Below are 72,089 nucleotides of genomic sequence, written 5' to 3'. Positions count from 1 at the left end.
TAACTCGGACGTAATAAGTTGGTTGGGACGGGGCCAATGAGATTTTCTCGGATCATATTTATTTGGGATTTTATTGGATCAGATTTATTCGAGCAGTTCGCTTCGGGACTAGAAAAACATCAACGGCACAGGACGCGTCTGGAAAAGTGCTCCTACCAGACTACTGAATATAAGTGTTTCCCTCTTTTATACTACTCCCTCCGATTCAAAATAAATGTTATGGTCGAGAGTGGTATATATAGTATCAAAAATAGAACTAAGTCATATGATTTTCGTCATCATCATTAATTAATGGGCGACACTACGGGTCAGCCGGCGATCCGCTACCTCCACAGACATTTGATCCGCGGCTATTTAGCAGCTTGTCCCTTCTTTGCAACAGACCCTTTATTGCAGAAATATTTGCAACGGAGTTATTTTTTTTCCGTCTTAACATTTTTGAAACATGAGTGTTGCTGCGGAAGGGCTTCTGCAACACAACTGATGTTGCAAAAAAAAAACCATCTTAACTTTTTTGCAACATGGATGTTGTTGCAGAAAGACTTGTGCAACATAGATGATGTTGCAGAAAAATTGCCTAGGTGAAAGAGGCACGCGTCAAGTGATGTACGCCCTGGCCAGCTAATTAGAAATTATGCATTGTCTGATCAAACTGGTATCTGTTGACGCTCAAAAATGGCATGATCGCAAAGAGTGACTCGAGTCTGTAATGGAATGAGGTTAAAATTATGAGTTCATGTCACCATTTGATGGCCCTCGTCAAGATGATCGAACTAAATATGAAGATGGACCAAAACGGAGCTCAAGTGCAAAAGATATGACAACTTCGGAGATACCCGTGTTGACACCAGATTGAAGAATGGCATGAAACCTAATTAAGACAGCTTCGGATGGAAAAATTTACAACTGCAAAGTTGTGCGTCTCGTCGAAACGGTGGATTTTGATACACAAATCGTCTTAATACGAGGTCGTATGCAACCTGTGGAGGCAAAACAAGGTCAGAAACAAAAGCTGCAGAGTCATTTCGGACCGACCGAGTTTATTTGATCAGTGAGACCAAGTTGGTCCAAAAATTTATCAGAGAGTTGGCAATGTTGACTCGGTAGGACCGAAATGAATCAATCGGTGAGACCGAGTTGGTCCGAGAAATTACCAAAGATTCCTGTCCGAGTTAGGTTAGGGGTTTTGATGTTTTGGAGGGAATTTTTAGTCCTTTTCTTGTACGGGAAGTCCAGCCGCCTCATAAATAGATGAGAGGTGACGGCCGATTGAACAACACACTATCGATCTATCAATATATCACTTTTTACCTTTATCTTTATCTCTCTCCTTTGTTCTTCTTCTTCCTCGTTCTTCGTTCGTTCTTCTTCATTGCAGGGCGGCGAACCTCGAGGCCCTAGGGGCGATTAGGTCGACCTAGGGCAGCCCATAGCCGCCGCGCGCCCTGACGGGGTCCCTCCCGGGCGTGTGGGGTTTCGGGTCCTCAAAAGCGCCCGCCGGATTGTCTTGTGTACCGCGCTTCTGGCGGGTCTCCTTCGACGTGAGCTGCGGTGCATCACCCCCGGCGTCGAGGGTACACGGTGACGTGTTCGTGTGCAAACACACTTTTTGGCGACTCCACCGGGGACAAAGCTTTGAACGGTCTCCGGCCCGTTCTTGCTATGAAGAGATCGTCATCTAGGGTTAGCAATCTACAAAGGTAATATGAATACCCAATTCAAATATGTTGATGCAAATAATGCATATGTTGTTGCTAGATCATCTAATGAGCATAATGTATCGGCTAGCCCTAGCTTTATCAGTCATGCATCTAATTATGTGCAAGAGCCGATGCAACAAAATATTCATGCTTCTACCTCATATAATTTTAGCAACATGCAATATATGTATTCCAACTCCCATGCATCGGCAACCCCAGAAATCCATATGCCGATGAACAACATGATGAGTTTGGTTAATCAAGTTGAAACACCTTACATAGGAACTTCCGATAGTATACAACAAAGTCTTTCACCTTTTTATTCATCGGCAACTAACTTGCAATGTGTTAATCCAAACATGCCGATGGATAGGGGAATTGGCCATGCTACTACTAGTTATCCGGCCAATTACCCTCAAACATCATATGCTACACCTCATGCTACTAATGTTTTGGCACCATATGCAACTATAGGTATTCATAATTAGGCTTCGCACCTTCACGCTAATAGCCGAATAAGAAAAAATTCTATAGGATCACATGTGTCTTCACCTAGTATCATAGCATACAATGTTTTCCCCGCACAATTACAGAATTTTGGCAACATCTCATTATCGAAAGAGTCTAAAAGTGTCGGGGGGCAACTCTATCCAGATTGGGTCATTAAGAAAAATCTTACATCATTTTGGGACAAATGCAATGTTGTTCTACATGAATTAATAAAAGAGGGAAAGCCTATTACTTCTGGTGCAATCCAAGCTAGATTATGTCAAAATGAGACAGCATTGGGTGTGGATAGAGTTATAAATAAAAGTAGTGATTCGCATAACAAAGTTAATTCGGCTATTGAAAAGACCGAATCACATATTATGTATGCCGAATCTGTTCTAGAAAAACAGGACGACAAGGTGTTGGGGAGCTATTCAAAAAAGGAACAAGATATCGTTCAAGTAACGCAACCATCATGCTCTCCCAACGTGTTTGAAAATGTATGTCTAGCAAGTGATTTACCTATCTTCCGATTTGGTCACAACTTTATTGTTGATGCTTCTATAAGAGAAATTCTCATAAGTAATTTTGAAAGACCAATGACGAAGGGAAATTTACTTGTTAGCAATAAAACTATTATAGAACATATCGGTCAATCTATTGTGCCATTTATAAAGACCGATAGTGACCTATTATTGCAGGCAAAGTTTTCCCGATTGCTTTATCAAAATTTCATATCTAATTGGGTAGCTTTGCTTGTTTCTTACTTGGCTTGCACTTGGTCTCAATTGAGACATGTGTATTCTAACTATTTTTGTTTCGGAAATTTAAAGCCAAGGTCAAATTCTTTTGAGAAATCCGATGCTAATTTTATATTGTATCCAAAGACATCGGAGATGAAGTGCAAAACACAATGCATAGCCGAATGGGGAGATTCTAAATCTGAACCATTCGTTTGCTTACCTCCAAAGTCGTTCGCACACCAAGATCGGCTAGAAAACAAAAGATATACCTTCGATTCAAACATGTGTGATCAAATCTTTGATTTGTTGTTAAAAAATAATTACATTAGAATTCTTGATCACCATGCCAAGCCATCTATCCAAGGACGAATGTATTGTAAGTTGCATGATTCGTTCAAGCATAGTATTAAGGATTGCAACATGTTTCGTCAAATAGTTAAGTCGGCCATTGGTAAAGGACGATTGAAATTTGTTGAGACACCAAGAGATGACGAGTCTATTCCAATTGGTCCCGATGGCAAAAGGCTTTTGCATCGGCTGCTTCAAGCCGATCCATTTAAAGAGAAGGTAAAAACTACAGATGATGGGATCAAGGTTTCAAGTAAATTAGTTGTTCAAGATCACAATGAAAATATTCTTGAAGGCATGAGTTCTATCGAAGATACGATGAAGACGCCAAGGACTGGGGGGCAACAAGAAAATCCAAAGATCGATGCAAGTCAATACAAAGTAGATAAAGGCTGCAATAAGCACAAGTGCAAGAAATCCAAGGTCACTTTTGCACAATTATTAGATAAATATCAAAAGAAGAGTGAAGAGAAGAATGCTTATCGGCCAAATCATCCAAAGAAACCAAGATCACCCCCAAGGCACAAATATGAGGATTGGTATTGGCAAAGTGATAATTTTAATGCAACATATTCATATCCTTGTTTTGGGCCGCCAATGCCAATGTCGTGGATGCCTCCCTATGCTCATATAGATACATATTCATCATGGGACAGGTATGATACAAGGGAACATTCTCCATCTTATTCTAGACCATCTCACCAATACTATGCAGCTCCAAGAAGAACAATATTTGAACAATCACGCGTCAAAGACCGTTTCAATCATAAGAAATCGGTCCAGAGCTCAAGGAAAAAGAAAGAGGTGGTAAAGCAAGTTTACCGCGTGAAAAGAGATGGTCGTAAGTGTGCTACTTCAGATTTGATCTCAAATAACAAAGAGTCAATTAAAGTGTTGACATTGGCTACAAAAGGCAAAGAAGTGAAGCAATCAATTGATAAAAATCAGAGTGCCAAATCTGAAGAAAAGAAGTTGAGAGTGCAGAAGGTAAAACAAGAATTGACACTGCTTCAAACAAAATCACAGCCGGGGTGCCCACTCGGCTTATCATATTGGCAAAAGAAGAAATTACAAAAACTTAGTGCACAAGTACTTGAAAATAGGAACATGGCATGGGTTCACAAAGGAAGTGCTCAAAATAAGAATTATGTGCAAGCTTCCATTACAATAAGTGCGGCAAAGGTGAAGAATGAAAAGATTAAAAACTATGAAGGACCAAGCCTAAGGTATCAGCATCTTCGATCTACACATTATCCATATTCTTCGACTATGCCATTAACGTTTAAGCCATGGAATTCATCATCAGGTATGATTGGTAACCATCAATGGGCTTATTTTAATCCATGGATACAATATAATTTCTTGAATCATGAAAGGGTATTACCAAATCATTATATGTTCGATTAGCTTCACTTTTGTTGCTAATCTCAATGGCCGATATATACTTATCGTCCAAAGCATGTACAAAATGGCCGATGGAGTGTTGACACCGCGCTTAGAACAAACCCCGTGCAAGTTATTTTTCGGCATACTACCTTTGCCGAAAAATAGGGGGGCATGTGTTGACGCTCAAAAATGACATGATCGCAAAGAGTGACTCGAGTCTGTAATGGAATGAGGTTAAAATTATGAGTTCATGTCACCATTTGATGGCCCTCGTCAAGATGATCAAAATAAATATGAAGATGGACCAAAACGGAGCTCAAGTGCAAAAGGTATGACAATTTCGGAGATACCCGTGTTGACACCAGATTGAAGAATGGCATGAAACCTAATTAAGACATCCTCGGATGGAAAAAGTTACAACTGCAAAGTTGTGCGTCTCGTTGAAACGGTGGATTTTGATATACAAATCGTCTTAATCCGAGGTCGTGTGCAACCTGTGGAGGCAAAACAAGGCCAGAAACAAAAGCTGCAGAGTCATTTCGGACCGACCGAGTTTATTTGATCGGTGAGACCGAGTTGGTCCGAAAATATATGAGAGAGTTGGCAATGTTGACTCGGTAGGACCGAAATGAATCAATCGGTGAGACCGAGTTAGTCTGAGAAATTACCAAAGATTCCTGTCCGAGTTAGGTTAGGGGTTTTGATGTTTTGGACGGAATTTTTAGTCCTTTTCTTGTACGGGAAGTCCAGCCGCCTCATAAATAGATGAGAGGTGACGGCCGATTGAACAACACACAATCGATCTATCAATATATCACTTTTTACCTTTATCTTTATCTCTCTCCCTTGCGTTCGTTCTTCTTCATTGCAGGGCGGCGAACCTCGAGGCCCTAGGGGCGATTAGGTCGACCTAGGGTAGCCCATAGCCGCCGCGCGCCCTGATGGGGTCCCTCCCGGGCGTGTGGGGTTTCGCGTCCTCAAAAACGCCTGCCGGATTGTCTTGCGTACCGCGCTTCCGGCGGGTCTCCTTCGACGTGAGCTGCGGTGCATCACCCCCGGCGTCGAGGGTACACGGTGACGTGTTCGTGTGCGAACAGTATCTAATGGCCGCGCATGCGAGATAACTCAACGCATGACCGGCCGGTTGATTGTAACCATTTCTCTTAATTAAAAGAGCGATACACGTACTCCCTCGGCTTTTTCTACTCTGCGTATATATTAAAAAATATTAACATCTATAATACCAAATATATATACTATAAAACTACATTTCATAATGAGTCTAACAATATTGATTTGACATTGTGAATGTTGATACTTTTTTCTATAAGTTTGGTCAAAATAAATATACTTTGACTTCGGACAAAACTTATATGCAGACTAAAAAGACTGGAGGGAGTATCTTTTTTTTCTTTTTGCGGGTGAAACGAGCATTCATTAGTTAAGTAATGTTTGTACACGAACATAAATCATCAGGCCCACCTTGCAGCCAAACAATCATACGTTGGCTACTACGTCCTCTTTAAGCCATGCAATGCGTGGCCTTGTTGGCCGTGCATCGGACGTGGGCAAATACATGCCGCCGTACTTCATGCAAGAGGCTCTTCGTCTCCTCGATAAACCCGGCCAACGAAGACCTGTTAACTCTGTTGTCCGTCAAAGCTTCCACTCCTTTACAGTCTAGTTCAACAATGATGGGTTTCTCTGTACGCTGCAGCGCCAGGGACATACCCTCGAGACATGCTGCTATCTCCGCCTCCATTGGTGTGTGGCATGATCGAAGAACCAGACACGAGGAGAAGATGATGGCTCCCGTGTCTTCCCTCAAGACCATGCCCGCATCTCCAGTACACTCGCCAGGGATATGTTACCCATCAACATTTAGTTTCACCCAGCCAGGTGGTGGTTTTACCCATGTAGATACGGGAGTAACACTAGACTGAACCTTTGATCGCCTCACCAGTTGTGGCACCTTGTGAACCACCATATTCCCTTTCACCAAGTCTCCTTGTGGTTGATGTTTGATGCATAAGAGGGATTTGATGTAGCTGTTCAGAAATCTCCTCGAACTATCGATTGATGGTGCCGGTTTGTGATGTATGACTTTGCTCCGAGCCTCCGACAGTGCCAAGCTCGCCAAAAGGTCATCAGAATGACCAAGCGCTGCAATTCCGGCTGTTATTGAGGAGATGTAGAAGCCATTCTTCGCCGGTGTTGGACACCATCCACAGGTCCGGAAGAGGCCACGACTCCTTCATAGCATCCCATAGGGCGCACGCCATAGGGCACCTGCACACGGCGTGAAAGGTATCTGAATGGAAAAGGAAAGAAATGAAAGTCACTGATATTCCGTATCCATATTTAAGTGAACAGAATCGCCCGCTAATAACGCGATCCAGCAACCTCGCTATCCGGATAATATCTCTCCCATAACTAAAATCTTTCAGATTAATTACTTCCCATGGTAAAAAAAATACATGCCATATATGTCCGTGGTTATATGTTACGGATCCAACGGGCAGTCACTCAGTTATACAGATCCGCAGATCGCACGAGACTTCCCCGAAACCCTAAAAACCCCTCTGGCGGCGGCGATTAGGGCTTCGAAGTGGAACTGCGGCGGCCGCTAGTTTCCACACCGGCGGGCCACGCTCGAGATCCCGGCGCGGAGATGGCCTCATCCTCCCAGGGCGCGGGCACGGGAAAGACGCCGGAGTCACCCAGGGCGGTGAGAGCACGTCTAGAGGAGGCTCTGGGCAAGATGAGAATCACAGATGAAGAGGCAACTCCATTGATCATCGATGATAGAGAGGACGATAAACCAATGAGATGGCTCATCGCCGGCAAGGTACTACACCGGAATTTGCTCCATACCAACACCATAGCTGGCGCTCTTCGGCCTGCATGGGGCAATCCTCGAGGTCTACAATTTAGATTGATGGGGGAGAACATGTTCGTGGCAGAGTTTGAGAATCAAAGGGATCGTGAACGCATCTGGCAGGGATCGCCATGGCACATGAGCAAGAACGCTGTAATTCTGGCGGACTTTGAAGATTGCATGCGGCCCGACGAAGTCAAGTTTGAGCGGCTCCATCTGTGGGCTAGGGTTCCAAATCTCCCATACAACATGCGTGATGATACATGGGGGAAACTGATCGCGCAGCAGATCGATAAGGATGCCACTTCAATTCAGTTTGATCATGTGGGTGGCCTCTTGCGAGCGCGGGTATCCATTGATGTCAGCAAACCTCTTAGGAGGTGGATTTTGATAGACTCGGCAAAGAGGAAGAAGGTTGATCTCTACGATATACAGTACGAGCAAGTTCCTCACTTTTGCTTTTCCTGTGGTCGTCTGGGCCACTCTGAGATCATGTGCCCTACACCGGGTCCTCGTGATGAAAAAGGAAATCTCCCTTTTGGACCAAAGTTGAGGGCATTGGAACAACGGGGGAAGGCTACGTCGGCAGAAAACTCAAGTCATGAGCAGCATACTGAGCCGAGCAGCCACCGCGAGTCCAAGAATTCTTCCAACGCTGGCAAAGGCGAGGAGGTGACCTCCCCTGCAAAGGAACGTGCAAACATCAAGAGGAAGGGAGCCCCAAAACAGATTTACCGGCGAGTGGAACACCCTCCTCTCATGATTACTGATGGCGTAGCCCCTGGGAACATTGATCATACTCAAGATGAGGGCGCAGATGCATCAACACTCGAAGATGGACAAGAGCTAGAGAGGGAATCAAAGAAGAAGAAACCCACGCCTGAGAATTCGGCAGAGACTGCAGGGCAGTCCTGCCCGTCCCAATGAGCTGCATAAGCTGGAACTGCCGGGGGCTTGGGAACCCCGAGGCAGTTCGAGAGCTTTGCAATATTGTGAAGCAAGAGTTACCCCTCCTACACTTTGTCATGGAAACTAAAATATCAGCGAAAAGAGTAGAGAGCCTGCAACATTCGCTGGGATTTGCAGGATGTTTTGCAGTTAGTAGCACGGGATTGAGCGGCGGCATCGGACTATTTTGGTCCCGGGATGTGGACGTCGAGCTCAAAAACTTCAGCTCCGCTCACATTGATGTGTTGGTGCGGAGGACAGATCAAGTTTCGCCAATATGGCGGTTTACGGGGTTCTATGAAGCCCCAAGAGTGGAGAATCGTCATCATAGTTGGCGGTTTCTTCGGACCCTGCATGCGATACAACACTCAGCGTGGTTATGTATGGGTGACTTCAACGAGACTCTCTACGCCACCGAACACTTCAGTACCTCGGCCAGGCCGGAGTGGCAAATGAGAGCGTTTCGAGAGGTTGTTGATGAGTGTTCCTTCCAAGACCTTGGCTGGTCTGGGGTGCCGTACACCTGGGATAACCGGCAGGGGGGAAATCTGAATGTTAAAGCCCGCCTGGACAGAGCATTAGCAAATGAAGATTTCAGGCAGCTTTATGATCATATTGGAGTAAGGCACGTTTGTGCAGCTGAGTCGGACCATTGCTTCATTGTTGTAAATCTGAACCAGTTGCCAAATAAGTCTCGCTCAAAGCGTCAGTTTTGGTATGAGAATGTTTGGCAGACGGACATTGATTATGAACGCCTAGTTACTGAAACTTGGCGTCGGAGTCCACGGGGACCGGGGTTGCAGGGTGTGGCTGACTCACTTGGTGCTCTTCAAAGAACACTCAAACCATGGGGAGCAAGGGAGTTTGGATGTCTAGCCCGGACAGTCCGACAGCTACAGCAGCGCCTGGATAGGTTGCGACGGCAATCTGTTGGCAGGGGCCCTTCTGACGAAGAAAAGAAACTATCATCAAGCTGAGAGAAGCGCTCCGGCAGGAGGAACTTTGGGCGCGGCAACGATCTCGTGTACCTTGGCTGCGAGAGGGCGACCGCAACACGGGGTTTTTTCACGCCCAAATGAAAAAGCGACAACGAATGAATCGCATTGCTGGTTTGCAGCGAGCCGATGGCTCGGTGTGTGCAAACGCAGATGAGGATAAAGTGGAGGTTCAGAATTTCTATCAACAACTATATGAGTCCCAAGGGGCATCTGATTGTAGCGTGTTGTTATCACATGTTCCCAGCAGGGTAACACCGGCCATGAGTGAGTTTCTGGATAGACCGTATGAAGCTATTGAGGTGCGTACAGCGTTATTTCAGATGTCCCCGTCTAAGGCACCAGGAGTAGATGGCTTCAAAGCAGGTTTTTTCCAGCGGCATTGGGACTTGCTCCATGATGATGTAACACAAGCAGTCCTCGGATTTCTAAATGGGGGAGATCTTCCAGTAGGGTTAAATGATACCTCTATCACATTGATACCTAAGGTAGGACACCCCCAGTCTATCTCTCAATATCGACCCATCGCGCTTTGCCCTGTGCTTTATAAGATAGCAGCTAAGGTTATTACTAACCGTTTGCGGAGCTTGATGGATGAGCTGATTAGTGATGAACAAAGTGCTTTTGTCCCCGGCCGCCTGATAACAGACAATATATTGGTTGCTTATGAGAGCATTCATACAATGAAGCAGAGGAAGAAGGGGAAGAACCATATGTGTGCTGTCAAACTAGACATGATGAAAGCTTACGATCGAGTGGAATGGCACTATCTGGAATCCATTCTACTGAGACTGGGCTTTAGTGTCGTTTTTGTTCGACTGATGATGAAGTGTGTCACCTCGGTACGCTTCACAGTTCGAGTCAATGGAGAACTCTTACCATACTTTGCCCCTTCACGGGGTCTGAGGCAGGGGTGCCCTGCGTCACCGTTTTTGTTTCTTCTGTGTGCAGAAGGACTGTCATTGCTGCTCAACTCGTATGGTGGTTACATTGATAGGGGCATCCGTGTGAGCTTCAGATCCCCATGGGTTAATCATCTACTGTTTGCTGATGATTGCCTGATTTTCATGAAAGTGGACAGTCAAAGCGCAACAAGACTTAATGATATTCTTCACATCTATGGGGAGGCATCGGGACAGAGTGCAAATCGTGAAAAGAGCTCAATTTTCTTCAGTCCCAATACTCCTCATCAGCTTCGTGAGGCAGTTAAGGTTTTGCTAGGTGTTCCTGTCGAGGCTTTTGGCGAGCGTTATCTCGGCCTGCCCACAACAATAGGCAGGATCACCAGTGGCACGTTTGTTTATATGGCCGAACGGGCGCGCGCGCACATGCAGGGGTGGTCGGAGCGACTACTAGCTTGTGCTGCGAGAGAAGCGCTTCTAAAATCAGTGATCCAAGCAATTCCTACCTTCAGTATGTCATGTTTTCTCCTGACCAAGAAAGTATGCAAGACTCTGACATCGGGTATGGCAAAGTTCTTTTGGAGCAGCTCAATTGATCGGCGGTCTATGCACTGGTTATCTTGGGATAAACTAGCTACACCGAAATGCAAAGGCGGAATGGGCTTTCGTGATCTCCGCTTGTTCAACCTAGCTCTTTTGGGGAAGCACGGTTGGCGTTTTATGACTAACCCCAATACTCTTTGTGCTCGGGTTTTGAAGGGCCGTTACTTCCCAGATTGTGAGTTTCAGCTCGCCACAGTACCAAAAGCTGCATCTGCTACTTGGTGAGCCATCGTTGCCGGTCGAGAGGCGCTCAACGCTGGCCTCATCAAACGCGTGGGCACCGGATCAACCATATCCATATGGGGGGATCGGTGGATCCCTTCGATAGTCTCCATGACTCCTATGCCGAGACCTCAAAATGCTTCTGTTCAGCTGGTCAGTGAGCTCATTGGCACTGACAATTGGACATGGAAGACGGAGCTAGTATATGAGCAGTTTATCGGCCCCGACGCGCAAGCTATTCTGAACATACCTTTGCGCCAGGGGGGTGGCGATGATTTTATGGCATGGGCACATGAAAAATCTGGCATCTACACAGTCAAATCAGCGTACCGGTCTCTAGTGAACAAAAAAGAGCGTTCTGCTCTCGAAGAAGGGACCGGTACCAGGTCTTCAATTGACAATACAGAACTGTGGCGTGCCTTATGGAAACTCAATGTGATCCCTAAAGTTCGGGTCTTCTACTGGCGAGTCTTGAGAGGAATTATTCCGGTGGAATGTACCTTGAAGTATCGTCATATACAGGAGCTCGGAAGATGCAAAATCTGCATGGCCATGGATGAGGATTCAGCTCACGCACTCATTCACTGTTCGCATGCAAAGCAATTCTGGGTGCAAGCTCAACAGCTTTTTGACTTCTCCCTACCGAAGCTACACCCAAGCACTTGGTCTCGTGACATTTTATGTGACAAACTTTTCTCAGAGAAGAAGCGAGCGATCATAGTCACGGTGATGTGGGCGATCTGGCACTCTCGGAATCGCCTTACGCATGATCAGGAGAAACTTGACCCATCTAATTCTGTGAGACGTATTAAAGGAGATCTAGCGATCTTGGATATACCTCGGCAAGACCTGAAAGTTCTGCCAGGTTACGGGTGGTGGCCCCCCGATGGAACGATCATCAAAATAAACACCGACGCGGCAATTCACATGGATGGCGGCAATGGTGGAGCAGGGGGGTGGCGCGATCAGTTGGTCGCCTTTTGGGAGCATGGAGCAAACCCCTTGTGGGTGTCACGGACCCCCTTATAGCTGAAGCCATGTCTGTTCGGGAAGGCGTGCGCTTTGCGAATCTCCGAGGATTTCAGGAGGTGGTCATCGAAACAGACTGTCTGGAGGTTGTGGAACTCTGGAAGAATCGTCACAATTCCCTCGCGATTGTGGCACCGTTATTTTATGAGATAGGAGAGCTAGCTACTGTTTTTTCTTATTTCGATATTATTCATGTAATCCGGTCAGCAAACTTTCCAGCTCATCTCTGTGCCAAGCGTGCTTGCACACTGAGTATGACTGAGAGCTGGCTGGAAGAGACCCATAGCTTCCTGGTGAGCAGCCTGTTGGCTGATGATCCAACGAATGCTTTTGTTTGAATAAAGCTCTCACTATTGCCTGCAAAAAAACGGGCAGTCATTCGCTCTAAGATTACCGACTCTAATAATCGGTTGTCAAGCAATATGTCAACAACCTCGAGCTTAACGCTCGATATATATATGAGGGAGAGCAGTTTGGCGTATGCGATGATCATCTTGTCCCTTATTGGATTCCTGGCAACGTCTTCAGAGTGTAAGTGTACATATCTCTCGCGTGCATGCCATATTCATCGCATGATTCTTGCTCGTGTTTTCAGTCGTGAGAGGGCAAAAGCATAATAACATAGTGTACTTCATGCAACAGGTCGTCTCCAAGGTGGAAGGAGAAGGGGTCACATAAACGCAAATACTAGAGCGAATGTACTGCTCAACTCGACAACGTTAGATGAGAGCAAATTTAGCGGGCAATTTTGCATCACCAAAACTTGCCCGGACAAAAGTTTGAACTCGCTTGCCTGCTCCTGCTGCCAGAACCTACCGGGCCATCCATGCTTTCTGACACCGGATGAATGCAAGGCCAAATGCCCTGCCTGTACCCCAAAGTGCCCACAGTTATAGGAAACATAATTACATAAATACACCAACGGGTGATGAAGAAATTCTAGTATCTTACACGCAAATAAAGGGTTGTAGCATGGATAGTATATATACTCTTTGTTCTAACATAAGTGGTCTCCTAGTGTATCGTTCATATATTTCAGTTCCTTTTGTGTTGTGATGAAGTATTTCATATTAAACCATGTTTTCTTTAAATAACTGTTTTTTCAACCGGACTTAACGAGAACGGAATTTGGGCTCCTAAGAGAGTGGACACTCTCTATCTCGATCGTGCGCTGATCATTGGGATCTAGGCATTTCACTTTTAAAGTGGGCAGTACAAATTTGAATATAACTATTCATATTTTAAACAAGTGCAACAGTATGCATGCAGTTCACTCGTACCGAATTATTGTCCAGGCCAGATACACAAGAGAAGTTTGGAAACATTATGTGATGCGTGCCAATATATGGTGAGTATGTCGAATAATTGCTTCAGCATTCTCATTTTTTTAGCTATGTTTTCCTCATTTACTCTTTGTTTGTGAGAATAAATTCATGTAATACTCAACGTTAAGGTGTTACAATCACGTCTGACAATGTCAACGACGTCCTCTGGTCCACAGCCGAGCCATACAACAGTTCATTTGCGGTAAATAGCCAGACAATGTCACTACACCACGGTTGCTATTAGCAGGTGTTTTAATAAGGGCATTATTAAAAATGGCTCCAAATTGTATATAAAAAGGTATTTTTTTATTCCGCCTTAAATCCCTCTGCATAAGAAGGCGTTTTTTGGGTTCGCCTCGAATCCCCGCATATACGAAGGCATCTTGGAAAAGTGCCTCGGATTGAAGAAGCTTTGAAGGTACTTTTACTAATCGGACATGTATTGGAGGCGTTTTTTGAATCGCCTCAGCGGCGCCGGCGGCCGCGAGTAGAGGGCCAGTGCGGCGGATTTGAGGCAAGACAGCTGCAGCGGAGGCGGACTGTGATAGCGCCTCAGGCGACGCCGACGAGCAGCTGCATAACTAACCGTTACTGTGGCCGGTGCAGTGACAAGGGTAGCCGGTGGGCCGAGCTGTGCAGCCATGCATAAGAAAGGTACTGGCGCGCGTGGTCCCGGCATCGTCGTTTTAATCCCAGCATTGAGGCCGCCGTCGATGCATAGGTGATGCATGCCTCCGATGGATGTTGACCACTATTCAGATGTTCGGATGTTAACCAAACAACCATAGCTTAGGTGGCCTCTGTCGGAGTAAATGATCACGGGTAGCCTAACCAGCTCCCTTTAGCCCTCAGAAAAAACAATGGGCCGACCGAACCTTGAAGCGCCCAAGACACGGGGTCGCCTTCTTTGGGCCGGCTATCACCTAGGCCGACTAGCGGAAGGCGGCCCGGCCGTAAAACAATCTTTGGGGGACGCCACGACCGGGCTGACTCCAACGAAGCCGGCTCACGAAGGGCCGACTCCAAAGAAAGCCGGCCCATGACAGGCGGCCATGGGCCGCACTCTATAGTTAACCCCCCATAACAGTGACGAGACGGGGCGTGGCTACAGTGGACCCTACCACCCCCGAATCTCGGAACAAGCGTGGCTATAGTACGCCGTATGGGGCAGACATCTCCTGTCCGGCGAGGCACTGTTGCCATGCGGATCATGACGCCATCCACGACGGGCCGCTGGTACGGCCCAGATGCGGCGGGTCCCTTCGGTCAGAGAGACATCCGAAGGCGGCCTGGCCTCCCCTAGCCGGCTTAAGGCCAGGCCGGCTTCCTGCAGCCGGCTTGCTCCCCTCCCCGGGGCGTGCGCACTATTAAGCAGACAAGACGAGGTAAGGCTACAGTGAACGCCCGCAAGGCGGCGGCACTGTAGCCATGACTACCTCGACAAATCCCTCGTCACCAGAGGCGAGGCGACAATAACCAACCCCCGACAAGACCCCCCAAGCGGTGGGGCCGGCCTGTCAACCAATGGGCCGGCAGCCGGCGGGGCCCATCAGTCGGCGGGCCCCAGGAGCCGGCGGGCGTAGACGCTGACGGCCTGGGCCCACGCCCAGGCCGGATTACCATTATACCCCCGGGGGGTAGGCCTATATAAACCCCCCGGGACACCCATGCAAAGGGTTGATCTCAGAGAGTTTTAGACACTACCATAGGAAGAGAAGAGAGCTAGCCTTGCCCTTCTTCCTCCTCCCACCGAACAGCTCAAGGAGCCTCTTGTAGCTTCTTATCGATCTAGTGATCATGCGGAGACCGCGCAAAGCAGGAGTAGGGGTATTATCTCCACGGAGAGCCCCCAACCTGGGTAAGATCCGCCGGCGTGCATGTCTTCGCCTTATCCCGTTTCCAGGCACCGGTGATGTCTTACTGGCTCCCACAATGATAAGCCATCCGTTGGCATATGTCGCACCTACCACCCGACATTTGGCGCCCACCGTGGCGCCAGGTGCACCGTCGTCCGGAGACCTGCTCTGGATGGGAAACCTCTTCCTCCCCAGCGAGCGTAGCCAGCCTGGCACGCCCGATGGCGCTTGCCCCGACGCGCTGCAAAGCGTCGACGATGCCTGCGCAGCGAGCTGCCTCGCTGATCTTCTTGGCGAGACTCGCATCTCCGACGAGCCCGCATCCGACGCGGGCACAGGCTGCCCCGAGAGCTGCCTTGCCAGCCTCCTCGACCAACTCCACGTCTCCGGCGAGCCTACCGCGGACTTGGAGTCGGTCGGCTCCACCGACCTGATGCTTGTCGATTCCGACACGGCATCACTCGACGCCTTCCCCTCCGACGTGATCGTCTTTGACGACCCTCTCCCTCGAGCCGACAGTGGCGGCAGCACCGTCACCGAAGTGCTAGTCATCAGCCATGGCGTCGCCTATGACGAGAACGCCCGTGACGCCCTGCAGGCCGCGTTGCACGACCTGTCCGCCCCCATCCCGGCGGACGCTGACGCTCAGGCACTGGAGGCACGTCGCCTTGCCCTCCTTGTGGAGGGCCAGAAGATAGCCACCATGATACGCCTCACGGAAGCCCACCAGCGTGAAGTCGACCGTGCTGCCTTCGGCACGCCGCCCCCAGAAGGGCCAAGCCAAGTCGGCGTCATCAAGAAATGTGGCGCGGCCATCGCCAGCATGCTGGGAGCGGACCGCCCAGTCTACGCCACGCCCCTCGAGAATCTGCGCGCCGCCCAGTCGGTCATTGACGAGCTAAACGGACTGGGGGCCAACGAGCTCCCCTACATGACCAGATGCATCCAGCAGCTGATCGACGCGGCCGCAGCACGGCATGAAGCCGGCGTCCAAGCTGGATCCCCCCTCGCCGAGAGCACGGTGCGATGTCGCGTACGCCGACTGCGGGTGGCGCCCGTACAAGACAAGAGAAGGAGCCGGCTGCTAGCCGCAGCCGGACTCGCATTACCATCGAGCGCGACGCAGAAGGCCGCCCCCAAGGAGTGGAACGACGAGGCGACCTGCCTCCTCCTCCGCCTCGCGGGGAAAGATATCCCACCCCACCGCCTGTCGAGCATCCGACTCTCAGCGGCCGACTTGGTCGCCGCGAAGGAGTCGGCGAGAAAGACGCCCGCCATCGGATCGACCGCCTAGCGCGATCCCTAGCCCAGGAAGAAGAAGATGATGCCAGCCCACCTTGTTTCGGCCCCCGCATCCGCGACGAGCCTTTTCCCAAAGGGTTCTCGCTCCCAAGAGACACGCCCAAGTACAACGGCTCCGTAAAGCCAGAAGACTGGTTGATCGACTACTCCACCGCAGTTCGCATAGCGAATGGCAATCGACTCGTTGCCGTGAAATATGTCCCCCTGATGCTCCAAGGCATGGCGCGCACCTGGCTCAACAGCCTCAAGCCTTACAGCATCAACAGCTGGCTAGACTTCACCGAAGCCTTCATACGCAACTTCACCAGCACCTACAAGCGGGCTCCCAAGCCCCGACAGCTCTCCTTGTGTGTACAAGGGCCCAGCGAATCAACCCGCGACTACCTCACGCATTGGGCCGAGCTCCGCAATTCCTGAGAAGGGGTGCACGAGGTCCAGGCCATAGAGTACTTCACTGCTGGGTGCCGCGGGGGCACTCTCCTCAAGCACCTATTCCTCTATGATGAGCCGGCAACCCTTGATGAGCTACTGATCATCGTGGACAAGTACGCCACGACCGACTTCTCAATGAAGACCAAGCTCTGGGTAGACGCCTCCGGGAAAGTGCTGACACCGGCTCCCAAAACACCGGCTGGAGAATCAAGCCGGCGCTTGTATCAAAACGACCACAAGTGCAAGGCCCCTATGCCGCCTTCCACTAGCCAGCAGGTGGCCACGATCGACGAAGAGCAGCCTGAGGGACGACCGGCTCCGAAGAAGCAGTAGGGTGGCAGGCCGGCTTGACAGTCGGCTTTCTCCTACGAGCAAACCCTCGACGCCCCCTGCAAGTTCCACAGCAGCGCGAAGCCGTCCAACCATACAACACGGAAGTGTCATTGGCTCACCCGAGTCTCCAAGGGCGAGGGGCTGTTGCTGCCTCCGCCTGCAGGCCAGCCGCCTCCTGCCCCGCAGCAGCCGGCCGCTCGGCCTGCAGTCGGAGCTGTCCAAGACGAGTTCCCCGACGAGCAAGCCGCCTACGTCGTGTTCACCAGCCAGACAGAAGATCGGCGCAGCCGGTGCCGACAGCAGCAAGAAGTCAACGCGGTCGCCTCCAATAACCCTGAGTTCATGCATTGGTCAGAGAAGCACATCAGCTAGAGCCGGGACGACCACCCAGAGGTGATGCCGTCTCCTGGCTCCTACGCCCTGGTTTTGGATGCCACCCTGGCGACGGAGAGGCGTGCCGCCCGATTCTCCCGCGTGCTGATAGACGGCGGGAGCAGTATCAACATACTATACCGAGATACAATGGAGAAGCTCAACATCAAGCCAAAGCAACTCATGCCAAGCCGGACTGTGTTCCAAGGCATCGTAACCGGCCTGTCCTGCTCACCAATCGGCAAGATCAAGATGGATGTCCTCTTTGGGGACAAGGATCATTTCCGTCGAGAGGCAGTATGGTTTGAGGTAGTGGATTTGGAGAGCCCGTACCACGCATTGCTTGGCCGACCAGCGTTGGCCAAGTTTATGGTTGTGCCCCACTACGCCTACCTCAAGATGAAGATGCCGAGTTCCAAGGGCATTATCACCATAGCCGGAGACTATAAGAAGTCTTCTGAGTGTGCAGCAGCCAGCAGTCGGCTGGCCGAGTCCCTCGTGATCGCCGAAGAGAGGAAGATGCTGGATCGAATTGTGACCTTGGCTGGCAAGCAGCCGGCCTTGTCCCCTGACCCCAAAGAATGTGAAGCTCAAGGTTCTTTCCAGCCGGCCAAGGAGACAAAGAAGATACCTCTGGACCTGGAGCAGCCGAAGAGGCACGCTGTCATAGGCACAGGCCTTGACAACAAATAGGAAGGCGAGCTCGTCGATTTCCTCCGTGAGAATCGGGACGTCTTTGCATGGTCCCCCAAGGACATGCCGGGTGTCCCGACGGATTTCGCCGAGCACAAGCTACACGTCCGATCTGATGCAAAGTCGGTCAGGCAGCCCTTGCGCCGCCTGTCGGAAGAGAAGAGAAGAGTAGTCGGAGAAGAAATAGCCCAACTTCTGGCAGCCGGCTTCATTATGGAAGTGTTCTTTCCAGAATGGCTTGCCAACCCGGTCCTCATGTTGAAGAAGAACAAGCAGTGGCGCATGTGCATCGACTACACCAGCCTCAACAAAGCCTGCCCTAAAGATCCGTTCGCCCTACCAAGGATCGACCAAGTGATAGACTCCACAGTCGGATGCGAGCTGTTGAGTTTCTTAGATGCTTATTCAGGCTACCACCAGATAAAGTTGAACCCGGCTGATCGCCTGAAGACCGCCTTCATCACCCCATTCGGAGCTTTCTGTTACCTGACTATGACATTCGGCTTGAGAAATGCCGGTGCCACCTTCCAGCGTTGCATGCAGAAATGCCTCCTCAAGCAACTCGGCAGAAATGCCCACGTCTACGTAGACGATGTCATGGTGAAGACGGAGAAGCGCAGCACCTTGCTGGAAGACCTCAAGGAGACCTTTGAGAATTTATGCCGGTTTCAGATCAAGCTCAACCCGGAGAAGTGCGTGTTCGGGGTACCAGCCGACCAGCTTCTAGGCTTCCTGGTCTCCGAACGCGGCATCGAGTGCAATCCAGTGAAGATCAAGGCTATAGAGAGAATGAAGGTCCCTACCAAGCTGCGAGACGTCCAAAAGTTCACTGGATGCCTGGTGTCTCTGAACCGCTTCATGAGCCGGCTCGGAGAGAAGGCTCTCCCCCTCTACCGACTCATGAAGAAGTCCACTCACTTTGATTGGAATGACCAGGCGGACCAAAATTTCCACGAGCTGAAGAAGATGTTGTCCACACCACCTGTCTTAGCGGCCCCAACTGAGAAGGACCCCATGCTCCTCTACATCGCCTGTACCAGCCGGGTGGTCAGCACGGTCATCGTAGTCCAACGTCCCAAAGAAGACCGAGCTCAGCTAGTCCAGAGGAAGGTATATTATTTGAGCGGAGTACTATCCGCCTCAAAACAGAACTACCCGCACTATCAGAAAATGTGCTACGGTGTGTACTTCGCCTCCAAGAAACTCAAGCCCTACTTTCAAGAACATCCCATCACGGTCGTATGCACTGCCCCGCTTGCCGAGATCATAGGCATCCAGGATGCATCCGGCTGAGTGGCGAAATGGGCCATCGCGCTCGCTCCTTATACAGTCTACTATCAGCCCCGCACTGCCATCAAATCCCAAGCATTGGCCGACTTCCTCGTCGACTGGGCCGAGACCCAGTACCTGCCACCGGCCCCGACTCCACTCATTGGCGGATGCACTTTGACGGATCCAAGATGTGCACCGGCTTGGGATCCGGCATCGTCCTCACCTCTCCCAAGGGCGACAAACTCAGATACATACTGCAAATCCACTTTGCTGCCTCCAACAATGTGGCCGAGTACGAGGCGCTCATACACGGGCTCCGGCTAGCCAAGGAACTCGGCATCCGCCGGATCCTGTGTTATGGCGACTCGGACTTAGTGGTTCAGCAATCATCCGGCGACTGGGATGCCAAGGACGCAAACATGGCAACCTACCATTTCCTCGTCCAGCAGCTCAGCGGATATTTCGAGGGGTGTGAGTTCCTTCACATGCCACGGGCCGACAATGAGCAAGCAGATGCCCTGGCACGAATAGGCTCCACCCGACAAGCTATACCAACCGGTGTCGCCCTCCAACGCCTCCTCAAGCCATCTGTCAAGCCATCTCCGGAATCCAGTTCCATCTTCGTGCCGCCTGACCCCGACGCAGTCGGATCCGACTTCGGGGACCAGGCAGGCGGCCCGGGGACTTCGGCAGCCGGCTCGGGGACTTCGGCAGCCGGCTCGGGGACTGCCATAGTCGAACCCGGCCCGGGGACTGCAGCTACATAGCAGGCGGAGGCCGACTCCAACTCCTCACAACCCAGCCCGCCCACCCTGGTTGCAGTAGCCGTTTTGGCAGTCGAAGATATCATAGCTCCATCATGGGCCCAGCCCATCCTCCGTTTCCTGGTAAATGGAGAGCTACCGACTGGCGAGATCTCGGCAAGACAAGTCCAATGCCGAGCCGGAGCTTACACAATAATGAACCAAGAGTTGGTCAGGCGCAGTGCTACCGGAGTCTTCCAGCGCTGCGTCGAGCCAGAGAAAGGCATAGCAATCCTCGAAGAAATCCACCAAGGCGAATGTGGCCACCATGCCGCCTCCAGGGCGCTCGTCGCCAAGGCTTTCCGCCATGGATTCTTCTGGCTGACTGCTTTGGAGGATGCCAAGGAACTAGTCAAACACTGCAAAGGGTGCCAAGTCTTCGGCTCCAAGCAACACCTGCCGGCTTCTGCACTCAAGACCAGCCCCATCACTTGGCCCTTTGCCATCTGGGGACTGGACATGGTCGGCCCATTCTCAAGACGGCGCGCGGCGGCATGACACATCTGCTTGTCGCTGTGGACAAATTTACCAAGTGGATTGAAGCAAAGCCGATCAAGAAACTGAATGGGCCGACTGCCGTCACATTCATTGCGGATATTACAACTCGGTATGGCGTGCCACACAGCATCATCACCGACAACGGCACAAATTTTGCCAAGGGAGCACTGGCACGTTTCTGCGCGACACAGGGCATCCGACTGGACTTAGCGTCCGTTGTCCACCCGCAGTCAAACGGCCAAGTCGAGCGAGCAAACGGCCTCATCCTCTCCGGCATCAAGCCCCGACTGGTCGTGCCGCTGGAGCATTCGGCCGGCTGCTGGCTCGACGAGCTACCGGCCGTCCTCTAGAGTCTGCGCACTACCCCAGACAAGTCAACCGGCTTCACCCCTTTCTTCCTTGTATATGGTGCCGAGGCTGTCATCCCAACTGACATCGAATTCGACTCACCTCGGGTCACCATGTACACGGAGGCGGAGGCTAAAGAAGTAAGAGAAGACGGTGTCGACTTGCTGGAAGAAAGCCGGCTGTTAGCCCTCAGCCGGTCCGCCATCTACCAGCAAGGTCTGCGCCGTTACCACAGTCGAAGGGTGAAGCCAAGATTCTTCCAAGAGGGAGACCTTGTGCTCCGGCTGATACAGCGAACAGCCGGCCAGCACAAGCTCTCAGCACCTTGGGAAGGCCCCTTCGTCATCAACCGGGCTCTAGGAAACGACTCCTATTACTTAATCGACGCACAGAAGCCGAAGGCACGCAAGAGAGACGACTCCGGCAAGGAGTCGGAGCGCCCATGGAACGCTAATCTTCTTCAAAGATTTTACAGTTGAAATGCAGTATGTATCACGCTACCTTTGGTATTAAGTATCAGACAACGGCCCCCCCGAGGAGTTCTCGGGGACTGCCCTATTTTATCTATGTATGCTGGGTATCATACCCATGGTTACCCCACCACATTTAATTTCTCCGTCCGGCACTGGGTCCGACTAGTTGGCCCGGGGACTTGCCGCCTTGAGTTATGTCCAAGTTCTACCTGCAGTCAGGCAAGTAATGTGCCGACACCCAAGCCCTCTCTTGAGAAAGGCACAGCTCGAAGAATCGGCTGCCCGACTAGCAAGAGTTGAAGGCGGAAAGGATGCCCACATGAAAAATGGCTAAGGACTAACGAACTTACATAACACAAGCCGGCTTCCCCCTCGCCAACCGGCTGTCGAAGCAGCCGGCTGGCCGGCTTCCTTTCCTACTCTGCTACAATCTAAGAAAGCTTGACTACTTACCTTCCCAGACGGCTGAACTCCTTACCCGACCACAGACTGCAGAGCAACTGTCCGGCTGGGAAGGCGGCAACCAAGGGAAGGCGGCAAAGGAAAAAAGCCGAGAGATGAAAAGCAAGTAGGAATGGAAGCCAAGCTCATGCATAATAATATTTACACAAAAGGCCTTCGAGAGGCCGGCATTCAACGAAGTTTGAATACACCCCTAGTGGGTGGAATTGCGCAAAGATAACAAATCTATTCAAAAAGTGACAAGCAGGAAAGTAAAAATAGTGAATCAAGCCAAGGGAGCGCCCGGAGCATCAGGAAGATTGGTGGAGACGGCGGTGTCGGCTGGAGGAGTGGCCGGTTGGCAAGTCTCGGCCTGGTCGTCGCCGGTGGCAGGCGGAGCATTCGCGCGCCTCGTTGCTGGAGGCACGGTCAGGCTGAGGCTGGCTGGCTGCTTCGACATCCGGCACAGTGTCTTCGCCGTCTTCCTCCTCCTCCTCTTCGCCCTCGTCGCTGGAGTCAATCTCCTCCGCCGAGTCTTCACCGTCGGCCGGGTTTAGCCCGAACCATTCCTCCGGCTGTGCGACGCCGTCCTCGTTCACCTCAGGAGCAAAGGCGCTGGTGTCGGTGAAGTCAGCAATCGCCGAGGCACGCTGGATGATAGCCGGCCGCACCGCCTCCAGTTCCTCGTCAGCCTCCTGTCGCCAGGTGCGCAGTTGATCCAAGTTCAGCCCAGGGTACCAAGCCCGGACGAACTCTAGCGCCCGGCGGGTGCCGGATCGAGCTGCTGAAGCCTTCCAGGCCTCAAGGCGGCCGATGGCTACCTCCAGCCAGTCGGCGGTACGGCTGGGGGTGCGAGGAATTACTTCGCCAGGCCAGAGGGCGGCCAGCACCTGTGCTTCGGCACGCTGAAACCAGCGGAGCATGCCGTAGGCCGGCTGAAGGCGGGCCTGGATCGCCAGAAGCTGCTCCTCAAGCGACCGGTTGGCACCCGGCGCGATCTCAACCCCAGCCTGTCGCCGGGCCTCGTGATGAGCTTCGATGGCTTGGTTGGCGGTGACAGAATAGCCAGGAAAGTACTCTTCACAAAGAAGAAAGAAACAAAGCAAGTTAGGAGATAAACTGGCTTACAAAGAACAAGCAAAAAGTGAAGAAGAAGGCGGCCTACCGTCAAACAAATCCTCGACTCGGACGTAGCCTTCGCTCAAAGCTTGCCTCGCCTCGGCCCAGCTCGCCTCCTCGGTCTCGTATTCGGCTTTGAGGGCGGCCTCACTGTCCTGCGCCACCTTCAGGGTCGCCCTGTGGCTTTCCTCCTGGTCGGCCAGTCTCTTGGCCAGGCAGTCACGCTCCAGAGCCAGGGCACTGAGCTCGCCCTCCTTGGTGCGAAGGGCGGTCTGGGCCACGCCCAGCTGTTGCCTCAAGTCGGCGTTGGCTCCTGCCAGTATGGAAAGAAGAAGTTAAGAAAGAAGTCGGCAAGAAAGATCCGACCCGACTGCTCAGCAGTCGGCCCGAATCTCGGGGACTACACCCAGTGGGTGCGCTGACGCGCCCCCACATGAGATAAAAAGACAAAGACACTCACGCCGGCTCTCCGTCAGATCGGCGGCCCTTTGATTTTCCTCCCGGACCTGGGAGTTGAAGGTAGCGGCGTGGAGGTTGTGATAATCCTGCGCAAGCAAAGCGAGTCAGTAAGGCAAAGTCTTCAAAGAAGTTCCAAGCCGCCTGCTCAGCAGCCGACTCGGAACTCGAGGACTACACCCAGTGGGTGCGCTGACGCGCCCCCACAGAAAAAATCATGAGCAAGAAAACTCACCCGAACGATCGCCCGGGTCGCAAGAAACTCTCGGGTACACTGCTGCAGCGCGGTGTCTTGAGCCTGAAGCCGGCTACGAACATCTTGTGCCGCCAAGTTCAGCGCGGTCGTCCCACCGCCCGGCGTCCACCCCGGCGAGCAAGCTGTGGCCGACTCCAAATCATGCGACAACGAGCTGGAGCCGGCCGCCCTCTGCGGATCTGGATCTGAAACCGCCCTCCCCGCACGCCGGCGAGCCGGCGACAGGACTACAAGATCCACCGTTGCAGTCGGCTCTCCTCCCGCCGGCTGCTCGGGCGGCACCTTGGGCTGGCCGCCTTGGCCAGTCCCGGCCGACGGAGGCGGCACCACTTCTCCCTTCGGGACGACTACGTCGCCCCCCTCCCTCTCCATCGCCGGCGGGTCACGGCCGATTTCCTCCGGCGGGGCACCGGGATGTCCGGAAGAGCGGAGGGGGATGACGAGTTGCGGAGGCTGGCCACGCTGGGCTTCCGCCGCCCTCTCTGCGGCCTCGGCTTCCGCCCGGGCCCTGGCTGCAGCGTCGGAGTGCGCCTCAGCCGACTCCGCCGTCGTCTCCTGGGCCGACTCGGCAGCGGCTGCCCTTCGCCCCTCTGCCTCCCGCGCCTCCCGCGCGTTCCACTCCGTCGCCGCCTGAAGCTCGGCGTGGGGGTCTATGCGACGGGAGCCTGCAAACCCTCCTGCCCCGCCGACTATGGAGGCGGCGGTTGTCCGCTCAAGAGAGAGCGGGGCCCTGGTTGGCAAAATAGAGAAAGGACTTAGAAGAACACCAACTAAAGAAAGAAAGAAAAGTGTGTAAGGACCAGAACTTACGCCGAGACCGCCTACGGCTGCTTCACCACTTTGCAGAAGCGAGCCGCCTTCGCGGCCGCCTCGTCCCGCTTGGTCGCCGCCGCGGACCCCTTGGGCTTCTTCGGCCGGCCTCCAATGAGAGTCGGCGCCGCCCGGCGCTTCTGTGCGTCGCCTCGCGCGGTCGGCCCGCCGGACGGGCCGGCGCCTTGGGGGTCGATCGCCGGCTGGCGGCGCGGAATGGGATCAGCCTCGTCATCATCGGGCCAATCGTCAAAACCGGCAGTGAAGCCAGAGCCGCCTGTCTCGCCGCTGCCCCCCGCGGCGTCGTCGTCCAGGGCGGCCGCCCCCAAGTCAGCGTCCTCAAAGTCGTCCGCCTCACGGTCTGGGGCGAACTCGTGCTCCGGCCCCGCTGTCCCGGGCGAAGGATGAAGGAGAGGATTCTGATTGAAGACAAACCGACTGATCAAGAGTCGGCCAGAAAAGAAAATTGGGCAACAAAGGAAGAAAGAAAATTTACCAAGGGTGGTGGATAGGCGCGAGAGTACAACGCCTTGCCATACTGCCAGTCCTCAGTGAGCTTGCAGTTGGCGATGTAGTTCACCATGTACGACACCTCGTCGTGAGGCTTCTCCCTGGTGCTGAGCTGGCTTGGGTCGAAGCGGCCGCTCATCTGACAGATCAGATGAGGGTGGCCCTGAAGCGGAAGAACCCGGCGCTCGACGAAGGCGCCGATCAAGTCGGGCCCGGTCAGGCGCTCCGACTGGACCAGCACCCGAAGCCGGGCGACGGCACCAGCTCCAGCCGGCGTTAGCGACCTGGCCCGGTAGGACCATGAAGCCGGCCTCGCCGCCGGCGGGCAGGCCATGTAAGTTGGCAAGTGGACGTAATCACCGTTCGGGGTAACGTTCTTCACGTAAAAGTAAGAACATTGCCAGAGCTTCATCGACTGGATCAGCGCAATAGGAGGGAAGGGGTTGTCAGTGGCGGACCTCCTTATGGCGATGAAGGCGCCGCACGGAGCCGGCACGCCCGCGACGACCGTGCCGAGCTTGGATTGGAAAAACTCCCCCCAGAGCTCGATGGTGGGGAGGACGCCGAGGAAACCCTCGCACAACGAGACGAAGGCCGACAGCAGCACCACCGTGTTGGGGGTGAGGTGGTGCGGCTGAAGCTGGTAGAAATCGAGAACTGCGCGGAAGAAGCCGCTCGCGGGGAGGCCGACGCCGCGCAGGCAGTGCGAGTAGAAGATCACTCGCTCGCCTTCCTCCGGCGCCGGCGCTACCTCCCTCGCTAGTGCAAGACGGACTCACACGAGATGTTCGCCCGGCAGCCGCTGCGTCTTGCGGAGGAAATCGATGTGGTCGTTGCGGAAGGTGGAGCCGTCCCAAGAGCTCGACGTCGGAGCCATGCCGGTGAGTGTGGCGGCGGAGAGCGCTCGGCGTGGAGGTAGCGAGCCCGTGGCACGCTGGGAAGACGAAAAGAACGGCGGAGCGGGAGCACAGCGAAGGGCAACTACGGCGAGGAAGGAAACGGAGGAGGCAGGGCGACGGCGAGCGTGCGAACGACTGATGCTGACCCTCCCCGCCCCTACTTATAGCCACGTGCGGTGAAGCCGAGGAGGCGAGGCGCGGGGGGGCGTGGGATTAACTGCGCCCACTCCCCCATGACCCGCGATTATCGCGCCTTGATGGCGAGTGGGAATCGCCGCCGGAAGACGTGCGGTCGGTTTCGGGCCACAAAAGATCTGCGCACGGGCCGAGGCACGGAAGTGGTGGGTCCTGGCCTGCAGCGGCGTCCCGTCGCACGCGTGGGCTGGCAGGTCCTTCCAGCCGAAGGGAGCCACGCGGCGCGCGGGTGGCGGGCGGTCAGCCCGCCGCTTGGCTGGCGCGCCAGCTGCTTTCCCGCCTTTTGTAACACCCACGATGCGGCTATATCTCCCACGTGTCGAAGCACGACTTAGAGGCATAACCGCATTGTGGTTTTGTCGCAAGAAGGGTCATCTTCACACAATCCCATGTAATGAACAAGAATGGGATAAAGAGTTGGCTTACAATCGCCACTTCACACAAGTACTTAAATAAATCATACATCATTCAGAGTACACACATAGTCCGACTACGGACGAAGCCAAAAGAAAAGAAAATAACCTAACTGCTAGATCCCCGATCGTCCCGACTGGGCTCCACTACTGATCAACATGAAACGAAACATAGCAACGACCAAGGTCTTCTTTGAGCTCCCATCTGAGGTCGATTTCATCACCTGCACTGGTATCATCGGCACCTGCAACTGTTGTGATAGTATCTGGTGAGTCATGAGGACTCAGCAATCTCAAAACCCGCGAGATCAAGACTATTTAAGCTTAAGGGAAAGGAAGGGGTAAAGTGGTGAGGTTGCAGCAGCGAGTAAGCATATATGGTGGCTAACATACGCAAATAGGAGCGAGAAGAGAGCAAGCGGAACGGTCGTGAAGCTAGCAATGATCAAGAAGTGATCCTGAACTCCTACTTACGTCAAACATAACCCAAAACCGTGTTCACTTCCTGGACTCCGCCGAGAAGAGACCATCACGGCTACACACGTTGTTGATGCGTTTTAATTCGTATCTGGTGTCAAGTTATCTACAACTGGACATTAACAAATTCCCATCTGCCTATAACCGCAGGCACGACTTTCGAAAGATTATACCCTGCAGGGGTGTCCCAACTTAGCCCATGATAAGCTCTCGCGATCAACGAAGGAATAGACCTTCTCCCAGGAAGACCCGATCAGACTCGGAATCCCGGTTTACAAGACATTTCGACAATGGTAAAACAAGACCAGCAAAGCCTCCCACTGTGCCGACAAATCCCGATAGGAGCTGCACATATCTCGTTCTCAGGGCACACCGGATTGTCCAAACTTCCGGTAGGCCAGCCCAGAGTTACCCTTGGTGGCCACCGGCGGTTGACAGGTTGGACCAACACTCACGACGAGCACTGGCCCGGGGGGGTAATATAAAGATGACCCTTGAGTCTGCAGAACCCAAGGGAAAAAGGCTTAGGTAGGCAAATGGTAAAACCAAGGTTGGACCTTGCTGGAGGATTTTTATTCAAAGCGAACTGTCAAGGGGGTCCCATAAATCACCCAACCGCGTAAGGAACGCAAAATCCAGGAACATAACACCGGTATGACGGAAACTAGGGCGGCAAGAGTGGAACAAAACACCAGGCATAAGGCCGAGTCTTCCACCCTTTACCAAGTATATAGATGCATTAATTAAATAAGAGATATTGTGATATCCCAATCATAATCCTGTCCACCATGGAGAAATCTTCAACTTCACCTGCAACTAACAATGCTATAAGAGGGGCTGAGCAAAAGCGGTAACATAGCCAAGCAACGGTTTGCTAGGAAGGGTGAAAAGGTTAGAGGCTGACATGGCAATATGGGAGGCATGGTAAACAAGTGATAGGTAGCGCAACATAGCGATAGAACGAAGCAACTAGCAAGCAAAGATAGAAGTGATATCGAGGGTAATGGTCATCTTGCCTGAAATCCCGCAAGGAAGAAGAACGAGTCCATGAAGAAGACAAACGGACGTAGTCGAACGAATCCTCACAACTCCGGAACGAAACCGAAGCTAACGAGAGAAGCAAACCGGAAAGAAGCAAACAACACGGTGAACACACAAGCATAATCATGGCATGATGCACAATCAAGTATGATGCATGTCCGGTTTAATGAGGCATGGCATGACAAAGTGCAACAAACAATACTACAAGTTAAATGGAGCTCAATATGCAACGAGTTGCATATTGACGAAACACCACATCAATTATTTAGTTCTCTCTCGGTTAGGCTAACCAACAATATTAAATGTTGTTAAACATGGCAAGGGGTGAAGCATAATTAAACTAACAATTTAGGCAAGTTTAAATGAGGCCGGAACAACAAACAACAATTCCGGAAAGTCCCCATGTCACTTAGTAGTTTAAGGCAAACACAATTTTAACCAATTAAATGTTGTTATCATGATGCAGATGACATATACAAGTTTTATGCAATTTATGAAAACGTTAACATGAGCATGATACGAGGCGTTTGTCGCCATGGCGGAAGGGAAAAGGTGCCACAGCGGCGAAACAAAAATGGTGCCACGGCAACATATCCGAAAATGATGCCACGGCAACATATCGGTTCCGGTAGCTCACGGAGATACCGGTGCAAAAGGAAATGGGTGTGAGTGTGTCATGCAAGGATGGTGGGGTGCCCCCGGATTTCGGGTTCCCACGGGACGGCGGCATGGGGAACGAGGAAGGAACGTACAAGGATCAAACGGGCACGGTGCAAACATACGATTCATCTCATACAACACATGCATTCGTTCATGGGCGTCGTCTCGGCGGTTATACCTTTGAAGCGTGCGTTTTCGGAGCGGTTCAAGTCGTCGAGGGAAGTAGTTGTTCACGTGGCGACGGTAGTGGTACATATCGTAGTGGAAGTAGTTGTACAAGTGTCGTGGTGGAAGTAGACGTTCTCGCGACTGAAGTTGTACACGTTGTCGTAGATGTTCAGGGTCGCCGTGAGGAACCTGTCGAAACCAGGGTCTCAGTCGTCCGTAGAGGTACTTGGTGAAATCCACGTAGTCGAACTTGGCCCATCCGAAGGGGTACTTGACGAAATCCACCTCGGATGTAGTCGTACACGTGTAGTCGGACTTGACAAAAATGCACACCGGCTACAGTCGTGGTACTTGGCGTCCTCTCGGCCTTGACAGTGAAGAAACGGAACGTGGTGGTCGTGGTACTTAGCGTCCAGCGCAGCAACCTCGCGATGCACCGTTGCTGTGGTGGTGTGGCAAAACAGCAGCGGCTATAGGGCATGGAGGAGGTCAGAAGTGACGGCGGGGTCACCGGGTGGTGCGGGGACGAAGCAGCAGAAATCTGCGGGGAGGGAGAAGGCGGAGGACAGAGGTCCGGCGAGGCAGCAGAGGGATGGCGGCGCGCGTGAAGAGCAACGGTAGCAGGGCGCGGTCGAGACGGAGCAGACGCTGGGCGCTGGCCTTGGCGCGGGCTTCGGCAAGGGGAGCAGAGGCCAACAACGAGCTGGGGCGTGAGGCACAGAGACCGAAGGGCGCGTCTGCAGTGGAGGGAGGTGGCCATGGCGCAGCCGCGAGCGCATAGCGCGGGTCGCGGGCGAGGAGGAGATGGAGAGATGGGGCGCAGAGGAGGTCCGGCCTGGTCTGCTTCTCCGGCGAGGGCGGAATGCGGGGTCGACGGGGAGGCGCGAAGGCGGCGTGGCCATGGATGACGCCGAGGAGGGTTGAGGGCGGCGGCGGAGAGGATGGGGCCACGCGCGGGAGGAGGGTTCGGGCGCGGTGGAGAGCTCGGCAGTGGACCACAGCAGCGGCAGCCGTGGGAGGCCAAGGCCGGCGGAGGTGCGGGCGTCGAGGCAGGGCGACGGGAGGAGGAGGCGACGCGAGGAGAGGAGGGGGATCGAGGGCTGCGCGCGGAGGGAGATGGGGGTCGGGCGCGAGGAGAGGGAGAGATGGGGATCGGGCTCCTGGGGTTGCGGCACTGGAGGGAGTCAAGGGAGAGGAGAAGGGATCAGGGAGAGAGCGCTGCGGGCTGGATCGGTTGGGGGCTAGGGTTAGAAGGGTTAGGAAGGCTGGCCTGGTCATTGGGCCAAAATTAGGCTGCTGGGCTCTCTTTCTCGCTAATGAAAAATAAAACAGAACAGAGAAAAGAAAGAGAGGTTAGGGGGAAGCTTTGCGCATGGGGATAATTTTCCCGAATTCGCAAAAATATGCTCGTTCCAAGAAAATAGAAAGAGGCATGATTGAAAGATTTAAATTCAAACTCATTTGAAATTAATTCAAATGAGTTTGAACGGAAGTGAGGGTTTGGGAAGGTCCAAAAATGTTCAGATTTTTGGTGGAGCTCCGGAAAATGATGAAAGAAATATTGGCAAGGTTAGAGAGCCAAAACTTGAAGAAGAAAAGGCCAAGGGATTTAATATGTAAGTGGGTTCATGGGTGATTCCAAAACAATGGAATATTTTATAGTATCTCCCTAAATATCGGGAGGGTATGTTTTAAAGAGAACCCACCATGTGAGTTTCCTCAATTTAAATGGACCGAAGATCCATACGATTTATTTAGATGAGTTTTAAAAATTAAATGGCATGATGACATGATGACATGATGCAATGCAAAAATAAAAGAGCAAGCACAAAAGAAACATATGGCAAAACTCGGAATAGCTGGAAGTCTTCTGAAGCGTCGGTCTCGGGGCGTCACAACACTCCACCACTACAAGAGGATCTCGTCCCGAGATCTAGGATGGCACCGGAGAGAAAACGGAAGAGGAAGAGAAGAGGTAAAGCTAAGTTGCTTCTTCGACAAAAGAGTGAAACCAAAGAACCTTGAGAGGTTGAAAAGTTGAAAGAAAGAACACAACGGAGTTGAACACAATTGGGAGCATTGCGGTAGAAAATAGAAACAAGGAACACCATTTGAACCTTGGAGGTACCAAAGCTATGAATGACGAGTACAATGGACAAGAAGGAATTGAAACCACTCCGGTTGAAACGAGATAAGAATGAATAAGAATGATATAATTTTGGCAGCACTCCGACTGTAAATGGAAGGAATAGAACATGAACTTGAGAAGATGGGGTGATACTTGATGAAATCAACAACACACTGCCTCCGGAACTATTTAAAGAATGGCACAAGGGGTAAGAAGGATTTCAGACAGCACGCCGGTTGAGAAGGGAGGCAAAACTTGATAAGATGAAAAGAACTTGAATGAGAACACAGCACTCGGGTTAAATGGATAAGCACGAAAAGAAACATGATCTTGACAAAACGAGATGATCGGTCAATGAGAGCAACCTCACAAAGCCTCCGAAAGAAAGAATAGAAGATAGATCATTGGAATAACAGAATGGAGAAGAAAATGCCAACTTCTGCCACAAATGAGCTTGGAAAGCACCCTTTCAAGAAGGTTATGACGGAGTCGTTGGAAAATCAACAACGAAAAGCACAAGCTTGTTGTGGGCTTATGGCAAACATCTCAAAATGATGAGGTGACAACCGGCCACTAACGGAAACAATTGATTGCTTGAGATCAACGAAGAGATGAAAACTTCTTTTGCCGAGAGGATAGGAGAAAACTTGGGTCATAGATAAGCACCATAATAGTAACATTCCTTAGGGAAGGCTTTAGGTGAAATATGACACAAGATAACTCCAACGAAGAGATATGGATTTAAAATACCTCATTCTTGACAACATGTGAATCATGAAACATGAAGGAAATTGTCAAGAGTGACATAACACCATCTCAAAAGATAAGGGAGGAGAATTGCACATTGGAATGCAAGATGAAGAATGCTTGAACTCCTCTGAAAAGAATCTCGATGAACACTTCGAGAAGGAATTAAATCCTTGATGAACCACCATGTAGAGCCTCCATGAAGAACTCTGATAATAAAAGGATGATAAAAAGAAAGGGAAGTTGAAAACACAAGGTGAAGCCTTGCGGTGATTTAGATGAAGCTTCGCGACGATATAACCGAGAAAACTTGGAACTCCAGAAAAGGAAAAGATGAAACACTAAAGTCGAGAATTACTTCATCATGAACAATCTCCGGAAGAAAAGAATTGAATTACCTCGAGGAAATAAGAATAAGATTTTTTTGTATGCTTATCCTTCATCAAATTAAATTGATGACAAGCAATGGATTTGGCATACTACTTATTCCCGTAGAAAGAATTAAGAGAGATATAGCGCAAACTTCAGAAGGTATTGATGGAACCACCGGTGGGATTTGGAAACAATGAATATTTGATATGATAACGAAGGAAGTGAAATCTTGAACGAACCACCGTAAGAATTGAAAATGAAAGTAGCAAAGGCACAATTCGCCGGGAAGATTTGGAGAATGAGAACTAAAAGTTGGAATGAATAATTCTGAGAAGATGGGCTCCGGAGAATCAAACTGTAAAGACTCCTGAATTGGTCTGGATGGGTGAAAAGAATTCTCACAATTGAAAGCAATTATGAGAGGATGGCATCAAGCTGGAACCAGTAATCTCTGGAAGAACGGGTAAGGATTTGGAGGAAAACTCTTCTTCGGTCTTCAAAATTCAAGAATGACAACGAGAAACACCACCATGAATTGTTGAGACACTCCATAATAAAGAATAGAAAGGTTGAATCAATGATGAAAGAATTTGGAAGATCTTGGACAAAGGCATATGACTGATGAAAAACTCATTCTTACGTCAAACTTGCAAAAGAATTTGGGAATAGCTCCGGGAAAATTAGAAGAGTCAGGTAAGATCCTGGGAAAAAGACCTGTGGGTTAGGGCCCACTCAAAAGAAACACATCGTTGAACGATTTAAAAGAGAGATTGCGTCGGTTGAATTAAATGGCTTGAATGAGATAACAACCTCAAAATAACTTGAACGGATTGAGAATGGAAACACGAATCTTCCGAGATATCTAGAGCACTCCGGATAAGAATAGAGAGAGGTGAACAATTATGAGAGGCACCGGCATGGGATAGCATTTGAAACGAGGAAAGGATATGATCGACAAAGCTTGAATTGAATCCACCGGAGAAGAAAAGAATGAAAAATGGTGAACTCAAAGCTCCGTTAGTATCTTCCTAAGAATCACCGGATAAGAACATTGACGAAAAAGAATGGAGAGACTTCCCATCAATAAAATGGATACCCGATTAAGAAATCTGAGTCCTTGAAGAAAAAGGGTGGGAGGGCGGGAAAACAAAGACAACTTAAGATGAACGAAACAAACACCATTGAGAAAACTTAGAGTTGATCTTGCGGATGGGGAGAATGACGGGATCATCTCAAAGAGAAGCGCACCGGTTGGAAAAGAATTCACATGACAATCCCGATGATAAAGAAGGATTAGTATTCACATAGAAATATGAGAACACCATTTAGGAAAGGTATGGATTCAACATTTGACTTCGAAGCAACTCGAATACCACAACTCAAAACAAAACAAAGGATTTGGCTTGCAGAATAAGCCGGAACAAACATATGATAGAGATTCCGTCCGAAGTTTTCGTGGTGGGGCCCACACAGGCTCGATCGTACAGCACCATCATGTACAAGGCAGAGCACATGACATACGAAGTGTCCCCGAACCAGCATAGCCAAGGGTTCTTTAAGACACGACGAGACCACTGTAAAAACGACCATGGACAGGCGGACCACTAGACTTCAAACCCCAATCTCATATCATGCATCTGTCGAAAAGATATTCTAGGAGCTACTTGAATTCCCACCTATAAAACTCCCAAAACTTTCTGGTTATGCAATCTGGTGTTGGGGATACAGGGGAAGCAATATATATCTCACCCAAAACTAAAAATTCCTACATCCAAGCTGTATCCATCCGTCAACACATAACCAAGAAACCTTCGGAAATCGTGTACCTCAACCTTCGAAAAGCATCCATTATACGAGTTATGGCAATACTCTCGAGCTCGCCCCAGTACTGGGTTATCGAGGTTATCTCACCAACAACTGCATAAAAGAGATTTTCGATGTCGGCAAAACTCAGGTATTCCAGAACTGCAACGATAAAATTATGACGACAACACCTTGGAGCTCAACTCCCCGGGTCAAAGCCGCATAATAGACAGGAGGCACCAAGAACAATGTTCTCGTCACAAAACCATCGGAACGATTCCAAGATACCCGCGTGATCCTAAAAAAAATTTAGTGAAATTTCAGGAGAGGAAAGTCAAAACATCTACGTCAGGAGACCTCACCAGAGCGACGAAGGGACTGAGGAGTAAAAAGAATCCTACTCTCCGATATATATAATCCTAAGACTCAAAACATTTTTGTTCTAGACTCAACAACGCCAGCAAACAATCAAGCAGGGGGCTCCTAAGTCGGGGATGGCTCTGATTACCAACTTGTAACACCCACGATGCGGCTATATCTCCCACGTGTCGAAGCACGACTTAGAGGCATAACCGCATTGTGGTTTTGTCACAAGAAGGGTCATCTTCACACAATCCCATGTAATGAACAAGAATGGGATAAAGAGTTGGCTTACAATCGCCACTTCACACAAGTACTTAAATAAATCATACATCATTCAGAGTACACACATAGTCCGACTACGGACGAAGCCAAAAGAAAAGAAGATAACCCAACTGCTAGATCCCCGATCGTCCCGACTGGGCTCCACTACTGATCAACATGAAACGAAACATAGCAACGACCAAGGTCTTCTTTGAGCTCCCATCTGAGGTCGATTGCATCACCTGCACTGGTATCATCGGCACCTGCAACTGTTGTGATAGTATCTGGTGAGTCATGAGGACTCAGCAATCTCAAAACCCGCGAGATCAAGACTATTTAAGCTTAAGGGAAAGGAAGGGGTAAAGTGGTGAGGTTGCAGCAGCGACTAAGCATATATGGTGGCTAACATACGCAAATAGGAGCGAGAAGAGAGCAAGCGGAACGGTCGTGAAGCAAGCAATGATCAAGAAGTGATCCTGAACTCCTACTTACGTCAAACATAACCCAAAACCGTGTTCACTTCCCGGACTCCGCCGAGAAGAGACCATCACGGCTACACACGTTGTTGATGCGTTTTAATTCGTATCTGGTGTCAAGTTATCTACAACCGGACATTAACAAATTCCCATCTGCCTATAACCGCAGGCATGGCTTTCGAAAGATTATACCCTGCAAGGGTGTCCCAACTTAGCCCATGATAAGCGCTTGCGATCAATGAAGGAATAGACCTTCTCCCAGGAAGACCCGATCAGACTCGGAATCCCGGTTTACAAGACATTTCGATAATGGTAAAACAAGACCAGCAAAGCCTCCCGCTGTGCCGACAAATCCCGATAGGAGCTGCACATATCTCGTTCTCAGGGCACACCGGATTGTCCAAACTTCCGGTAGGCCAGCCCAGAGTTGCCCCTGGTGGCCACCGGCGGTTGACAGGTTGGACCAACACTCACGACAAGCACTGGCCCCGGGGGGGGGGGGGTAAAATAAAGATGACCCTTGAGTCTGCAAAACCCAAGGGAAAAAGGCTTAGGTAGGCAAATGGTAAAACCAAGGTTGGGCCTTGCTGGAGGAGTTTTATTCAAAGCGAACTGTCAAGGGGGTCCCATAAATCACCCAACCGCGTAAGGAACGCAAAATCCGGGAAGATAACACCGGTATGACAGAAACTAGGGCGGCAAGAGTGGAACAAAACACCAGGCATAAGGCCGAGTCTTCCACCCTTTACCAAGTATATAGATGCATTAATTAAATAAGAGATATTGTGATATCCCAATCATAATCCTGTCCACCATGGAGAAATCTTCAACTTCACCTGCAACTAACAATGCTATAAGAGGGGCTGAGCAAATGCGGTAACATAGCCAAGCAACGGTTTGCTAGGAAGGGTGAAAAGGTTAGAGGCTGACATGGCAATATGGGAGGCATGGTAAACAAGTGATAGGTAGCGCAACATAGCGATAGAACGAAGCAACTAGCAAGCAAAGATAGAAGTGATATCGAGGGTAATGGTCATCTTGCCTGAAATCCCGCAAGGAAGAAGAACGAGTCCATGAAGAAGACAAACGGACGTAGTCGAACGAATCCTCACAACTCCGGAACGAAACCGAAGCTAACGAGAGAAGCAAACCGGAAAGAAGCAAACAACACGGTAAACACACAAGCATAATCATGGCATGATGCACAATCAAGTATGATGCATGTCCGATTTAATGAGGCATGGCATGACAAAGTGCAATAAACAATACTACAAGTTAAATGGAGCTCAATATGCAACGAGTTGCATATTGACGAAACACCACATCAATTATTTAGTTCTCTCTCGGTTAGGCTAACCAACAATATTAAATGTTGTTAAACATGGCAAGGGGTGAAGCATAATTAAACTAACAATTTAGGCAAGTTTAAATGAGGCCGGAACAACAAACAACAATTCCGGAAAGTCCCCATGTCACTTAGTAGTTTAAGGCAAACACAATTTTAACCATTTAAATGTTGTTATCATGATGCAGATGACATATACAAGTTTTATGCAATTTTAACCTTCGAAGCGTGCGTTTTTGGAGCGGTTCGAGTCGTCGCGGGAAGTAGTTGTTCACGTGGCGATGGTAGTGGTACATATCATAGTGGAAGTAGTTGTACAAGTGTCGTGGTGGAAGTAGACGTTCTCGCGACTGAAGTTGTACACGTTGTCGTAGATGTTCAGGGTCGCCATGAGGAACCTGTCGAAACCAGGGTCTCGGTCTTCCGTAGAGGTACTTGGTGAAATTCACGTAGTCAAACTTGGCGCGTCCGAAGGGGTACTTGACGAAATCCACCTCGGATGTAGTCGTACACGTGTAGTCAGACTTGACAAAAATGCACACCGGCTACAGTCGTGGTACTTGGCGTCCTCTCGGCCTTGACAGTGAAGAAACGGAACGCGGTGGTCGTGGTACTTAGCATCCAGCGCAGCAACCTCGCGATGCACCGTTGCTGTGGTGGTGTGGCAAAACAGCAGCGGCTATAGGGCATGGAGGAGGTCAGGAGTGACGGCGGGGTCACCGGGTGGTGCGCGGACGAAGCAGCAGAAATCTGCAGGGAGGGAGAAGGCGGAGGACAGAGGTCCGGCGAGGCAGCAGAGGGATGGCGGCGCGCGTGAAGAGCAACGGCAGCAGGGCGCGATCGAGACGGAGCAGACGCTGGGCGCTGGCCTTGGCGCGGGCTTCGGCAAGGGGAGCAGAGGCCAATGGCGAGCTGGGGCCTGAGGCACAGAGACCGAAGGGCGCGTCTGCAGCGGAGGGAGGTGGCCATGGCGCAGCCGCGAGCGCATAGCTCGGGTCGCGGGCGAGGAGGAGATGGAGAGATGGGGCGCAGAGGAGGTCCGGCCTGGTCCGCTTCTCCGGCGAGGGCGGAACGCGGGGTCGACGGGGAGGCGCGAAGGCGGCGTGGCCATGGACGACGGCGAGGAGGGTTGAGGGCGGCGGTGGAGAGCTCGGCAGCGGACCACAGTAGCGGCAGCCGCGGGAGGCCGAGGCCGACGGAGGTGCGGGCGTCGAGGCAGGGCGACGGGAGGAGGAGGCGATGCGAGGAGAGGAGGAGGCGATGCGAGGAGAGGAGGAGGATCAAGGGCTCCGCGCGGAGGGAGATGGGGGTCGGGCGCGAGGAAAGGAAGAGATGGGGATCGGGCTCCTGGGGTTGCGGCGCTGGAGGGAGTCGAGGGAGAGGAGAAGGGATCAGGGAGAGAGCGCTGCGGGCTGGATCGGTTGGGGGCTAGGGTTAGAAGGGTTAGGAAGGCTGGCCTGGTCATTGGGCCAAAATTAGGCTGCCGGGCTCTCTTCTCTCGCTAATGAAAAATAAAACAGAACAGAGAAAAGAAAGAAAAGAAAGAGAGGTTAGGGGGAAGATTTGCACATGGGGATAATTTTTCCGGACTCGCAAAAATATGCTCGTTCCAAGAAAATAGAAAAAGGCATGATTGAAAGATTTAATTCAAACTCATTTGGAATTAATTCAAATGGGTTTGAACGGAAGTGAGGGTTTGGGAAGGTCCAAAAATGTTCGGATTTTTGGTGGAGCTCCGGAAAATGATGAAAGAAATATTGGCAAGGTTAGAGAGCCAAAACTTGAAGAAGAAAAGGCCAAGGGATTTAATATTTAAGTGGGTTCATGGGTGATTCCAAAACAATGGAATATTTTATAGTATCTCCCTAAATATCGGGAGGGTATGTTTTAAAGAGAACCCACCATGTGAGTTTCCTCAATTTAAATGGACCGAAGATCCATACGATTTATTTAGATGAGTTTTAAAAATTAAATGGCATGATGACATGATGACATGATGCAATGCAAAAATAAAAGAGCAAGCACGAAAGAAACACATGGCAAAACTCAGAATAGCTGGAAGTCTTCTGAAGCGTCGGTCTCGGGGCGTCATACCTTTGGAATTTGGGTAGGCTTCGCCGAGAAGGCACGCGCAAGAGAAGCCGGCTCCTAGCCGCCGGCTCTTCGGGATAGGAAGCTGGCCGAGCTTCTCGTTTCCCCCTTCAGCCATGAAGCCCAACCAGCTTCAGGGACTACTGTCGGAGTAAATGACCACGGGTAGCCTAACCAGCTCCCTTTGGCCCTCAGAAAAAACAATGGGCCGACCGAACCTTGAAGCGCCCAAGACGCGGGGCCGCCTTCTTTCGGCTGGCTATCACCTAGGCCGACTAGCGTAAGGCGGCCCAGCCGTAAAACAATCTTTGGGGGACGCCACGACCGGGCTGACTCCAACGAAGCCGGCTCACGAAGGGCCGACTCCAAAGAAAGCCGGCCCATGACAGGCGGCCATGGGCCGCACTCTATAGTTAACCCCCCATAACAGTGATGAGACGGGGCGTGGCTACAGTGGACCCTGCCACCCCCGAATCTCGGAACAAGCGTGGCTACAGTACGCCGTATAGGGCAGACATCTCCTGTCCGGCGAGGCACTGTTGCCATGCGGATCATGACGACATCCACGACTGGCCGCTGGTACGGCCCAGATGCGGCGGGTCCCTTCGGTCAGAGAGACATCCGAAGGCGGCCTGGCCTCCCCTAGCCGGCTTAAGGCCAGGCCGGCTTCCTGCAGCCGGCTTGCTCCCCTCCCCGGGGCGTGCACACCATTAAGCAGATAAGACGAGGTAAGGCTACAGTGAACGCCCGCAAGGCGGCGACACTGTAGCCATGCCTACCTCGACAAAGCCCTCGTCACCAGAGGCGAGGCGACAGTAACCAGCCCCCGACAAGACCCCCCAAGCGGTGGGGCCAGCTTGTCAACCAATGGGCCGGCAGCCGGCGGGGCCCATCAGTCGGCGGGCCCCAGGAGCCGGCGGGCGTAGACGCTGACGGCCTGGGCCCACGCCCAGGCCTGATTACCACTGTACCCCCGGGGGGTAGGCCTATATAAACCCCCCGGGACACCCATGCAAAGGGTTGATCTCAGAGAGTTTTAGACACTATCATAGGAAGAGAAGAGAGCTAGCCTTGCCCTTCTTCCTCCTCCCACCAAACAGCTCAAGGAGCCTCATGTAGCTTCTTATCGATCTAGTGATCATGCGAAGACCCCGCAAAGCAGGAGTAGGCGTATTATCTCCACGGAGAGCCCCCAACCTGGGTAAGATCCGCCGGCGTGCATGTCTTCGCCTTATCCCGTTTCCAGGCACCGGCGATGTCTTACTGGCTCCCATAATGATAAGCCATCCGTTGGCATATATCGCACCTACCACCCGACAGCCTCACTACACCACGGTTGCTATTAGGAGGGCATCATGAAAAATGCTTCCAAATTGTATATAAGAAGGCATTTTTTGATTCCGCCTCAAATTCCTCTGCATAAGACGCCTCGGATCCCCGCATATACAAAGGCGTCTTGGAAAAGTGTCTCGGATTGAAGAAGCTTTGAGGCACTTTTCTAAATCGCCACTAATCGGACATGTATTGGAGGCATTTTTTGAATCGCCTCAGCGGCGCCGGCGACCGCGAGTACAGGGCCAGTGAGGCGGATTTGAGGCAAGACAGTTGCAGCGCAGCGGATTGTGACAGCGCCGCAGGACGCTCAGGCGACGCCGACGAGCAGCTGCATAACTGGTCGGTACTGTGGCCAGTGCAGTGACAAGGCTAGCCTGTGGGCCGAACTGCACAGCCATGCATAAGAAAGGTACTGACGTGCATGGTCCCGACATCCTCGTTTTAATCCCAGCATTGAGGCCGCCGTCAATGCGTAGGTGATGCATGCCTCCGGTGGATGTTGACCAATGTTCAAATGTTCGGATGTTAACCAAACAACCATAGCTTAGGTGGTCTCACTACACCACGATTGCTATTAGGAGGCGTTTTAATAAGGGCATTATTAAAAATGCCTCCAAATTGTATAAAAGAAGGCATTTTTTGATTCCGGCTCAAATCCCTCTGCATAAGAAGGCGTTTTTTGGGTTTGCCTCGGATCCCTGCATATACCAATGCGTCTTGGAAAAGTGCTTCGGATTGAGAAGCTTTGAAGGCACTTTTCTAAATTGCCACTAATCGTACATGTATTGGAGGCTTTTTTTTGAATCGCCTCAGCGGCGCCGGCGGCCGCGAGTAGAGGGCCAGTGCAGCGGATTTGAGGCAAGACAGTTGCAGCGGAGGCGGACTGTGACAGCGCCGCAGGATGCTCAGGCGACGCCAACGAGCAGCTGCATAACTGGCCGGTACTATGGCCGGTGCAGTGACAAGGTTAGCCGATGGGCCGAGCTCCGCAGCCATGCATAAGAAAGGTACTGAGTCACGTGGTCCCGGCATCGTTGTTTTAATCCCAGCATTGAGGGCGCCGTCGATGCGTAGGTGATGCATGCCTCCGATTGATGTTCACCACTGTTCAGATGTTCGGATGTTAACCAAACAACCATAGCTTAGGTGGTCTCACTGCACCACGGTTGCTATTGGGAGGCGTTTTAATAAGGGCACTATGGAAAATGCCTCCAAATTGTATATAAGAAGGAATATTTTGATTCCGCCTCAAACCCCACTGCATAAGAAGGCGTTTTTTGGGTTCGCCTCCGATCCCCGCATATATGAAGGCGTCTTGGAAAAGTGCCTCGGATTGCAGAAGCTTTGAAGGCACTTTTCTAAATTGCCACTAATCGTACATGTATTGGAGGCTTTTTTTGAATCGCCTCAGCGGCGCCGGCGACCGCGAGTAGAGGGCCAGTGAGGCGGATTTGAGGCAAGACAGTTGCAGCGGAGGCGGATTGTGACAGCGCCGCAGGACGCTCAGGCGAAGCTGACAAGCAGCTGCATAACTGGTCGATACTGTGGCCAGTGCAGTGACAAGGTTAGCCGGTGGGCCGAGCTGCACAACCATGCATAAGAAAGGTACTGACGTGCATGGTCCCGACATCCTCGTTTTAATCCCAGCATTGAGGCCGCCGTCAATGCGTAGGTGATGCATGCCTCCGGTGGATGTTGACCAATGTTCAGATGTTCGGATGTTAACCAAACAACCATAGCTTAGGTGGTCTCACTACACCACGGTTGCTATTGGGAGGCGTTTTAATAAGGGCATTATTGAAAATGCCTCCAAATTGTATATAAGAAGGAATTTTTTGATTCCGCTTCAAATCCCTCTGCGTAAGAAGGCATTTTTTGGATCCGCCTCGGATCCCCGCATATACCAAGGCGTCTTGGAAAAGTGCCTCGGATTGAAGAAGCTTTGAAGGCACTTTTCTAAATTGCCACTAATCGTACATGTATTGGAGGCTTTTTTTGAATCGCCTCAGCGGCGCCGGCGGCCGCGAGTAGAGGGCCAGTGCGGCGGATTTTAGGCAAGAAAATTGCAGCGGAGGCGGACTGTGACAGCGCCGCAGGACGCTTAGGCGACGCCGATGAGCAGCTGCATAACTAGTCGGTACTATGGCCGGTGCAGTGACAAGGTTAGCCGATGGGCCGAGCACCACAGCCATGCATAAGAAAGGTACTGAGTCACGTGGTCCCGGCATCGTCGTTTTAATCCCAGCATTGAGGCCGCTGTCGATGCGTAGGTGATGCATGCCTCCGATTGATGTTGACCACTGTTCAGATGTTCGGATGTTAACCAAACAACCATAGCTTAGGTGGTCTCACTACACCACGGTTGCTATTGGGAGGCGTTTTAATAAGGGCATTATTGAAAATGCCTCCAAATTGTATATAAGAAGGAATTTTTTGATTCCGCCTCAAATCCCTATGCATAAGAAGGCGTTTTTTGGGTTCGCCTCGGATCCCCGCATATATGAAGGCGTCTTGGAAAAGTGCCTCGGATTGAAGAAGCTTTGAAGGAAATTTTCTAAATCGCCACTAATCGGACATCACTATTAGGGAAAAGCCTAGCAGCAGCGCGGGTTTTAGGCCTATCAGTAGCGCGGGCAGGAGCGCTACTGATACGGCACTACAGCTAAAGCTTAGCAGTAGCCTTCCTAGACCCATGCTACTGCTAAATTGACTTAGTAGTAGCGCTTCTCCAGACAAGCGCTACTGGTAATTAGTAGTAGCACTTCTCCTTGCCCGCGCAACTACTATTATTTAATATTTTTTTTATTTCATGTTGTATTCATACACCTTTACACAAGTTTTCATACAACATTAATTTAGAGATTGTTTTTACATCATAATGAGTTATTACATCACGGGGTGAAAGAACCGTGGACTAGTTTCAAGTGGATGTCCATCCACTTGAAACTAATCCACGGTTCTTTCACCCAATGATATAATAATATCATCATCATCATCATATCATTAACAACTTATCATCATAATACATCATTGTCATATAACACCTCCTCAAGATCATCGTTTTCATCAATGACATCACATAGCAAATTGGTCACTAGTCGTAATCACAAGTACTCCTCATTATCAACTCTAATACATTACCACATAATAAACATATTGTACCTCATAGGACCTACTACATTCTCTTAGAACCTACTACATTTTCTAAGGTAAAATAGTAAAAAACAAGATAGACCCTGACTCTTTATTATGGAGAATGGAGATTATCCTGTCTCCAATTCTTGCCTTTCGCTGAATGTTACTTCCAAGAACCTCCTTGCGAATGTCCAAACATTTTTTCCATTCTTTGATGAACATGTGTTCACCGGTTTTAGAAATCCGATATGCACAGGTGAGCTTCCTAGATTTATCGTGCAGTATGTTTAGAACTGTAAGGCGACCATTCAGATACATCAAATGAGGCACACAATCCATCGGGAGTTTCTGTTGGAAAACATAGTAATAACTTCGTAGTTAGCAATGATGTACTAGTTTTAGAAGTATGCAAAAGATGCACGGATGTCGTAATAGTAAAAAATCTTACCATGGTATCTCCAGAGAAGTTACCGTGGTTCAACACGTACACTAGTGGCACGTATTCACCATAATTTGGAGGAGTTCGATCATAGTTATTGTAATCCTCAAGAAGAGTAAAAAATGCGATCAGATGATTTTTCTCCCTGTAAGTTAATTTGGAGCCATCGGTGTAGTGGGTTTTGTCTACCATCTTCTACACAGTCTTTTTTTTACTACGATCTTCTGCACAGTCTTTGAAGAATCAAAATAAGCTGTCAATGGAAATAAGCTGTCAACTATTTTGAAATAAACAATATAAATTAGTTAATAACTATGTTTGAGAAACTCACATAGCGGTACAATCGGAAGCGTATCAACAAGGACCCAAATGTCCATATTGTCTTGCTCCATGTCAGGATCACCAAGATCCATGGTGGCAATCATACCCTCATAAAAACCATACATTTTGCAAAGTGCTTCCCAATTTTGGCAACCAAAATGGGTTACGCTCTGAGCATTGCACAGATTTACTTCAAAATCCATATCATGATGGGTCCTTAGGTGTATTTTCTTTGTTTCAAAATTTTCATGGTCTTCAGAACCCATCCTCTCCAAGACATAGCGTCTTGCATGGCATGGGATAAGCTAGTCGAATTGTAAAAGATGAAAATTAGACGTTGAAATAGTTGAAGTCATGCTTAATTACGAAAAAAACACTTGTCGTTGTTGCGTACCATTTCAACATCGAGGGTCTCCTCGAGCTTAATGCTAAAGCACCGATCTTTGTCCAGCTCAACGAACCTGTCGCACATACCTCGATCATCGTGGCACCAGCTCCACTCCCCCGGGAGACAGTCGTCGTCCGAGTACGACATTTCCTACGTTCATAATTCAAAGATTCAACTTGTACAATTAAATATATGTACTAAAAAACCTAAATTAAATTATTATTTTTCGAGAAAATCCAGGCCACTCGATATTTCCTACATATTCTAGCACAAGTCATGCCAGAATTCACGGAAAAATCCGGCATGACCTTTGCTAAAAAATGACATATCGAGCGCCTGAAATTTGCCGAAATGGAAATTAATCAACACTCCGACAAAACATAGGCCACTCGGAGGTGTAAACTGAACATGAACAGCCACTTGGGCAACCACATATCCTATTTGAGCAACATAAGATATACATGGATATTTGGCTGGTCTCACCTCGATGACGGAGGGGGGCGGTGACGGGGACGACGGCGGAGATGGAGGGGCTCCTTGATTTCTACAAAAGCAAAAAACCGTATAAGTTATCACTAATACATCCCGAATAATTGCTTAAACTAAAAAAATAACAAAAATATGACATGTTCAACTAGTTTTATTAATTCAACTAGTTCTTACTAAATATAAGCTTACTATAAATAGAAAAAAAAACTAGTTCTTTCTAAAAATAAAGTAGTTCAACTAGTTATATTAATTATCTTACTAAAAATACATTAGTTCTATTAATTCAACTAGTTTATTAATTTACTTACTAAAGTAGTTCAACTACAACTAAAGTAGTTCAACTACAACTACTATTAATCATACTGCCCTAGTTAACTAGTACCATCACTACTACTAATTAACATCTACTACTACTAAAAATCATTATCTATGAACCCTAAATTAACATCTACTACTACTAACCAACATCTATTACCAACTAAGCAGAGAGAAAGGGGGTGGGGCGACGGAGAGGTAGGGGCGGCGAGGGCGGGATCGGAATTGGGAGGCGGGGGTGCTGGGTGGGCTCGGGTGGCGGCGGTGAGGTTGAGGGCAGTGGGAGGAGGGCTGCCGGTGGAGGAGGGAGGAGGGGTGGCCACGGGCAGAGGGAGGAGGGCGCGGTGCGAGGAGGAGGGAGGAGGGACGGAAGGAAGGAGTACCTCGGCGGCGGAAGGGCGAAGGCGGTGGCGGCGGCGGACGGACAAAGGCGGCGGCGGCGGCGACGCACGACGACAGTTATCGGCACAGGCGAGAGTGACTGAGAGGGTGAGAGTGTGAGTGAGAGAGAGGGTCGGTCGCGCGCGTGGGGATAAGGTAGGGTTAGTTGTAGCGCATTTGCCAAAACGCGCTACAGCTAATCTGAATAGCAGTAGCGCTGTGTTGTCTTGCGTGCTACTACTAAGTTGGACTAGCAGTAGCGCTTTGCAGTTAAAAGCGCAACTGCTAAGTATAAGTATACAAAAATACGTCAATGCAAAAATACATTGGCCATCAATGATCTTTTTGTGTACAATCTGAACTGTCAATATGAGTCCTCTCCGGTAGGTACCGGAGAGGACTCATATTGCGGCCACAAATTCTACACATAGAGTTCAGTGAAGACCAACTGGTTGTGATAGTTTCATAAGTAACATATTTAAGGTGGTAAACACCCTATTCACGAAGCGAGGTGGGACTAAACTTGTGGGCTGATCCTAGCAGTAGCGATTTTCTCAAAAGCGCGTTGCTGCTAACTTCTATATCAGTAGCGCGTTTCAATATAGAGCGCTACTGCTATAACTAGCTGGATGGCGAGGTCATGGCAGTTAGAGCAGTAGCGCGGCTTGGTCCGGACGCGCTACTGCTATTTTCCTTTCAGCAGCGCGTTTTGCACTCATGCGCTGCTGCTAAATAGCAGTAGCATCGTATTTTGAGGAGCTCTGCTGGTAAGATTCTGTGTATAGGCTTTTCCCTAGTAGTGCATGTATTGGAGGCGCTTTTTGAATCGCCTCAGCTGTGCCGGCGGCCGCGAGTAGAAGGCCAGTGCGGCGGATTTCAGGCAAGACAGTTGCAGCAGAGGCGGACTGTGACAGCGCCGCAGGACGCTCAGGCGACGCCGACGAGCAGCTGCATAACTGGTCGGTACTGTGGCCAGTGCAGTGACAAGGTTAGCCGGTGGGCCGAGCTACGCAGCCATACATAAAAAAGGTACCGACGCACGTGGTCCCGGCATCATCGTTTTAATCCCAGCATTGAGGCCGTCGTCGATGCGTAGGTGATGCATGCCTCTGGTGGATGTTCACCAGTGTTCAGATGGTCGGATGTTAACCAAACAACCATAGCTTAGGTGGTCTCACTACACCACTGTTGCTATTAGGAGGCGTTTTAATAAGGGCATTATTAAAAATGCTTCCAAATTGTATATAAGAAGGCATTTTTTGATTCCGTCTCAAATCCCTCTGCATAAAAAGGCGTTGTTTGTGTTCGCCTCGGATCCCCGCATATACGAAGGCGTCTTGGAAAAGTGCCTCGGATTAAAGAAACTTTGAAGGAACTTTTCTAAATCGCCACTAATCGTACATGTATTGGAGGCGTTTTTTAATCGCCTCAGCGGTGCCGGGGGCCGCGAGTAGAGGGCCAGTGCAGCGGATTTGAGGCAAGACATTTGAAGCGGAGGCGGACTATGATAGCACCGCAGGACGCTCAGGCGACGCCGACGAGCAGCTGCATAACTGGTTGGTACTGAGGCCGATGCAGTGACGAGGTTAGCCGGTGGGCCGAGCTGCATAACGATGGGCTGAATTTGGCCCACAAGTAGAAAATGACAGTAACGGGTCGTAAGTAACCGAATGCTGGAAATGAGCCCAAGAATAAATGGGCCCTGAGAAGGCCGAAAGATAACTTGGGATGGAAACGGCCCAATAGAATAATGGGTCGTTAATGGGTATAAAGTGATACACTATTCATTACGGGCCAGTTTCACCACAGGCCGTTAATGGGCCAAGAGTTACAAAGGGCCTCATATGGGCCGAAAGAAGTCATGAGCCATACATGGGCCGGAAGTTAAAACAGGCTGGAATCATATTGGACGACCCAGATGACGCTACTGGGCCTAATTCGAAGAGGTCGTAACAGGCCCTGGGTTAGCGGGCTGTAAATGGGCTATATGCGAACAGGCCATTAACAGGCTTTCCGTGGGCCGGCCCGCCACCTTTTGACCAAGTCAAACGGGTCGGCCTTTTCACAGGAATGGGCCTCTATTGGGTCGTGCCACGTGTCAACGTATCATAGGGGCCTTGGGTCCAATGAGTGGATGACATCTGTCTCAACGGTGAGCCGACACGTGTTTCCTCCAGCCAATGATGATTTTACACGTGGAAAATCCCCATTGGTCGGGGCTGTTAACAGGTTATCGGATCCAAAACCGGACCCGATAGCTTAACGGCGTTCCATTATGGTGGATGCCACGTGTCGGTCACCCTTGACGAAAGCACTTCTGTGGTGCGCGATTAATCATCATGGAAGTGGACACTTCCGTGATGATAATTTTGGTAATGTCATGGAACACTTCTATGATAGCACAGGTATGACTATCTTGATTCTGTCATAAAATCGTCATGGATGTACATGCATGACAAAAAATGCGACCTACTGTGACAACACGTATCATCACGGAAGTGTATTTTTTTGTAGTGAAGGTGGACGACATACGTGATGCCCCATCCATGGCCTTGCGTGAGACATTGCATGGCATGATGTCTCAAAAGGATGTGTGGGACGAGAAGAAGCGGCAAAGTAAGGACGAGAAAATGAAGCAATACCTAGAGCTTCAAAGGAAGCATCTTGAGATGGAGGAGGCGGCCAAGAGATGGAAGATCGACATGGAGGAGGTGGCCCGGCAAAGGCAGCTCAACATCGAGGCTGCCAACGTCAAGGCCAGGCAGAGGCAGCTTGACATCGAGGCCACCAATACCGCAACCAAAGCGAAGGAGGTGTCCCTTGCGATCATGAGCGTGGACTTGACCAAGATGAGCGAGAAGACGAGGAGCTGGTTCGAGGCCAGGCAAAAGGAGATGTTCGACATCGACGACCTGAACTAGGTTGTCCGATCGGCGGTGGCCGTTCTTTTTTTAGGCTGGCATGGGTGCCGCCTGTCGTGGTCCTAAGGCTGACAGTACAAAGGGGGTAGGTATGGAGAGGCAGGATCTTAGCTATGGTGAAGATGTACACATGAGGTTTACGAGTTCAGGCCCTTCTCGGAGGAAGTAATAGCGCTACGTCTCGGTGCCCGGAGGCGGTCGATTGGATTATGTGTGTTGTATTACAAGGGGTGCGAACCCTTGTCCCAGAGGAAGGGGGTGGCTTATATAGAGTGCGCCAGGACCCCAGCAAACCTCCATTACAAGGGGCTTAATGTACATAAAGTAATGGTGTTACTGGTAACGGCAGTCTTAAATACTCTTAATGCTCATGAAGACTAAGGAGTGAATGCCCGGCCGTTGCATGCTCTTCCGACTCCTGGTCCTCGATATAGTCGAGTGACCCCTCATATGGTCGAGTGACGGTGGGGGATGACGGTCGAGTGATTCGGTCATCGAGTGGATTCTTGGTCTTTTTATCTTCTAGGGTAGTGACCTTGGGTAGGACGTATAGGTCAGGCCTATGACCCTACCCCAGGTATGTATCCTCATTAGTAGCCCCCGAATGGATTAAGGTGCGAGTGCAAAGTAGGATAAAGTTGGACCTGTTCTAACCTTTGTGCCTTCCCGAGTGTTTCCTGAACGCCCGCGTTGGTACTTCAGTGTTGATTCGGTCGCCTTGATCCATTCAGAGAACTATCGATTAAACTGGTGACCTTATGCGTCGAGTGTTGTGTTGAAACGCGAGATCTTGGGTGCGATTGTCTGCGGTGAATCCCGGATTTCGCGGGATACAAAATTTCGGGGAAGCGCGCGGGCCGAAGAGCGCCAAAACGGGCTATCCGGATAAGTAGTGATGCCTCGATCCCCGCACCGCCTTTTTCGCCGTGTACGCTGCGCGCAACTATAGCAGGATTTGATGGGATTGCTCGACCCCACGTGTCAGTCACTCGTGACCCTTTATAAGGCGACGGGCCGGGGCGCTTGCACTATGCATGCCTGCTTCTTCCTCTTTCTTCTCCGTTTCTCCACCGCATCTAGCGCCTCCGCTCCCGACAATGCTGCTCCCTCGCCATGGTGAAGGACAAGATGGTGGTGCTAGAACGCGCTAAGAAGGTGATGGGGGCGGCGAAGGGCAAGAAGAAGGGCCGCGAATCGTCGTCACGCACGGGGCTGCCACCGGGCTGGATCCAAGGCGATTGGATCCGGTCTTCGGTCCGGCAGGAGGATCTGGCTGAACTGGAGGAGTTCGGGCTGATCGCCAAGGGAGCGGCGAGGCTGCCGGAGGTGGAGACTGAACCGCAACCTCGAGCGGGTGAGTGTGTCATGCTTGCCACTCACGCCGACCGGGGTTTCTCGCTCCCCCCGCACCCTTTCTTTCGTGGGTTTTTGAACTTCTTTGGTGCACATCTCCACCACTTTTCCCCCAACACCATCACGTACCTAGCCGCATTTGTGTCGATGTGCGAGAACTTCTTAGGGTGTCGACCACACTGGGGTCTCTTCAAACACATCTTCACCATTCGTTCCCAGTCGGTAAAAAAGGCGAAGTCGAGTGACTCGAAAACCCATGTTATCCAGATGTGCGGGGGTCTAGGTATCCAAAAGAGGAATAGGAGTGCTTTCCTTGCTGTGATCCTTCCTGAATCTGTTAGGGGTTGGCAGTCGTCCTGGTTCTATTGCCAGGACGTTGCGGCTCCAGGTCAGTCGACCGGTCTTCCTCCTTTTTCATTCGACCATGTCCTGACTCCTGCTCCACTGAAAGTTACTGCTGCTGAGACCATGGAGACGAGGATGTTGGTAGACCGAGTGGTCCAGCTCATCAATGATGGCGTTACTGGCTTGGACTTGCTGGAAGTGTTCCTCAGTCGGCGCATCCACCCTCTCTAGGCCCGTGATCACCCAATATGCTTGGTTATACGTCTCCAACGTATCTATAATTTTTGATTGCTCCATGCTACTTTATCTACTGTTTTAGGCAATATTGGGCTTTATTATCCAATTTTATATTATTTTTGGGACTAACCTATTAACTGGAGGCCCAGCCCAGATTTGCTGTTTGTGCCTATTTCAATGTTTCGAGGAAAAGGAATATCAGACGGAGTCAAAACAGAACGAAATCAACTGGAGAAGTTATTTTTGGAAGGAAACCCACCTGATGGACTTGGACCCCACGTCAGAAGATACGGGAGGTGCTCACGAGGGTGGGCCCCCTGGGCGTGCGCCCCTGCCTCGTGGGGCCCCCGTAGCTCCAGCGACGTACCCCTTGCACCCATATATACCTATGTACCCTAAAACTTCCAGAACAGAAGATAGATCGGGAGTTCCGCCGCCGCAAGCCTCTGTAGCCACCAAAAACAAATCGGGGCTCTGTTTCGGCACCCTGCCGGAGGGGGATCCCATCACCGGTGGCCATCTTCATCATCCCGGCGCTATCCATGACGAGGAGGGAGTAGTTCACCCTCGGGGCTGAGGGTATGTACCAGTAGCTATGTATTTGATCTCTCTCTCTCTCGTGTTCTCTCTCGTGATTCCCTCTATGGCACGATCTTGATGTATCCCGAGCTTTGCTATTGTAGTTGGATCTTATGATGTTTCTCCCCCTCTACTCTCTTGTGATGAATTGAGTTTCCCCTTTGAAGTTATTTTATCGGATTGAGTCTTTTATGAGAACACTTGATGTATGTCTTGCCGTGATTATCTGTGGTGACAATGGGATATCATGTGCCACTTGATGTATGTTTTGTTGATCAACTTGCGGGTTTCGTGACATTGCGAACCTATGCATAGGGGTCGGCACACGTTCTTGACTCTCCGGTAGAGACTTTGGGGCACTCTTTGAAGTACTTTTATGTTGGTTGGATGAATCTGAGATTGTGTGATGCATATCGTATAATCATGCCCACGGATACTTGAGGTGACAATTGAGTATCTAGGTGACATTAGGGTTTTGGTTGATTTTTGTCTTAAGGTGTTATTCTAGTACGAACTCTTTTATAGATCGATCTGAACGAATAACTTTGAGGTGGTTTCGTACCCTACCATAATCTCTACGTTTGTTCTCCGCTATTAGTGGCTTTGGAGTGACTCTTTGTTGCATGTTGAGGGCTTGTTATATGATCTATCTATGTTATTATTGTTGAGAGAACTTGCACTAGTGAAAGTATGAACCCTAGGACTTGTTTCCTACCATTGCAATACCGTTTACGCTCACTTTTATCGGTCACTACCTTGCTGTTTTTATTATTTCAGATTACAAAAACATATATCTACTATCTATTTTGCACTTGTATCTTCATCTCTTCGCTGAACTAGTGCACCTATACAATTTACCATTGTATTGGGTGTGTTGAGGACACAAGAGACTCTTTGTTATTTGGTTGCAGGGTTGTTTGAGAGAGACCATCTTCATCCTACGCCTCCTACGGATTGATAAACCTTAGGTCATCCACTTGAGGGAAATTTGCTACTGTCCTACAAAACTGTGCACTTGCAGGCCCAACAACGTCTACAAGAAGAAGGTTGTGTAGTAGACATCAAGCAGTTTCTGGCGCCGTTGCCGGCGAGGTGAGTGCTTGAAGGTATATCTTTAGATCTTGCAATCGAATCTTTTTGTTTCTTGTTTTAGCACTAGTCTAGTTTATAAAAGAAAACTACAAAAAATGGAGTTGAGTTTGTCTCATATGCTTCACCTTTTTAATATCTTTCGTGGGTATGATGGAAAGGATAATTGTGCTCAAGTTCTAGAAGAAGAAATCTCTAAATTGTTTGGCACTAAATCTTTGAATGATGAGCATGATTGCAATGTTGTTAGTACGAATTCTTTGAATATCCATGATACTTATGATGATTGCACTAGTTATGATGAAAATATCTCTTATGGGCATGTCAACTTTTGTGGAGTGCATGTTTGCATGAACACACCAAATATAAAAGATATTTATTGCAAGAGGCATAAGTACTTAGAAACCAAATTGTTGCAAGAAGAGCTAGATGAATGTGCTGAAAGATTCAATATTTTTCCCGCTCCTTGTGAACTTTGCAATAAACATGGTCATTTAAAGCTCCAATGCTATTTGTTTCATCAAGTTATGTCCAAATATTGTGATAATTTGATTACCCTTGATCATCATAAAGAGCTTAGCCTTCTTTTGGGTTATGAAGAAATGAAACGTATAACTGAGGGTATTCCAAAATTTGCCCTTGATAAAGTTCTTCATTTTGATCTAGAGAAAATTTATATGTATTGTGCGGTGAATTGTATTGAAAATCCTTATATTGCCAATTACATAAGGAAAAGAAAGCAAATGGAAGATGACGAGAATACTAATGAAAGGGAAGAGGCTTCCCAATCTCCTCCTATTATTTCTTATGATGAATCAGGTAACAGGAGGAGCTTTCTATTCAACGAATCTCATCAATAAGGAGCTCAAAGAGGAAGGTTGAACCTACACATAATGTGAAGAAGAAAAAGAAAAGAAGGAGCAACAAAGGTAAAAAGGTATCCCTCCCAAAAGATGTTGCTCCTACCACTACTTGTGATGATGATAATTGCTATACTATTGGTGCTATCCATATTTTTAATGATGAGAGTGATTATGCTTATGATATGAAAGGGCACAAGCTTGGGGAAGCTATGTTTGATGAGGATGAAATATTTGAGAATATATTTTCTGGAATTAATGTTTGTCCCAAGCTTGGGGATGCTACATTTAGTGAAGATGATATTTTTAGCATCCCAAGTTTTGATATGCAAAGTTGTTGTGATGATAGCATGCCTCCTACTTATGATGATCATTGTGATGAAACTTATTCTATAAAAAGTAGTGATGATTATATTTACAAATCTTGTCATGATTATGATTACCCTTTTTCTGAACATTACTCTTTTAATGTGGAAACAATTTTTAGTGTTCAAGTCTCTTATGATACTCCTACTATTCCGAATGAGAATAATTTTGCTTATGTGGAGAGTATTAAAAATTCTATGATTGTAGATCATGAAAATAATTCTTTAGGTGCTGGTTATATTGTTGAATTCATTCATGATGCTACTGAAAATTATTATTAGGGAGGAACATATGCTTGTAGGAATTGCAATAATGTCAAGTTTCCTCTCTATGTGCTTAAAATTTTAAAGTTATGCTTGTGTTACCTTCCTATGCTAGTTGATTATTGTTCCCATAAGTTGTTTTCTCACAAAATCCCTATGCATAGGAAGTGGGTTAGACTTAAATGTGATAGTCATATGCTTCATGATGCTCCCGTTATGCTTCAATTCTTATCTTTTTTGTGAGCATCATTGCCATCATCATGCCTAGCTAGAAAGGCATTAAAGAAAAGCTCTTGTTGGGAGACAACCCAATATTTATCCTTACTGTACACATGATTATGATACTATAGTAATCATGTTTTATAGCTTTTCCTTCAATAAAGTGCCAAGTAGAACCTTTGGGAAGACTTGGGTGAAGTTTACATGATCTTGCTGTGAAAAACAGAAAGTTTAGCGCTCACGAGATTAGCTTCCATTTTTTACTGGAGAGTGGTTTTAGGTTGATTCTTTTTGCAGATTATTAATAGACAAATTACTCAGGTCCAGAAATTTATTTCATAATTTTTGGGGTTCCAGAAGTATACGTTTGATACATATTACTACAGACTGTTCTGTTTTTGACAGATTCTGTTTTCTATGTGTTGTTTGCTTATTTTGATGCATCTATGGCTAGTATTAAGTGGTATGAACCATAGAGAAGTTATAATACAGTAGATATTACACCAATATTAATTTATAATGAGTTCATAACAGTACCTAAGTGGTGGTTTTATTTTCTTATACTAACGGAGCTTACGAGTTTTGTCTTGAGTTTTGTGTGGTTGAAGTTTTCAAGTTTTGGGTAAAGAATCGATGGACTATGGAATAAGGAGTGGAAAGAGCCTAAGCTTGAGGATTCCAAAGGCACCCCAAGGTAATATTCAAGGACAACCAAGAGCCTAAGCTTGGGGATGCCCCGGAAGGCATCCCCTCTTTCGTCTTCGTTCATCGGTAACTTTACTTGGAGCTATATTTTTATTCACCACATGATATGTGTTTTGCTTGGAGCGTCATTTTATTTTGTTAGTTTTTGCTTTTTGTTAGTTAGAATAATGTTTTGCATCTTTATTTTAAATAAAAAAGTCAAGGATAGCCTCTACCATGCTTATTTTGCTCGTTTGCATGTTGCTATTTGAAAACAGAAAGTTTACCGCTGTTGCAAAAATTCCCTAGAAAAGCCAGAGAATGGTATAACGTTGAATCTTTTTGCATACTGAGATCTGATAAATTTATTACAGTGGGAATTTTAGTTCATAATTTTTGGATTCAGGGAAGTATTGATACTCTTGCATTCTTTACAGACTGTACTGTTTTGGCAGATTGCTGTTATGGTTGCATTGTTTGCATATGTTTGCTTGTTTAATGATTCTATTTGAGGATAGGAGTATTGAATATGCAGAGGCATTTAGTATGAAATGTTGAATAATAATTTTAGTGATTTTTTACAGTAGAAAATGATAAGGTTTTGCATTGGTTTATACTAACCTATCTCACGAGTTCTTGTTTAGTTTGTTGTGAATGAAGTTTTTGATAAAAAGAGAAACCATGATATGAGAGGAATTAAGGAGGCACAAAAGTTCAAGCTTGGGGATGCCAAAGGCACCCCAAGATAATATTTCAAGAAGTGTCAAGCATCTAAGCTTGGGGATGCCCCGGTAGGCATCCCACCTTTCTTCTTCAACAACTATCGGTTAGTATCTGTTGAGCCTAAGTTTTTGCTTCTTCACATGAGTTGTGCTATCCTTGCATTGTAGTTTTCTTTAGCTTTGCTTGCTGTTTGAATAAAGTACCAAGATCTGAAATTCTTTTATGGGAGAGTCTTCACATACTTACATAATTATTCGACTACTCATTGTGCTTCACTTATATCTTTTGAGCGTGATAATTTTTGCTCTAGTGCTTCACTTAGATCTTTTAGAGCACGGTGGTGGATTTGTTTTGAAGAAATAGTTGAAATCTCATGCTTCACTTAGATTATTTTGAGAGTCGTTAATAGCATGGTAATTTGCTTAATATTAATATACTTGGTATTCAAGATATGTGTGAAACTTTCTTATGAGTGTGTTGAATACTAAGAAAAGTTTGATGCTTGACAATTGTTTTGAGATATGGAGGTAGTAATATCAAAGTGATGCTAGTTGGGTGATTATGAATTTAAAGAATGCTTGTGTTGAAGTTTGTGATTCTCGTAGCATGCACGGATGGTGAACCGCTTTGTGATGAAGTTGGAGCACAATTTTATTTATTGATTGTCTTCCTTATGAGTGGCGGTCGGGGACGAGCGATGGTCTTTTCCTACCAATCTATCCCCCTAGGAGCATGCGCGTAGTGCTTTGGTTTTTGATGACTTATAAATTTTTGCAATAAGTATATGAGTTCTTTATGACTAATGTTGAGTCCATGGATTATACGCACTCTCATCCTTCCACCATTGCTAGCCTTTCTAATACCGCGCACCTTTTGCTGGTATCATACACCCACCATATACCTTCCTCAAAACAGCCACCATACCTACCTATCATGGCATTTCCATAGCCATTCCGAGATATATTTCCATGCAACTTTCCACTGTTCCGTTTATTATGACACGCTCCATCGTTGTCATATTGCTTTGCATGATCATGTAGTTGACATCGTATTTGTGGCAAAGCCACCGTTCATAATTCTTTCATACATGTCGCTCATGAGTCATTGCACATCCCGATACACCGCTGGAGGCATTCATATAGAGTCATATTTTGTTCTAAGTATCAAGTTGTAATTGTTGAGTTGTAAGAAAAATAAAAGTGTGATGATCATCATTATTAGAGCATTGTCCCAGTGAGGAAAGGATGATGGAAACTATGATTCCCCCATAAGTCGGGATGAGACTCCGGACGAAAAAAAGAGCCCATAAAAAAGGCCCAAACAAAAAAAATGAGAGAAAAAAAGAGAAGGGACAATGCTACTATCCTTCTACCACACTTGTACTTCAAAGTAGCACCATGATCTTCATAATAAGAGAGTCTCATATGTTGTCACTTTCATATACTAGTGGGAATTTTTCATTACAGAACTTGGCTTGTATATTCCAATGATGGGCTTCCTCAAAAGTGCCCTAGGTCTTCGTGAGCAAGCAAGTTGGATGCACACCCACTTAGTTTCTTTTGTTGAGCTTTCATATACTTATAGCTCTAGTGCATCAGTTGCATGGCAATCCCTACTCACTCACATTGATATCTATTGATGGGCATCTCCATAGCCCGTTGATACGCCTAGTTGATGTGAGACTATCTTCTCCTTTTTTGTCTTCTCCACAACCACCATTCTATTCCACCTATAGTGCTATGTCCATGGCTCATGCTCATGTATTGCGTGAAAGTTGAAAAAGTTTGAGATTATTAAAGTATGAAACAATTGCTTGGCTTGTCATCGGGGTTGTGCATGATTAAATACTTTGTGTGATGAAGATAGAGCAACATCCAGACTATATGATTTTGTAGGGATAACTTTCTTTAGCCATGCTATTTTGAGAAGACATGATTGCTTTGATTAGTATACTTGAAGTATTATTACTTTTATGTCAATATGAACTTTTGTCTTGAATCTTTTGGATCTGAATATTCATACTACAATTAAGAAGATTTACATTGAAATTATGCCAAAGTATCACTCTGCATCAAAAATTCTTTTTTATCATTTACCTACTCGAGGACGAGCAGGAATTAAGCTTGGGGATGCTTGATACGTCTCCAACGTATCTATAATTTTTGATTGCTCCATGCTACTTTATCTACTGTTTTAGGCAATATTGGGCTTTATTATCCACTTTTATATTATTTTTGGGACTAACCTATTAACCGGAGGCCCAGCCCAGATTTGCTATTTTATGCCTATTTCAGTGTTTCAAGGAAAAGGAATATCAGACGGAGTCAAAACAGAACGAAATCAACTGGAGAAGTTATTTTTAGAAGGAAACCCACCTGATGGACTTGGATCCCACGTCAGAAGATACGGGAGGTGCTCACGAGGGTGGGGGGCGCCCCCCTGGGCGCACCCCCTGCCTCGTGGGCCCCCCGTAGCTCCACCGACGTACCCCTTGCACCCATATATACCTACGTACCCTAAAACTTCCAGAACAGAAGATAGATTGGGAGTTCCGCCGCCGCAAGCCTTTGTAGCCACCAAAAACCAATCGGGACCCTGTTCCGGCACCCTGCCAGAGGGGGATCCCATCACGGTGGCCATCTTCTTCATCCCGGCGCTATCCATGACGAGGAGGGAGTAGTTCACCCTCGGGGCTGAGGGTATGTACCAGTAGCTATGTGTTTGATCTCTCTCTCTCTCTCTCTCTCTCTCTCTCTCTCTCTCTCTCTCGTGTTCTCTCTCGTGATTCCCTCTATGGCATGATCTTGATGTATCCCGAGCTTTGCTATTGTAGTTGGATCTTATGATGTTTCTCCCCCTCTACTCTCTTGTGATGAATTGAGTTTCCCCTTTGAAGTTATTTTATCGGATTGAGTCTTTTATGAGAACACTTGATGTATGTCTTGCCGTGATTATCTGTGGTGACAGTGGGATATCATGTGCCACTTGATGTATGTTTTGGTGATCAACTTGTGGGTTTCTTGACATTGGGAACCTATGCATAGGGGTTGGCACACGTTCTTGACTCTCTGGTAGAGACTTTGGGGCACTCTTTGAAGTACTTTTATGTTGGTTGGATGAATCTGAGATTGTGTGATGCATATCGTATAATCATGCCCACGGATACTTGAGGTGACAATGGATTATCTAGGTGACATTAGGGTTTTGGTTGATTTGTGTCTTAAGGTGTTATTCTAGTACGAACTCTTTTATAGATCGATCTGAACGAATAACTTTGAGGTGGTTTCGTACCCTACCATAATCTCTACGTTTGTTCTCCGCTATTAGTGGCTTTGGAGTGACTCTTTGTTGCATGTTGAGGGCTTGTTATATGATCTATCTATGTTATTATTGTTGAGAGAACTTGCACTAGTGAAAGTATGAACCCTAGGCCTTGTTTCCTACCATTGCAATACCGTTTACGCTCACTTTTATCGCTCGCTACCTTGCTGTTTTTATTATTTCAGATTACAAAAACATATATCTACTATCTATTTTGCACTTGTATCTTCATCTCTTCGCCAAACTAGTGCACCTATACAATTTACCATTGTATTGGGTGTGTTGGGGACACAAGAGACTCTTTGTTATTTGGTTGCAGGGTTGTTTGAGAGAGACCATCTTCATCCTACTCCTCCTACGGATTGATAAACCTTAGGTCATCCACTTGAGGGAAATTTGCTACTGTCCTACAAAACTGTGCACTTGCAGGCCCAACAACGTCTACAAGAAGAAGGTTGTGTAGTAGACATCAATTGGCTAACCACTCGGAGTGGTAGATTTCACAGATGAACTCTGCTGCCAACAGTCGAGCCACTTCTTCACCAATTGCTTTCCTCTTCTGCACGGCGGACCGCCGAAGGTGCTCTTTGACGTGCTTTACTTTGGGGTCGACACGCAAACGGTGCTCGACCAGTCCCCTGGGTACACCTGGCATGTCAGAAGCTTTCCATGGAAAGATGTCCCAATTCTCACGGAGGAACTGAACGAGCACTTCTTCCTATTTGCCGTCGAGCATCGTTGATATATGAGTCGGTGCAACATTGGGATCCGCCGGGTGAATATGAACTGGCTTCGTCTCACCAGTCGACTGGAATGCGGAATCTTTGGCAGGCTTCTTGGCTCGAAGCAAATCACTCGGATCTGCATTCTTCTGATATTCTTGGAACTCGACTACTGCCATCTGTGCGTCGGTGATTTTGGAACCTTTCTGGAAACATTCCTCAGCCTTCTGCCGATTGCCAGTAACTATGATCACACCTTTGGGGCCAGGCATCTTCAGTTTGAGGTATACATAACATGGTCGAGCCATAAAATGTGCATAGGCTGGCCTACCCAGAATGGCATGATAGGCACTCTGGAAATCCACGACCTCAAACGTCAACTTCTCCTTTCGGTAATGCTTGGAGTCATCTAAAACCATGTCAAGGGCGATCTGGCCGAGTGATTCGGCTTTCTTTCCAGTGATTACACCATGAAAACTCATATTGCTCTCGCTAAGCTTGGACATCGGAATGCCCATCCCCTTCAAGGTCTCAACGTAGAGGATGTTCAGACCACTGCCACCGTCCATCAGTACTTTGGTCAGTCGAGTGCCTCCAACCACAGGGTCGACCACCAGTGCTTGCCTCCCAGGGGTGGCCACACGAGCAGGATGGTCAGACTGGTCGAACATGATGGCTGTCTGAGACCATCTCAGGTAGGTGGTCGTCGCCGCAGGAGCGACCATATTCACCTCCCTGTTGATGACCTTCAATCGACTCTTGCTTTCAACGTCAGAAAATATCATCAGAGTGGAATTGACTTTGGGATAACCATCGTCCTCCTCTTCATCTTCACCTTGGTCCGACTCCTTCTCCTTCTCATTGGGTTGTTTCTCTCGGAACTGCTGGATTAGGAGTCGACACTGCCGAGTGGTATGCTTCGGGTAAATCAGATTACCTTCCTCATCCTTCTTCGTGTGGATGTGGCACGACAAATCCAGCACATCATTCCCTTCTTGATCCTTCACCTTCTTAGGGGGCCAGGGCCCCTTAGGTTTTACCTTAAACTTTCCTTGATTCACTGCCGCAATCTCTCCAGGTGCCGCTGGCTCGGCCTTACGCTTCTATTTCCGACTAGAGTTACCTCCACCGGCCTCTTGGCCGACTGGTTTGCTCTTCCCGTTACGGAGTCGATCCTCTTCTTCCCCGTTAGCGTACCGGGTGGCTATCTCCATCATTCGAGTCAGAGTCATATCCCCAGTTTGACCGAATTTCAAGACCAACTCCCTATATTTGACGTCTTCCTTGAAAGCACATACAGCTTGATGCTCTGAAACATTCTCGACGGTGTGATGCAAAGTGGACCATCTCTGGATGAACTCCCTCAAAGTCTCATTCGGCTTCTGCACACAATGCTACAACTCGGGCAATCCTGCTGGTCGCTTGCACGTGCCCTCAAAAGTTCTCACAAACACTCGAGATAACTCTTCCCAACTGTGACTACTGCCCGGAGTCAACTGAGTCAGCCACGCTCGGGCCGACCCTTCCAACATAAGAGGGAGATGCTTCATCGCTATCTCGTCGTTACCGCCTCCAATCTGCACAGCCACTCGGTAATCTTCAAGCCAAGTTTCAGGCTTGGATTCACCGGTGAACTTACTGACCCCGGACGCCAACCTGAAGTTGGGAGGTATCATTGTTGTCCTGATGGCTCTGCTAAAACACTCGGGACCAGAAACATGCACTCGGCTGCCACTTGGACGATCTCTGCCAGGGTCTTCTCTGTGTGCTCTGTTCCAGTCGACCAGGCCTTGAATGAGGATAGACCTCGCGTCGAAGCCCGGTTCCCTTGGGTCGACTGAGATCCTGCGCTCACCACTGTGATGGCGCCTGTCATCGTTCCGCCGAGGCACATACAACGCACTACTCGGAGGAGGCGTGGGTCCCTGACGACGATTGACATGGTCGAGTGGATGATCATACTGCCCACGGCCTTCACGCCGCAGAGGCGATCTTGGGCTGTGAGCCGACTGAACCGTGTCCGCTGCAACGGATCTGCTGTCAATCCTATTCCGCGACTGAGATATTGTTGTATTCTGCTCTCCAGCTGCCCTGAGCAGGGCCCGGATCTGCATCAACCCTCTGCCAGCTTCTGACTGGGAAGGTTGGATCGACTCTGCTATTCGGGCCGCAGCTGTGAGATTCTGAATCGGAGTGCGGTATACCTTAGGTGGAGGCGGGAAAAGCTGTCGTCGACTGGACTCATGGATCCGCTCCTGGGCGCACTCGTCGAGAGCACGCTGAAGGTTATCCAGCCGAGTACGCTCAGCCAAGTTAGCTAGGCGCACCTCCTCCAAGGCCCGAGCCTCGGGGGTTTCTCCAACGATGGGCGTGTGGAGTGCATCCATGTTACGGCGACGAAGTTCTTCCCTCTCTTGCGAAGAGAGGGGCTCGGGTCGGTATTCCTCATGGACGTGCGACGGATCGCCGCCCCCGTCCCCGCCGCCCTCGCGGCGGAAACCGGGCGGGCTGTGAGACCCATCGACCATCAAGACTTCGGCCGTAGGATTGCTGCTATCGCACTCGGATGCAGTCTCCGCGGAGCCAGTAGACAGATCGAACATGTCGTGGAGAGTTTCGTCGGGCTCGATTGCCGCGACTTGATGGGTGGTCGAATGCCGAGCCACCGCGTGTTTCACCCAGCGTTGAAGCCGCGATCGAGCGGACCGCTTGCGGTGGCGAACAGCGGGGAGAGAAAACACCATCGGAGCCGACTGATACTGAGTCGACGGCTGCCGAAGAAGGACACCGCGAATGCATGCGCTGAAGTGCGTCGCCCCTCGGACAGGGAGCGCCTCAGCGTCCAGGGGAGCTTCTTGAAGCCACGCGGAGTCGTCGGCGACGAAAACGAGCGCGCCGAGACGGATCTCGTGGCCCTCAACCAATCCGCCGCCGGAAACCATGATGATGATGATCGGTAAAACTTGCAACTTCACCAACAAGTCGCTAAGACACCTGCCCCACGATGGGCGCCAACTGTCGTGGTCCTAAGGCTGACAGTAGAAAGGGGGGGTAGGTATGGAGAGGCAAGATCTTAGCTATTATGAAGATGTATACATGAGGTTTACGAGTTCAGGCCCTTCTCGGAGGAAGTAATAGCCCTACGTCTCGGTGCCCGTAGGCGGTCGATTGGATTGTGTTCGTTCTAATACAGGGGGTGCGAACCCTTGTCCCAGAGAAGGGGGTGGCTTATATAGAGTGCGCCAGGACCCCAACCAACCTCCATTACAAGGAGCTTAATGTACATAAAGTAAGGGTGTTACTGGTAACGGCAGTCTTAAATACTCTTAATGCTCATGAAGACTAAGGAGTGAATGCCCGGCCGTTGCGTGCTTTTCCGACTCCTGGTCCTCGATATAGTCGAGTGACCCCCCATATGGTCGAGTGACGGTGGGGGATGACGGTCGAGTGATTCGGTCGTCGAGTGGATTCTTGGTCTTTTTATCTTCTGGGGTAGTGACCTTGGGTAGGACGTATAGGTCAGGCCTATGACCCTACCCCAGGTCTGTATCCTCATCACCGCCCACTGGGTCGCTGGCTGTGTGCCGGCGAGAAACTTATTCATTTTGGAGGTTGGCTATGTTGCCGGCGAACAAAACTATTCATTTTGGAGGTCGGCTGTGTTGCCGGTCGCTAGCTGTGTTGCCGGCGAGGACATGTAGGCAGCTGGCTTTGTTGCCGGCGTAAAATAGGGCCCGCTGGCGTGAACTAGGTCGCTGGTATTTGAAACATTGTTTTCTTTGAAGGCGGACAAGATGGGACCAAAGGATGCGGCCGTGCGTTGGGCGCACGGCTACCGCATCCAAGACAAAATGTACAAAATCCGGGTAAAACGAACGTCAATTTAAGATCGCGCGGTGAAGTTGGCCTTATATACCCTTGAAAAAACCGCTCGCTTTGAGGGTCCTCATCGGGTCGAGCGTGGGCATGGTACTGCTTTTCCGTGGCCGGAGGCGGATGCCGGCCGCATGGGCAGAATTGACAAATTTGACCTCAAAGCGAAAGTATTTCACAAACTAAATTGTTTTTGAAAATATTTCACACCGCTGACCCTTTTGTGCAGCTCCCAACAGTAAGGCGCTGCACTCTACTGTGCAACTCCTTACAGTTAGGCGCTGCACAGTGTAGTGCAGCTCCTTACAGTTAGGCGCTGCACAGTGTGGCGCCTGTGTGTTAGGCGCTGCACAGTAAAAGTGTAGCGCCTTGCTGTTGGGCGCTGCACATTAAAGGTCAGTTGGGTGAAATACTTTCAAACATAGTTTAGTTTGTGAAATAGTTTCGTGCTGAGGTCAAATTTATGTTTTTTGCCGGCCGCATGCGCCTCACGTGCCACCCCTCGCGCGCAGAACCCGACCCACTGTCACGTCACCTTTCCTGCCGCGGTAACGGCAAGGCCAGGTGGCGGGCCCGGCCAGTCACCGCGGGACCCACGCGCCACGCCCACCTAGACACCTGCCCCCTGCCCCCGGCCTCCACTCGCGGAACACTCTGCTCTCCCCAGCGCGCTGCCGGCCACCGGCCGATCCCGCCCACCTCGCCGCTCCTCGCGCCGCGAGCCGGTGGCCGGCGACGGCGAGCGAGCCCTCCGGCCGATGACCACCCCCTCCGGCTCGGGCCCTCGCCGCTCCGCGCGGGCGCGTGCCCGCCGCCAGCCGCCGGACGACGAGGCGCCGCCCGCCCCGGCCCCGCCCCCCGTCGCCCCTCCGCCCGACGCCGGCGGCCCCTCCTCCTCCCCTCCTTCGAGGAGAAAGCGCGGGGCTTCTCCCTCCCGCCGGTCCGTTCGCGCCAGGTTCGCCCCTGCTTCCTCTGTCCGGCGTGAACTGTGAATTTGTTACTCCGTATATGCTAAAATTCGCAGCGTTGGTGCCATGGTCTGGGCTTGCGATTCCTAGCTAATTGGAGTAGATTGCTATGTCTATTTAGACAAGATTGCTTTTATACGGTTTAGTATATCAACAAAATTATACTTATTTGTTCTGTCAAACTGAGTTTCATGCTTTGTGCTACTCATTTGTCGGCGACTCTGTGTCTAATTTAGCATCCATGCCACTATTTTCTGCTTATCCCACAGAGACAAGGAAGACTCGGAGCCACCGGTGGCGGTCTTGGATGACCATGAATTGAAGCATCAAACAGAGGCAGAAGAGCCGAAGAAACAGGGGAAGGAGATTGTGGAGGCAGAGGGACCAGAGGAGGTTGAATTTGATGAAAATGCAGAGGCCTTGAAGGAGGCGCCGTTCTGGCTCCCCGATGGTTGGATCATAAATGTTCGCCATGGTGATGGCGGCTCGACCTACCGGGTACTCCCCTACTCTGTTTGTATGCTGAACTTTATTTGCATGATTCCGAATCTATTATCATGCTTCTATGCCGAATCTAGTATTTTGACCATGTTGATGTTGGGCTGAGATGCAGTACCTATCTTGTGTAAACTAGAGGGGACTCCCCTACCAAAATGCAGCTGAAAATTTTCTGTAAAATAGTATACTGGACTAAACAGAGTTATTAAAAAAAATTCCTTATGAGTTTGCCAAGAGCAAAAACGAAGCAACTGAGTGCAGTAAGCAGCTCCTCGCAGACATACATGCCCCTAAAGAGAAAGAGAACAAGAAGCAGAAGACAATAGAGGTCTCAAATAATTTTCGTTGCTTTCTCGTTGTTTCGTTGCAGTATTACACTTCGCCAGTGTCAGAGTACACATTCTCGACGGAGATGGAGGCACTAGAATATTTGTTCTCAGAGATGGACGAGCGCATATTGGAGTCGGAGGCATGCGCTGAGGACAACGAGTTTCATGTGAGTGAGATTTTTTTTTTTCAACGTCATGTGTTGATTACATTTGAGATGTGATTCCTTGAATGTTGCATACAGAAAATGCATTCATGGCTTCCGGACGGTTGGGTGGTTGAGGTCAGAGCTGGGACGATGCGGGACAAAATGTACAAGGTTGATTTCAACTTGCTTACACATTAACATTTGGCATATGCTAGTTATTGGCTTGTCGTTTTCTCGAAAAAACTGGCAACTCAGATTTGTCCATATGTGGTGGGAGGTTAGTGCAGCTACACACATAAGAGATCAAAAAAGTATGACAGACTTGTTCAGGTGTATCTGAAAAGAACAATGTATTATTTCTAAGTTACTACTGTTCCGTGCTTGCTTCTAGAATAGCTCTATGTATTTTTTTCTTGTTTAATAGTAGAATACATTGCCTGTATAGAGATAAAATATTTTAATTCCATTGGGTACAGCTAGAGAGTGGGTGAACGTAATAAATATACAATGTTAATTTGGTAGTCATATTTTTGTAGCAGTGCCTCAAGAGATTAGACATCATTTTTACCATGTCTGGATGTCTTTTGTAGTTCTACGTTCATCTGCCTACTGGAATGCGATTCTTCTCAAAAGAAGATGTATTGCGCTATGTGAATGAAGGGAAGATTTCTGAATGTGATGTGAAGGGGCTGTGTGACACCATCTCTGAAGATAATGTATGACTATTGCTGGAACTGTTCTCCTATTTGAACAACACAATATCTATACAAAATTGTAACTATTTTCAGAATTAAGCTTTGGACCTATTTGCAGATACTTGCACAGGTGGAATTCAATCCAGATGGGCTACCGAAAGGATGGGTGAAAGAATTGGTATTTAGAAAGTGCAACGATGGAATTAGAAAAGACCCGGTACATTACAACAGACCATCTTCCTATTCCTTTAAAATTCATTGATGGAATTGATTTCATTTTGTTATTTAATCATTGATTATTTGACTGTGCAGTACTATACTGATCCTGTCAGTCATCTTCTATTCCGAACACTGAAATCTGTAATAAGCTACCTTCAGACTGGAGTAATAAGTAGACATGCCTATCTTCCAAGAAGAAGTGTTACAGACATTTACTCTTTCGATGGATGTGCAGATCTGGTAATTGTTATGAATAGAGTTTTTATCCATTACTAGGCCTATGAGCCATTATATTTAGCATCATGCAGGAAACCCCCTAAAAATGGGGGAAAGTACGCAGCTAATATATATCATCCATGATAGGAAAGTTTTACTGCTTTGACTGACACTTCTATTTTATATACCGATAATTAATAATATTGACTATACTGAGGCTTGTTTCTACTACAATGATCCTGTGTCATTGCTATTGGATGTACATGTACCTTCATCGTAAATTAGAAGTGTTCAGATCTTCTTTGAGTTATACTTGACAGATGTTTTTTTAACCACCAGCCTCGAAAAATGCTGAAACGATTGAAAGTACCAGGGAAGAAAAAACAAAAATCCGTGCAATCGTTGGTCTTTGAAAAGAAATTACCTGATGACCAGACGTCGAATCTCTGTAAGTTCCTGCAGTTACTGATTACATGGTGTTCTCGGAGTATAGTTCCTACTGTTATTGGTTAGGTGATATCTCGATAGCTATATATGGCGCAGTTATACTACTTTTTGTTGAACTCTATTTTGATAGTTTGATAACTACTTTTTGTTACTGGTTAGATACTTTATTTTCTTATTGAGTAGTCCATCAAGTTACTGCATATGAAATGTTTGGTCTGATCTTTGTTGTACTAAATGTTAATTAACTTTTTATGACACTAGCCTACTATATGCCCCTGCTTATTTCTGACATTATTATGTTGTTGATATGCTATGGGGCATGAAATCAGCAAGCAGTGAGGATTGTAGTATAACTGGACTTTATCTCTGGTAGTTCAGTCAAACGCTCAAACTCCTTATCTATTAATACTAATACGCAGAATACACCAAGAATATTGTGCTTGTAATTTTATATTCCATAATGTTATTAGAGTACTTGAGATATATTTATATAGTACTCTTGCATGCCGTGCACAATGGAGATTTCAGGAGTCAAGGAACATGCCCAGGTAATATATTCATAGAGTACATGAGATGCATCAGGGAGTTGAATTTGTGCTTGGGAGGTGTTGAACAGGTATGGGGCCTGGCTATAGTGACTCTAATTGGGTCAGTTATGAAGATGATAGAAGATCAACGGCTATTATGTGTTTTTGGGAGGAAATTTGGTGTCATGGAGAAGCAGGAAACAGACAGTTGTGTCTAGATCAACAACGAAAGCTTAGTATAGAGCTTTATCTCAAGGGTTTAGTGAGATGCTATGGGTGAAGAACCTATCGAGCGAGTTGAAACTTCTGAGGAAGTGACCCTTGAGAGTGTTGTGTGACAATCAGTTAGCTATAAAGCATTGTCAATAACCCAGTTTAACGTGATAGGACAGACCATGTGAAAATTTATTGCTTCTTCACTAAAGAGAAACTTGATGATGGGATCATCAGCCTTACTCATGTCAGTTCTGGGCAGCAGGTTGCAGTTTGCTTGACAAAGCTACTAGGAGCAGAGGATTGTATCCTGGCATATGGCAAGAGGGGTTGAATTTTTATTTTATTTTAACAGAGCAAGATTGGTTGATAGATATCTACCACCCATCTTGAGGGGAAGTGTTGAACCGGTATTGGGCCTGACCCATCTCCACTTCAACCCATAGGGCCCAGTCCATGTCACTGACCTAGATCAGGAGGTGTTGGTCGCTGTCTGAGTAGAGGCCTCGCCCAACACCCACACACGACACTGGTCCGCTTGAACTGAAAATCCTGGTGGATATTTGGTAGCTCCCGGCAAGGGTATTGACATTTTGTACTCTCTCCCATTTGGCGCTCTACTTGCTACTACAAATGCTGGAAACATTTGAATGAAATTGAAAAAGATCTGCACGTTTGACAAAATCTGCACATCATGTCCATGTCCCAGGAATGAAAGTTAAACTCTGCATATCAAATTCTGTTGTTTAATATTAGAATCTTGTGAGTGATGTTTTGCTTTAAATTGTTGTAGAGAAGATATTGGAAGTACACAGGCTACAATGTTTACAATCTTTTGATATAGTATCTGGACAATGTTCTACAGCAGTTCCTCTCCTTCATGTTCTGTTTGGCCTCAGTCTGTATAATAGTTACCTAATTTATGAACCTTTGTTGTACGGTTACTGAATCTTAAATTTGGAGAACCAAAGTATATATGTCAAACCTGACAGCGGTCGATACAACCAAAGTTTCGAACCAATATGCACTTCATACATTACTTTGATTATAAATCAATATGACACGTTGTGTGTTTCCTCTTTATTGTGCCTAATGATTTTACCTTACCATGTTGCAGCTCATGGTGGCACCTCTGCTAGCATGAATCCTCGGTCTGACCCAAAAGAAAAGAGGGTCAATACCGTACAAGCTAAAGGCAAAGAACCAATTAGTTCAGAGGCTACCGAGCAAGGCAAAGAACCAATTAGTTCAGAGACTACCAAGCAAGGCAAAGAACCAATTAGTTCAGAGACTACCAAACAAGGCAAAGAACCAATTACTACCAAGCAAGGCAAAGAACCAATTAGTTCAGGGACTACCAAGCAAGGCAAAGAACCAATTAGTTCTGAAACTACCAAGCGTCCAAGGGGCAGGCCACGGAAAATACCAAAGCAGACGAATGAAACAACTTTAGATTGCGCAAAGACTTCAGACAAGGAAACTACACATATCGAAATTGCTTCAAACAAGGAGCCGAAAAAGGAATCGGATACTGAAACTGGAGAGAAAATGTCAAAGGAAAACGCCTCTGAGGATAATGAGATGGAGAAGCATGCTATGGCAACCCAAGAAGTGGATAACGAGAGCGACCTTGCAAGGACCCTTTATTCACTGAGGGGAAGCATGGATCCGGAAATGCGCGAGCGAGAAAATGGCGATCCGGCTGAAGCTAGTGCAAAGTCAGCATCCTCCGCGGTCAAGAAATTTTACATGAGAAGAAATAGCAACCAGAGCTTCAAAAAATAATGTAAAGCAGATGCCGATCACCTGTTACTTGATCATTCAGAGGTAGTACTACTGAGTTGTAGATGAACCAGGTAATAAAAAGGTGCAAGAGATGCACGCCAGTTTGTGTGTTCCTGAATAATGAACATTGGTTTATGTGACTTAACATTTGTGTTAAAGTTATGTGGTGTGTACCTAGCAAAAGGTAGAAGATCATTGTATTGATGCAAACACATGATGCCTGGTGTAAACAATGAATATCATCAACGTCAAGGAGACTTGGCTGAAATTAAGCTGTTTCCGATGGAGCGCTCAGAAACTGTATATCTGTCATTATTTAAGTGTATATATAATAGCTGGTTGAGAAAACAACACAGCAAATCCAGATTTGAAATCAATTCATTTTTTAATTGATACACAACAAAAAAATATGATAATTTACTCGCATAAAACATAACAAATGTGTAATAAGAATTAGGGTTTTCGGTACTTGTTGCCCCCTCGACGGGAGGGATCCCGTCCTTACTTTATGTAGTTTTAGTGTCTTGGTTGGGGTGACGATGTGGCGGCGGCGCCCTAGAGTTAGGGTAATGTCCTCCACATCCTATCCCCTCTTCGGTAGAGGCTGTGTGGAGGTGTGCCTTTAACATGTCTTGGACTGCTCGACGTTGTTTCTCTATCGGTGATTTGTTTGGCGCCGGTCGATGCTTGTCTCTAGTAGATCTTCTAAATTCGGCCGGTCCTCGTCTTTGTTGGTGTATTTGCAGGTATGGCCCTTCCGATCTACGTTTTTCATTGTCAGCAAGTCCTCTTGGGCCTTATTACGACAATTTTCTGACTGAAAATAAGAAGCTCTGGGACTCGAGAAACGCTCTCGTGTTCAGGAACAAAGACCACTCTCTCAGAATTACGCTAAGAAATATTGTAGCAGACTTCTCTCTCTGGGTTTTCCGATTCAAAAAGACCGAAGATAGTATCTCTACTAGACAGTGGCTACACTTTCTCTCCTCTGCAACCCCTTCTAGCTGATTTTGTACCCGTACTTTTGGTGGTGTAATTCTTGACCTTTCATTTGAGTGGTAATATATTCAGGTGGGGAAGCTCTCCCCCCGGTGACCGTTCAAAAAAAAGGAGACTTGGTTGAAATTAAGCTGTTTCCGATGGAGCGCTCAGAAACTGTATATCTGCCATTATTTAAGTTTGTCTCCCTCCCATATATATTTGCTGGTCGAGAAAACAACACAGCAAATCCAGATTTTAAATCAAATTCATTTTCTTATTGATACACAACAAAACATTATGATAATTTACTTGCAGAAAGCAGAACAAACGTGTAATAAGAATTAGGGTTTTCGGCACCTGTTGCCCCCTTGACGGGAGGGATCCCGTCCTTGCTTTATGTAGTTTTAGTGTCTTGGTTGGGGTGACGATGTGGCGGCGGCGCCCTAGAGTCTTCGGTAGAGGCCGTGTGGAGGTGTGCCTCCAACATGTTTTGGATCTGGTCGACGTTGTTTCTCGGTTGATTTGTTTGGCGCCGGTCCACGCTTGTCTCTTATAGATCTGTCTAAATTCGGCCGGCTCTCGTTTTTTTGGGTGTATTTGCAGGTATGGCCTTTCTGATCAACGTTTTTCATTGTCAGCAAGTCCTCTTGGGCCTTATTACGACAATTTTCTGAATGTCTAAGTACAACAAGATAATTCTTCAATTTTCTTCAAAAAATAAAGCACAAATCTTAAAGCAAAATTTTTTTTTTGAACCGGGCTAACCCCCTTTCCATTACTTAGAACGGAAATACAAAGTCCACCGAGTAGTCTAAGAACAGGGAGAAGGGGAGAGCGAGTCCAACACACTGCTAGGAAACCCACCGCACTCGCCCGACGTCGAGACGAGTGCTATGGGGCGAAAACCTAAGCAACACCAAAATGAAACTAGCCCTATTACAAGCACAATAAGGCATGAATCCCACAGAGTATCACAAAAGTACAGCTAAAACAGACTTAGCATCGAAGCTACCACCACCGAGATCTCCAGCGATTTTTGTGCAGAGAAGAGAGTGACCAGAGCAAACATTGCACTTCACTTTCCACCATTGGACGCGTCGCATGCCCTCATCATCAGCATAGTCCCATTGCGAATCATCTCAGCGCCCGCTCAGAGTTGCTTGGCATCTTCTCCCGCTTGTAAACCTGCCCAATATAAGAGAAAAGACACCGCCATAAAGACAATCTCAAAAGGAGATTTGATCATTTTTTTCTCGAAGGTAGCTTTATTACGAGACAGCCAGATGGCCCAAGTGACAGCCCCCAGTGCCACAGTATAGAAGGATTCATATCCCGGTAAAAAGGAGTGACACCAGACAAAAAACTGCTAGTAGTTACTAGGACATAGATCAGTCCCAAGTGTGACCCCAATCGAACGCCAGACCACTTTGGCCACAGAACAACCAAAGAATAAGTGCTGGGAGGTTTCAACCTGTGGGCAAAAGGAACACACAGGGTTCCCTTGCCACTTCCGTTGACGCATCACTTGCCTGGTAAGTACCGCATCCTGAGTAAGCTGCCAGAGAAATATCTGGATTTTAAGGGGGAGTTTAGCTTTCCATATCCACTTATATGTACACCCACTAAGCGGTCTCTCTAGCCACTTGTACATGGATTTCGTAGTGAACTTACCTGACTTGTTCAAGCCCCAGTACACAGAATCTCTGTCACCAGATAGATTCAACCT

General features: G+C 48.6%; 1 protein-coding gene across 2 annotated transcripts; it reads left to right on the top strand.

Annotated features, from left to right (window-relative positions):
- Positions 1-63,999: 63,999 nt before the first annotated feature.
- Positions 64,000-69,680, top strand: LOC119362154. 2 transcript variants are annotated; one of them, XM_037627352.1, is made up of 9 exons: positions 64,000-64,294; positions 64,577-64,805; positions 65,176-65,301; positions 65,377-65,451; positions 65,871-65,996; positions 66,094-66,192; positions 66,288-66,434; positions 66,750-66,858; positions 68,715-69,680. In XM_037627352.1, the coding sequence occupies exons 1-9, from the start codon at positions 64,098-64,100 to the stop codon at positions 69,380-69,382; spliced, it is 1,776 nt and encodes a 591-aa protein (XP_037483249.1). In that variant the 5' UTR covers positions 64,000-64,097; the 3' UTR covers positions 69,383-69,680. The 2 variants fall into 2 exon arrangements, with proteins under 2 accessions (XP_037483249.1, XP_037483248.1); XM_037627351.1 differs by having other exon boundaries at positions 66,076-66,192.
- The last annotated feature ends 2,409 nt before the right edge of the window (positions 69,681-72,089 follow it).

The sequence above is a fragment of the Triticum dicoccoides genome, chromosome 2B (assembly GCF_002162155.2).
Source record: "Triticum dicoccoides isolate Atlit2015 ecotype Zavitan chromosome 2B, WEW_v2.0, whole genome shotgun sequence".
In the NCBI taxonomy this organism is placed as follows: Eukaryota; Viridiplantae; Streptophyta; class Magnoliopsida; order Poales; family Poaceae; genus Triticum; species Triticum dicoccoides.
This window is presented reverse-complemented; position numbering and strand designations above follow the sequence as displayed.

What these genes read in the sequence shown, in the direction of transcription:
- LOC119362154 (XM_037627351.1), top strand. Translation starts at nt 64,098, where the DNA reads ATGACCACCCCCTCCGGCTCGGGCCCTCGCCGCTCCGCGCGGGCGCGT. An exon ending in ACACCATCTCTGAAGATAAT is followed by an intron (nt 65,997 to 66,075) that starts GTATGACTATTG and finishes TTCAGAATTAAG; the next exon opens with CTTTGGACCTATTTGCAGAT. An exon ending in ATGGAATTAGAAAAGACCCG is followed by an intron (nt 66,193 to 66,287) that starts GTACATTACAAC and finishes TTGACTGTGCAG; the next exon opens with TACTATACTGATCCTGTCAG.